Genomic DNA, 72,089 nt, shown 5'->3' with positions numbered 1-72,089 from the left:
GCAAGTAGTAGTTAGAATCAGAGAGGAAATAATTTCAATCATTATGGGATCACAATAATAAGAACCAATGAAGAAAAGGAAGAGGTCAAGGACTGTGAAAATGAGGTTTTTGGGACATATCCATTTTGGAGGACATAGATCATATGAGTGTCCTCAACATCAAGGTAGTCTTAGAAATAAAGAATACTAAGAGGGGGGTAGGGGGTTGAATCAATATTCCACAATTTTTTTTTTCCCAATGATGGATATCAATTATAAAACTTAAACTTACATAAATGGATAAAATAAAAATTAATAATAAGAACACCATAAGGAAACTCATAACACCATATTTTATTAACTAGGGAAACCCTGGCCATGAGAAAATCTTGATGGGGATGGTACCCACAAAATTATCCACTAGAATTAAAAGTGTCTTGTGAGAGGTATTGACTATGTTAAGAGTCTATTGCATACATAGAGTGTATCTATACTTGTTAGAGGAGAAGGCCTTGTTAGAAGTCTCAACCATATTAGGAGTTGTACTTACAATAAGAAGGGGAGCTTAGTACTCTTACAATCATATACAACTTTACAAGTAGTATAAAATAATACCAAAATATTGATTGTGTTGATATCTTCAATATATGATTAGTCATTTGTAATTCGTTGCATCAAATCATACATAGAACTTCCCATCCTACTCTGACCCTCAAACTCACATCTATACAATACTAATAAAGTACACATACAAAAACCATATCATTACAACACAATTGGAAACTTTGCCAATAAAAAAGGTCCCTTCCTTTATATAGAATTATTTAATCTATCAGCCTTGTACTTGATTAAAAATTACCAAAACCCAATATTATATTATGCTAGCTAAGAGTTAACATATAGGACATTATCTCTACCTTGTAAAGTTCTTTATTTGTCAAGTCAAATCAATTCCTTGATAAATTTGCCAATACTCTATCAACTACTTCATTCCCATGATGTTAAACCTATCTGATGCAACACATGACAAGGGAATCCCCAAAGGAGATGTCTTAGCCCCCAACAATTTAACCATGCAATGGAAACAAAACAACATGAAACAAAAATGCAAGATCTGATACCAAATTACAATAATATATTCATAAAATATAACTGATTACATGCAATGTGTCGAGCTGTAAGGCCTTCCTAGTTACGGCCAGATACTAAGAAAGTAATAGTTCTGCAAGATCCCTCAAGATCCAATCCAAACCCTAGCTAGTCTATCTCTACACTCTGGTAGAAACCTCCAAGGAAGATCTCAACTTGTGCTTGAAAGTCCACCAAGCAATCCCCTTATTTTCCAAGCCACAACTACTACCTCTTCTCCAAATTCGCTCTTCAAGCTACTCCACTTCTCCACGATGGATGAATTTTGACTAAAGACTTCCTTGCAACCCTTTCTTATACCAATCTAAGCCATAAGTCATCCTAGAACACAAATTAAATACAAATACATAAATTAAATGCCAAAGTCGGTCTCCAACAATAATTAAATGCACAAAATTGATGTCTAAGTAATTGTGACATCTCCTAGCTCCAAATGAATTAGAACTTGTGCTTCAAATTGTAGTTAGTAATCTAGGCTCTCTTCAATCCCTAAAATTTTCATCCTCTAATTCATTATGGAAAATTAGTTACACGGCCTACAATAGGCAAAACATTCCTAATCAATGCTGAGCTCCACAGATCATGCCGAGCAACCAAAGACCATGCCAAGCAACCAAGACCATGCCAAGCTCCAAGACCATGCCAACCTCAAAAGAGCATGCCAAGCTCCAAGACCATGACAAGCTCCAAGACTATGCTAAGCTCCATAGACCATGTTGAGTTCCAAGACCATGCTGAGCTCCCAGTGTATTCCGAGCACCAGTACCTATCAAGCTCCATAACAATTAACCAAAATCCCTCCACACATGCAGGATTACAAGTGAACCCAAGATGCTCTTGCATCACTATCCTCATAATATCTAACCAAAACATATGGAAATAATAATATTACATATAGTGGCCTTATACATATCTTCTACAATGTCTAAAATATCACCCCTTCAATTTACAACTCTATATTTGTTCCCTGTGAAGCTTGTGAATCAAGTGGTCTGATTGTGCATTGTTAGCCTACTTAATACTTAGACAATTTTCTCAATTAACAAATATCAAACTTGAATTCTACTATAGAAAACCTGACCATGACATAATATTTCCATTAATGACAAATCCTATTAACTTAATTTACCCAAATTTCCAATATCCCCCTTCAACATTGATGATAGCATGGTGAAAATTTGGCTAAGTATGAGTGATGTACTCCAAAAAATCCAGAAACTTAAAAAATCTCAAAAAATGGCCAATACAAAAGATTGTGGATTATAACATAATATATGTACATATCATCACCATAACTAGTATTGTGCTCCCCCTTAGATTATACTCTATATATGTAACCCCCCTTTATATATAACAAATGATTTAAATACATACCTTGCATTCTTATCTATCCTTCACTTTCAAGACAATATTTTTCACTTACTTCTCTCCCCCTTTGACATCAATGAAAAAGGTGAGGCAAAATCATTATGTGCATGTCAAAATTTGGTTCTCAAACTGTGCTTCTTACTAAGAGTTTCATACAATTTGCAAAGTTTCTCTTCAAAGTTGCAAATTCCACATCCATTATAGACTTGACTAATTCCCCAACATGTATAATTGTACATACTCTATATGAAGCTACCTCTGCTCCATTCAAGTCCATATGTACAAAAATTTCATCAGACTTCTTTGCATCCAAAAGAGTATTCAATTATTTCTGACGTAAGTCTATCTTTGGACTTAGATTATTCCTAAACAAATTGAATCTTTTGAATATTATATTATTTCCCCTTTTTATCAGAGTATCAAAGATACTTATCACTCTCTTGTCTACCTCAATAATGCTCAAATCATATTGCTTCACTTCTCCAACTATCTGAATTAACTTCTCTTTATTCTTTCTTATATATTTGCTGACATCTTCACTAAACGAGTTCCCCCTTTTACATGTTGTATAGATTTTCTTTCCTTCATCTATGCATTTCTTAATATCCTTAATTCATATATCAATAACTAAAATGTCATTTATGATATTGCTGCATACCTCATGAAATAGATTTTCCTCATGATCTGTTTGAACTTTTAGTTTCATTGATTGCTCAAGTGTTGTAAAATGACTATCAAATTCTTCAATAACTCTTTCTAAACTATCTACCATATCAATACCTTGGAGTTGACTAGGTTTGGGTAATGCCTTTTACAGACTATCCAATAATCCTTGAAGTAACATTTTATTTTTCTTAGTCTTCTTCCTTAACTACTCAATAGCCTTAGAAAAATCAAATGCTTATAGTTGCATAAAACTATTGGCATCTAAATCTTCCTTCATCAATTTAGTAATGTCTCCAAATATACAGGACTTTCTAATAATTCTTGCAATGTTGGAGTGGGTGTAGTAGCAAGTCCTTTCCCTTGTCACTTGATCTTGGAGTTATTTATATTTGAGTGTCTTGTACTACTAAATTTTGCCTATGTTATATCTCTATTATTTGATCTACCTCTATCCTTTGGTAAGATATATCTTTCTCAATAGTGTCAATTATTGTGGGAAATGAAGATCCATCTTCATTTTCCACAAATGGAATTGTGTCCATATCCTTGTCCTCATCTAACTGAATGACTTATCATGTTTTTCATCATTTCTTTACTCCTTTATAGTCTCTCTATGACTTTTATCCTTTACCTATTGTTTCTCTGCTTTCACAATCATAACCTTATCTTTAGTAGTTTTTTCTTGGTATTGCTTTGATACTAATTTTTAGATATAGGGAATACTAAGGAGGGGGTTGAATCAATATTCCACAATTTGTTTCCCAACTATTGATATCAATTATAAAACTTAAACTTGCATAAATGAATAAACTAAAACATAATAATGAGCACATTGTAAGGAAACTCATACACCATATTTTGTTAACAAAGGAAACCCTGGCCTAGAGAAAATCCTAGTGTGGATAGTACCCACAAGATGATCCACTAATCAAAGATATCTTGTGAAAGGTTTTGACCCTATTAAGAGTCTATTACATACATATAGTGTATCTATCCCTTCTAGAGGACTAGACCTTGTTAGAAGCCTCAACCCTATTAGGAGTTATAATTGCAATAAGAAGGTGAGCTCACCAAACTTACAATCATTTACAATTTTACAAGTAGTATAGAATAATTCCAAAACCTTGACTATGCTAATATCTTCAATGTCTAATCAATCCATTTTAATTCCTTCCATCAAATCATATATATAATTTTTGATCCTTCTTTGACCATCAAATTTTTATCTATACAATACCAATAAAGTGCACATATAGAAATACAATAACTATAATACTATTGGAGACTTTCCTAAACAAAAAGTTCCTTTATACACAATTATTTAGTCTGTTGGCCTTGTACTTGATCATACATTATTGAAACCCAATATTATAATATACTACCCAAGGATTAACATATAGTATACCATCTCCACCTTTTCAAGTTCTTGATTTGACAAGTCAAGTCAATTCCTTGACCAATTTTCCAATACTCTATCAACTACTCTTATCCTACAGTGTAAAACTTGTCCTTAGAATATCCAACCTAAACATATGAAAATTATAACATTAAGTCTATTGGCCTTCGAAATATCTTCTACACTATCTAAACTATCATCCTTCCAATTTATATATCTATATCTTTTCCCTGTGAAGCTCACCAAATCAAACTGTCAGATTGTGCACTATTAGTCTACTTCACACTTAGACAATTTTCTTCACTAACAAATATCAAACTTGAATTCTTCTTTAGGAAACCCTACCCTAACATAATTTTTCCATTAATAAGAAATCTTATCAACTTACCTCATCCAAATTTCCAACAGGGTGAACCAATAAAATATTTGAGGGAAATCTACACGTTTCACATGTAGATGAAGATGCCAAACCATTGCATTTTGTAGATGATGAAAGAAGAGAAATCTTAGTTACCAGAAGAGCCTTTCAAAGTAATGAGAATGAACTTGAACAAAGGAAGATTTTTTTTTGCACTAGGTGTAAATGTAATGGTAAAGCATTAAATGTCATTGTTGATAGTGCTAGCATATATAATCATATTTTTGAGGTAATAGTTAATAAGTTGAAGTTAGAAAGAAAGAAGCATCCAAACCCCTATTGGATTTCTTGGTTGAAAAAATGATCATAAGGCCTTGTTTAATGAATAATGTTTGGTAAAGTTCAAGATTGGTATCTATCATGATGAAGTTCTATGTGATATTATTCCTAAGGATTTCCATCATTTATTATTGGGAATGCCCTGATAGTTTGATAATCACACATCACATGATGGGTATGAAAATACCTATTCTTTAACAAAGGATGAAGTGAAAAATAAGATGAATTCATTGAAGGAAACAAAATAAGATTTATATAGTAATGCCAAGATATGTTTAGTTGATGGAAGAAAGTTTCTTTAAGGTTCAAGGGATACGCATAATTTTTTAAATTTAATTCTAAAAATTGATAGAGCGAGTAGAAGATATACCTATAAAATTTGTAGATTTATTGGACAATTTTTAGGATATTGTATCTGATAATGCACCTAATGGATCTCCACTAGTGAGAAAGATGAATCATAAGATTGATCTAATTCCAAGAGCTAGTTTTCCAATAAAGAAGTTCATAAACTGAGCCCAACAAAAAGTAAAGAATTGAATAAAAAAGTAAATGAGTTGTTGTAGAAGTGGTTGATTCATGAGAGTTTGAGTCCATTTGTTGTACCAATAGTGTTAATACAAAAGAAAAATGATGAAAGGAGGATGTGTATAGATTCTTGAGAAGAATGACATTTTTCCTCGGCCTAGGTACAAGGCATATCTTGGGATAAATATGAAGGGTGATCCCTCTAGTACCCATTGATCCCATCTAGAGTCATAATAATTCATGACATTAGGTCATGTTACATGCACAAAGTAGGAGAAGTAGGATATTATAATTTAAGACTTGCATATGAAAATTTGTGTGAAGAGGGAGTATTGAAGGAACAACATAGGCACCTTACCAAAAAAGGGTTGACTCATGCCCTAAATTTCCTGAGAAACTTTAAAGTGGAATGTATTAAAATTGTGTTGAGAAGGATCCATGATATGCAACTATGGTCATAAAATGGACCAATGAAAATCACAAAAAAAATCATCCACCATGTGACTGATTACCCTATTATAGACATGAAGAAAATAATGTGATGTCAAAGCAAAGATGTAATTGAATAAAATATCCTAGTAGTATGGAATAAGAGAGGATTAATGATGTCTACCATCATTGATGTTGAGATTGAGTTTGGAGTAAGGGTTATAGAACACAAGTTCTATTAGTCAACCCAACCTAATAGTGTTCCATGTATAGTAGTGGACCAAGCATGGAAGATTGTGAAGAAAGATCATGCTTATCATGTTGTTGAGCTAAAATTGACTCAATTATTTGAGAATCTATCAACCATCTAGAAATCCAAGAACACTATGTGTAAGTTTGGGTCATTGATTTCTTGCATATTTTTCTATGCTCAAAATTATTTACCAACATTTGGGAAAAAAATGGGAACAAGGTAGATTGGTCACACTATAGACACCTAAAACTGTCCAAATCCCATTTTCTAGACAATTAAATAAATATTTATTATTTATTTAATTACCATATCTCTAATTAAATAAATTTGCATTTGTTTAATTATATTTTCCTTTCCTTGATTTAAATAAACTAAGGTTTATTTAAATCCTAACCCATTCACTTTAATTAAGTACTTCGTTTACTTAATTAATCCTTCCTAATCCCACTTATAATTAAATATTGAATTTAATCCTATTTGAGCAGATGGATTCTAACTTTAACCCTCACCTAAGCTCACTTTGCTAACCTAACCCATGCTTCTAATCCTACCCACCACTTAATCACACTTACTTTTCCTAATCACCTTGCTAATCCACTTTTAGTCCTAAGTGTGTGCTCACACATGTGTGAGGAATCCTCACACATGCGTGAGAGATGATCACACTTCCCACACCCCTCATGCCTTCCATGCCTCTTGCACACTTTTCCTCTTGCATGAGAATCAAGGTGTCTCACACCTCTTAAACTTGTCATGGACATGTCACCATCAAAGCTTTCTCACACATGTGTGAGCATCTTCCCCCCTTTGAATGGTCAAAAACCCTAATCCACATGAAATTCACTTGGCCTCCACCTCATGGACACCTCATTGATCTTGAGAGATCTTAGCCCTTCATCTTGCATTTAATCTTAACCGTCCATTGCATCTCATTTCCTATAAAAGGAGAGCTCACTCCTCATTCCCACATCTGCCATCTACCTCATTGTTATGCTGTAGGAATTGTGAGAAACCACATCCCATAAGCAAGGAAATCATCAACCACTTGGTGATTTCATGAGGTTTGCATTAGTAGATTAAGCTATTTTTATTTCATGTCATGTTTAGTTACATGTTATCTTACATATTTTGAGGTTTGCATAATCATGTAGGAATTGACCTTAGTGGCTTAAGTGTTTATTATGTTTATTACATTTTTATGCAATATATTTTGGCACGCTCAATGGGACCCACTTCATGGGTTCGAACTAACCATCTAATGTGTTTTTGAGTTTATTTATGAGTGTTCAAGCTTGTAGGTTGAAGAAGCACTTGGAGATCAAATCCTATGAAGAGCCTCTAATCGAGCCATAAAGACCATCATCATGTTTGGAGCGCATAAGGAAAGTTTTTTGACATATAACACTCTATATTTTATTTCTCATTGCTCTATTTTCAAGTTCTACGAGTGTATATATGTTGAATATATTTCTTTGCTAATAGGAAAACTAGTAAAAAAAAGGGGGGGGTGAGGGTTTGCTTTATTTTATTTATGTTTTAAAAAAAAAATTGCTTTATCTACGCTTTGCCCTTTATATATATAAATTTGTTTTTTTTTTTTTAAAGATGGGGTTGGTTTAAATTTTTTTTTTTAAAAAAAACATTAAAAACTTTTTTTTAACTTTATTTTTTAAAAACTCGTAGTAGGTGGGGCACCCGCAAGTGCCACCACCGATGGTGCCCGCAAGCATTACCCCCACACCCTGTTCCTCCTCCCTGGTGGTGTTGCCGCCACTTCCATGAACCACCTACACTTCAACCCCTTTGCACTGGCCACATGAAACCCTGTCGCTCCTCTCTACTTGACGTTCCTCCTACTGCTGTCTCTCCCGTGACCAACACTCCTTGTACCCTGCTAACCACCACCACTCGTGAGTGATGCCTGCTCAAAACCTTCATCCCTAGTGGTGTAACCTCGTCACTTTCCTGCCACTGCCCATGCATAACCTCTCCTTTGCCAAACACTTAACTCTCCATCGTGCCATCACTCCCACCCACGCTCAGCCACTGCAACCTCACTTTACTACTACTACCCATGCGCAACCACTCCTTCACCAGCCAAATGCACAACCACCACTTGCTCTGCCCTTCCTTGCTCTGGTCGAATGCACAACTCACAGTCTCCTCTCTGCCTATGCAAACCCACCACTACCTACTACTTCACCTCCTCCTCTTTGCTCTGCCTACCCTTGGCTCCATTCACCAAACCCTTCCACCAATCCTCTGCTCCACTCTATTAACCTCCCCCACTCAGCTAAGCACCTCCTCCGAACCACCACTACTAAATAGATTCCTTTTTTTTTTTTTAAACAATAAAAATAATAACTATTTTTTATTTTTTTTAAAGATTAAAGATATAGCTATTACTTGGATTTTTCATTTTTATTTTTAAAATAAAATTCATATTTTTTATTAAACCATATAGATTTCTTTTTTTAAAAAATGCCAAAGAAAACAATTTTTTCTTCCTGACATGCACCTAACCGTCAAATTTAACTTTGCAGGTCACTGACATCATCACTACATCAGTAGTCCACATGCCCTTTTAGACCATAAGGAGAAAACTTCCATTTTTCACTCATAACTTGAGCATACAAACTCTATTTTCAAAAAATGAAATATCGTCGAAAAGCTGATTTCGAGCCTATTGTCATGGTGCTAGTTTCATGAGATTTTGATGCATTTTAGATCTTTGATTTTTCTGTCAAAGACTGAACTTTGAGTTAATATTTTCATTGCAGGGTTGTTTCACATTTCTCATACATTATTGAGGCCCTAACTTATAGTTTTGTAGGGATGTTTTCTCACTAACCATATTTTTTTACAGATTTTTGCTTTAATTTTGTTTTGGGCATAAACTTGTATGCCTAAACACTTGTCTTTGAATGAATGGTTAAAGCTAAAACAATCAAATGAAATCTTGAATACTATAAGGAAATTGAGCACTTTTTCTTTGGAATGAATGATAACAGAATCTTGCATGTCTAAGGATCAATAAAAATTGCAATACACATTTCATTTTGGTGCTTAAAATGAACAATCAATCAATCTTGAATGCATAAATGGAATTGATTCTTTCCTTATCAAATTTTCTTATGTTGATAATGCTCGATTTACTTATGTTGGTGAACTCTCAATTTGTATGATGTTGTCAAGTTGGAAAGAACATTGTATGTTATAATTGTGCGTGTCTACAAAGTAGATTAGAAAACCTAAAGTTTCATTGGGAAAGAACATGTGTCTTTTCAACCCCAAGGCCACTTATGTATTCTCTCCCCTTGTGCCTTCGGGTGATCTTGGGTGCACAAGAAATAAGTGGTCTTGTTTTTTTTTTTTTTTAAGAGGCTTGCTTGGGGATTTCATCACCCCTTGGGACGATCTCAACTCCAGTGTTCTGGCGGAGTATAAATATTGGGAGGTGAATCGAAAGACACCTCTCTTGGAAGCAAAATCTTGTCACTCTTGGCTAAGCCCCAAAGAACTTTATACCTTTGGGAAGTGAAGGAGGAGATTTGGGTTATCGTCTCCCCCCAGCTGTGTGGCATTATTTTCTTTCATCTACAGATTTGGGCCTCATGTACCTTGCATATATCGAGGATGCCCTTTAGTTGATCCTTGTACATCCTAGTTGAAACCTCATAGGATTGTTGGTGTGTTTGATGTTCTTGAGTGTTTGAAACACACTTGCCTTGTATATATTTCTTTGTTTAATTTTTCCTCTCAAAATTGAAAAAAATTCGAAAACATCATAAAACATAAAAACCCAAAAAAATTGTAAAACTTCAAAAATCCAACAAAAAAAAAAAAAAAAAACAACAACAAAAATAAGTCTTGGTTTAGGTTCCCTTAGTCAACTTGTCCACATTACTTTCACATCACTTCTTCTTCCATCAAAGTCATCACCCTCACACATCTCTTGTCTTCATCATTCAAACCATTCCTTGACATCTTAATCATCTCCATTCATCCAAATCATTTTCTCATCTTCCTAATCATTCAATCTAATCCATCATCTACATTCTAGTCAGGCTTCCTAATCCAAATCACGATCCAATTTCCTTGGCCAATCTCATAATTCATTCTTAATTCAATCCTTCAAATCATCATCCTTCTAATCCAATTCCTTGTCAAATTTAGTCATTTCTAAGCAATTCTTAATTCAATCCATTTACATCTTCATCCATAATCAATCTTTCTAATTTCATTCACGTCTTCTTCTAATTCAATTTTGCATCATATCTTCTACTTTGGACATAGGAGCATTGTTACGAACATTGGACTTTCATTCAAATCTCACATTCACTTATTTACAATATCATAGGGTTTTTATCAAATCAAACCCTTTTCCCATCAATATCATATCAAATCAAATTCCAATCAAATAAAATAAAGTCCAATCAATATTAAGTCATATCCAATTCAAATCAAATCAATACAAAGTCCAACATTTCTCCTAGTCCCAAGTTCATATTCCATCCATCATCGAATCTGTCGTCACTTTTTGTCTAACATCCATGGATCCAACTTGGCTTAATCAAATGGTTGACGATCTTAAAAGACAATATGGAGTTCTACCTCTCATTCAACCTACATATCAAATCCATCCTCAACACTTCATATCCAACTCTAATCCATCTCATGTTCATTATTCTTCTACCTTTGACAAGGGAAATCCACCTCATTATCCTTCCACTACATACGATTCCATTCATAGCCCACACAATTCTACAAACACAAATAACTTTGCCAAGGAAATTGAGGAACTAAAGAATTATCTCTTAGCAAATCAATAGAAATAGTCTACCTTCCATGACATGTGTCCTCTCCCTCCATGTTTCAAAGACCATAGTCCTCATGTCCCATCCAACCCCAACCCTCCATGCAACTCCCCATACTATGAGCCTAGTGTACAAAATAGTCATTCCAATCCCCTACCGATAGTTCAACCTTCCCACAATCCTCATCCTCCAAAAACATCATCCCCACCTTGTAAGGGGTATTTCTCATCACTCTTGGCTAAGTTTAAGAACAAGATGAAGTGTGCTAATCACCCAAAGTCATACCCCTAATTACATCTCAGGACCTTCCTCCAAATCATGACAATTTAGATTCCTCTTCTCCTCTAGATCTAAGCATTTCTCCATCCCCTCATTCCCTTATCCCTCAAGATCCGTTTATCCCTCTTAATCCATCTCATGGTCCCATTCCTAATCAAGATCAAGACATTCCATGTACCACACACCTTACCGATTCCACCCCCTCTCACGAGTTAGCATCTGTAGATCCTCCACTTCATGAAGAAATTCCTTCCACTTCTTCCACTAATATTTTCCATGTCAAGACCAAATCACTCCATCTCATGATTCTAGTCCATTTCATGATCCACTCATTCCACCACATGATCCTCTTATAAGTCGAGATCAAACCACCCCTTCATTTTCCTTTCATGATCCCACTCAATCTCAAGATCCTATTATCCCTCATAATTCATCTCAAGATCCTATTATCCCTCATAATTCACCTCAAGATCCTAATGCTCCACATGATCCTATCACACCTATCCAATTTACTCATGAGCCCCATACACATGGACTCACATCTTGTATTTAAAATGATAAGTATCCCCTTGAAGAAATCATGACTCAAGATGTTGGTATGCCTTCCACTCCTTCCAAACCTAAAATTCCTCCATCCAAACCTAACTATTCCCATCCTCCATATTCCACAACCATTTTGGGACCTTATTGAAATGTACCTTTCCTTATTTTAAATGATATTTCAAGCCTCAAATCAGATTTTTAAAACCAAACAACCAATATTACAAAGATCCACCAATTTCTCAAATAAACCCAAATCGGGTATGTCCGAAATAGTGCCAAAAAACTTCACAACTTCACAAATTATTAATAAATCAGAAAATGGAAATTTTTACAGAAATTTCAGCAGCATAATGGCCTGCAAAATGAAATTTCTAGATCTGTATAGCCTTTTCACAACAGCTCACAAATGTAGGACAAAAACTATGCTCATCGGGCTCCCGAAATTAACACAAAAATGCCCAGAAACACCACAAAAATAGTAATAATATATCTCAGAAGTTTAATCAAGTCCCAATACATATATTCAGCTTTATTTTAACATCTTAAAGTCTGAAATTCAGCAGCAACCCAAACTGATATGAAATACTCAACTGAAAACACCAAACTCATACAAAAAACACACCTGAAAACCCACAAATCTGCACTGTTCAGCACAAAGGCAAACTCTGTATGAGCATGCACATGGAATGGCTTTAAAATACCATCCTTTTCCTTCTTGGAAACCTACAAACTCCCATTCTTGGGTCTCCCTTGAAACCCGCAAACTCCTATTCTTGGGTCTCCTTCTCCACAGGTTTGGCAGCCTCTGAAGAATAACAAAGAATGAGCAAAAACCAAGTTCTAGAATCAGCCCAAAATGCCTCCAAACCAATTAAAAGAGGGCATAACCCTAACTCACTTCCAAGAGGGGTTAATGAAACATATTTTAATAATAATTTTCATTTATTAGTCCATTCGCTTCCAAAGATTATCCCCCTTTGCTGAAACTTCACCTTTTTGGGCCTGCCTGCCTTAGCAAAGATTATTATTTTTAATTATTTGAAAAGGGGACATGACACTTATATCAATATTCCCATTCCTTCCTCACTTCCATCCATTTTAGGTCCTTATGTTCCAAAGCCAAAACCTTCATCCCTTCCATCCATTTTGGGTCCTTACGTACATCCATCCTCCATATCCATGTTTTCCACTTCATCCCCTCATGGTCGTACTCAAGATCAACAAGGAAAACATCCTTGAATTCCTTACAATGTTCACCATCCATATGCTCTCCATTCCATTTATCTTCATGCACCCATTCCATGGCCAATGGAAGCAAATTAGATGCCAAAGAAAAGGAGAATAAAGCCAAAAATCCACAAAAATCCAAGGATCAACATGTCCCCTCTAAAAGAAATGTCCAAGAAAAGAAAAATATGATCAAAAATAACACTCAAAGGACACAAAGGCTAAAAATAAAAAATGCAAAAAATTTGTGAATCCCAAAGCTACTTAATGTAGCAATGAATCTTAAAGAAAACTTCAGAATGACATCTAGTTTTGCTAATCCAAAGGCTTCCCTCATTCAAAAATCATACATGCTTCCATTTTCCAAATCCATTTTGGCTCCTCATATACCCAAAGCTGCCATCCTAAATCCATCATCTCCTTCATCCATTTTGGGTCCCTATATCCCACAATCCAAATTTTCTCTTACATATCCTCCTTTCCATCACCCTTCAAGGTATGTGCCAATGGCGATCTTTCCACCTCCTTCATCTAGTCATTCACAAGTCTTCCAACCTAGCTTCCATAACCATGTCTTCCTCCCACCCACTCCACCCCCTTAATCTAAATTTTTTCATAAGTCATTGTCCTCCATTCACTATCCTACCAACATCTATGGGAAAAATTTCCTTGAAAATAACAAAAAAAAAGGAATAAATATCAAGGGATACCATACATGTATCTAGATGCTTGAGTCCTTCCTTTCCATCCAATGTCTTCCACTTCCACTTATGCCTCCACTCTCTTTTCCTCTTCCACTTTCACTCTACAATAGGGGCAGCTCCATCCATACCACTCTTCCTTACATATCTTCCATACTTCCATTTACCATTCATTATCCTTTTCCATCTTTGATCTTGACTTTCACTTTCCTTTCATCATCCATATCCCTTACACATTGTCCATCCATTTTCCTACATACTTCGATAATCCTTTTAATATCTTTGATCTTGACATGATATCCATATCTTGCAGCCCATAGTCCTTGTCATATCCATTCGTCCCTTTTCCATCCATACACATATATACTTCCATCCCCCTTTCATATGCCCTTGATCTTGGTTATCCCTTCCATTTCATCCACTTCATATCACACATTTCATCCATACCCTTCATATCATTATCCCTCTTTCATACCCTCCCTCCCATATCACATACTCATTCCACTTTCATATCCATGCTCGTGATCACTATTAGAGGCACAATAACAAAATGTCCATACATGCTTTGGAAGAGCACATGCCTTCTCTTCCCCCATGCAATAGCCTTAACACTATATTTTCATTTTCACACATCCTTTTCCACCATATTTTCTTCCATTTTTCCTATCCTTGGTATGGGGCATTTGGACTCCTTCGAAACATGGTCCTTGGCTTTGGATTTGTCGATACCATATCATTTGGCCACTCATATCCTTTCACCATGCCTTTTTCATCCCCCAACTCACATTGCTTTTCCTCCATTTACCATGCCTTGGCACTCCCTTTTCATTGGTCTCAATCCATTCAATTCATTTCTTTTCATTCTATCCATTCTATTGCACATTCATTCAAGCCATTCATTTCTATCCATTCTATCTATTCTATCTCACATTCACCCACTCTAATTCTTCTCATTCGCTTCTATCAAATTCATTTATCCTCTCTTTCAATCAATTTTCCCTTCTTCTAATTCTATTACATCAAATCAATTCTAATCCATTCACATCAAATCAATTCTACTCGCATCATTCCTCATCCTATCAACATCATTCTTCCAATCTTATCCACGTTCATTCTTCTACTTGCATTTCAATTTCATCTATTCATCCAAATTCCCATAAAATAAAATAAAAACAAAAAAAATATCACTATGCAATCAATACTAATACAATCAATCTAATCTTGCCATCTTGTACATCGATCCTTAATCAATTCATCACTTTGACCCAATCAGTTGATAATCCATTGACCATATTCAAACATTATCATGGGACGAATCCTTCCCAATCCTTAAATGTGCATTACACTTATCACTAGCTTTGCCATCCTTAATCAATCATCATCAATCAATCCATTAATGGGTTCTCAGATTGAATAGGGGAAAATTTTTACTTTTCCTTTGGTTTTTTGTGTATGCTTTCTTGTTACTTGTATGCATTAGTATTTTCTGCATTTATCATGTTCTTTGCATCCTATTGACCTTAGGAATCATGGTCTTCCATATCATTGTCTCATAAGGCATATGGTTGTATTAGACCCCTTTTTATCATGTACTTGACACATTTTCATCTTGGTTCCTCATACCTTGGTGCATAGTGTTGAATACAATATCAAACTTAGGTTGTTCACACCATTGCAGTGTAACTTTTCCACTCCCTTCCATTATCCAATCCATTTCGAGAGAACATCCATGTTCTCCTAACTTGAATTTCCTCTCAAGGGGGCATACCCTTCCATCCTCGTCATCCTTCCTCATCCTTCCATGACTAGGGCATCATGCTACTAGTCTTATTCTCTCAGCCACTATATTTTATTCTTCTTTGATATAACATTACTAATGCTATATCAAAGAGGGGAAAAATGTAGACACCTAAAATTGTCCAAATCCTATTTCCTAGCCAATTAAATAAATATTTATTATTTATTTAATTACCCTACCTTTAATTGAATAAATTTGCATTTGTTTAATTATATTTGCCTTTCCTTGATTTAAATAAATAATGTTTATTATCCTAGCCTTTCCTTGATTTAAATAAACTAAGGGTTTATTTATATCCTAACCCATTCACTTTAATTAAGTACTTCATTTAATTAATTAATCCTTCCCAATCCCACTTAGAATTAAATATTGAATTTAATCCTATTTGAGTACATGGCTCCTAACTTTAACCCTCACCTAACCTCACTTTGCTAACCTAACCCATGCTTCTAATCCTACCCACCACTTAATCACACTTACTTTTCCTAATCACCTTGCTAATCCACTTTTAGTCTTAAGTGTGTGCTCACACATGTGTGAGGAATCCTCACACACGTGTGAGAGATGATCACACTTCCCACACCCCTCATGCCTTCCATGCCTTCTACACACTTGTCCTCTTGCATGAGAATCAAGGTGTCTCACACATGTGTGAGAAGCCATGCTTCTCACATCTCTTACACTTGTCATGGACATGTCACCATCAAAGCTTGCTCACACATGTGTGAGAATCTTCCCCCCTTTGAATGGTCAAAAAACCTAATCCACATGGAATCCACTTGGCCTCCACCTCATGGACACCTCATTGATCTTGAGAGATCCTAGACCTTCATCTTGCATTTAATCTTAATTGTCCATTGCATCTCATTTCTTATAAAAGGAGACCTCAATCCTCATTCCCACATCTACTATCTATCCCATCATTATGCTACAAGAATTGTGAGCAACCGCATTCCATAAGCAAGGAAATCATCAACCACTTGGTGATTTCACGAGGTTTGCATTAGTAGCTTAAGATATTTTGATTTCATGTTATGCTTATTTACATGTTTATCTTCCATATTTTGAGGTTTGCATGATCATGTAGGAATAGACATTAGTTGCTTAGTGTTTATTCTGTTTATTACATTTTTATGCAGTACACACACAACAAATTAATGAGTTCATTTATCAGTTGTGTGATAATTTTGACAATGTTATGGATGGATATTTTGAGTAATTCAAACTAAAAATGAAAAATAGAAAAAAGATATCTAAATCCTTAGTATAAAAGTACTACAATGAAATTTGTTTTCTTGTTGACACAGACAATACCTATGTACATGAAGTGATTCCTAGGTTTTCCTGGTTAAAATCCTTGCCCTATGAAATCAATATTGATGAGGTGACAACCAAAATTACTACATTTCTGGTAGAGGAGGTTTAAAAAAATGCAAAACCTTTTGGTAGATATGAGGATGCTAAGTTCAAGATAACAATTGATTTGAAGCTTGCCAAAATAAACACGAAAAGAAAAAGTATGATTAAGGATTTGGAGAAGACTTTGGGTGAAGGTGCAAAGAAGTAGATGCCTCTACAAATCATAGAAGGAAAAAGGTGAAGACATGACCAATAGTGATAGTGATTATGGTGATAAAAAAAAAAATGAAGAATAGGAAGAATAAAATAGTGAAGGAAAGGGAAAAGAAATAGTGGTTGTTAAGCCACAGGGTAAAAGAAAGAAGCAAATTATAATTGTTGAGCCCTCTATCAAAGAAATTTTGGAAAAGGTAGTGACTAAGTTTGCACCTACACCATTAAGGGTGACTAAGAAAAGAATTAGCAAGGCTACCATTCTAGCTGAAATTGAGCACAAGAAAGGAGTGGCTAAGATCATCAAGCCTACTCAAGGAAAAATGATCACAAAGAGAAAGATTACTACTGAAGAAGAGGCCGAGCCAAGTAAGACCACAAACAATCCCAAAAGAAAAGTATCAATGGACAAAGATGATGAAGAAGATGATGGAGATAGAAAAGAGTCTAGTAACATTAGTTAGTTCAAAGTTGTTTTACAAAAGCCCCCAAAGAACATTAATGAAGTATGTGGAAATATCAGAGGTAGTGTTGGCTTATCAGGTTTTGTATTCTTTAAGTATGAAAAGCTAAGGCAGATAAGGTCAAGATCAAACAAGCATTAGTTGACATGATGGAAAATATTAAGAACACACCATTAGAGATTGGGAACAATGTTCCAAATGAATTGTATAATAAGATTGATGAGAAGTGGAAATATGTGTTTATGACTAAGAGATAGATTAGAGAGGCCACATTAGTTCAATTAATGCCTATGTTGATAAAGAAGAAAATCATTAAGGCAATGGAGAAGTATAGGGCTAGATTTGTGCCTAAGGTAAGAGCATTCTTGGTACTAGAGAGAAAGATAGAAGATATTGTGCAACAAAGTAAAATGATCTGGAAGAAGATCTATGGCTTAATGCTTAAAGATGATAAAAAGGATGATGTTGAAAAGAATGAGATAGAAAAACTTGAGTTAGATAACAAAGAAGATTGTTATGATGACATTGGAAATCTAAAGGAAGGAATATAGAGAAATATTTAGGAAAGTGAGAAACATGAAACAATCACTATTAAAGATGAGCCCGCAGATAACCCAAAGAGTGTGAGTGACTTGGCTGAGCAAAAAATGAAGTAGGAAACTCATATTTAGAAATTTTTTCATGTTGATCTACAAGGCCCCAATCCAATAATTGTTCAAGTCAAAGAATATCCAAAGAGTAGAGGGGAAAATACTATACAACAAGTAAAAAATACTATATTAGATACATCTACCATTCCTATTTTTATACATGTGCAAGTACAAGAAGAAATGGATAAGGATGTTAGGGTTGCCAAGCAATAGGATGTGTTGACCACTGAAGATGAAACTACACAAGAACTAGAATGCAAAACCATTGACAGTTAGGGCAATAAAAATGTTACAATTGAAGAAGTTAAGACATAAGAGAGATCAAATGTATAGGTAGAGAAACCTAGCACTTGTGAAGAAGGTTTTGCATGAAATTAGAGATATGTTTCTTGAGATTGTTGATGTCGAGAACTTGAGTGATCAACTATAATGGAATAATTAGTTTAGATAGTTGAGATGCTTAATGAACTAGATTATTTATGCTAATGGAAAGTTAGTGTAATGGTTAGAAAGAAGATTTTAAAATAAAGGAATGGAGACAATGGCTACAGAGACTGTTATGAGGCAGGTAGAACTTTCCCATCTTATAAATAATTTAGAAACTATAGTAAAAATGTACATACATTGTTCAAGAAATCAAGTGACATTTCATATTTCACAAAGGAAGTTCAAGAAAGTATAGATAAACTTGAGGAAGATATGAAGTATAATGCACATACATTGAGCATGGATGCAAGTTCAAGTTCTACTCATTTTTCTAAATTGGGATTCATGCAAGGAAGGGAAGAAGAATTTGTAGAATTTGGTGTGCAAAATAGATGCAAAACCCAACTTCATAGAAGCCATAATGATCACCTACAAGAAAATAACCTGTTACATGGAAGGATGAAGGAAAGAAGAGAAGAGTGGCTCTCAAGATGAAAATTGTATTCAAGAGAGGAACAAAATGAACCAAAAAGTGTTGTAAAATACAAGGGGATCAATCCTTATAAGAGGAGATCAACCATTCTCAAAAGGGAAACCTAAAGAAACCCTAAAGAAATAATGTGACATTTAATAAAAGAAAACAAATATTAAATGTCATATTCATGAAGAGACAAAAGTAAAGAATCCAATAGCAAAATCTTAAGAGTAAGTAAAAGATAATAAACCTTTTACTCTAACACCCCACTTAAGATGAGAGACAATACAACTACAAACAATGCAAACAAAAGAAAGGAAACTACAATTAGAAGGAAACTTGGGTCCTGGAAACAAGGCTTGATTAGGTACCCAATCACAACCAAATCTCTATAAAGAGGAAAAATAGAGAAAACCACATGGGAAAAACTCTAACTCACAAAGGGATGACAAAAACATGCTAAAAAATATGAAATGAAGGAAGGCCTCATGAAGACCCCCCAAGGACAAATTCCTTCACACCAATCAAGGTATGCAACTAAAGATAGCATAGTGATGCAATATATTTAGTGAAGATGTCATCAACTTGTGCTTCTACAAGAATGTATTCTAAGAGAAGAATACCATCCTGAATCAACTATTAGATGAAGTTTATGTGGATCTCAATATGCTCAGTACACTGATGCTCCATTGGATTACAATAAATATATATGGCACTTTTATTGTCACACCAAAGCATAGTGGGACTATTAGGAGGAAACCTAAACTCAGTCATTACTGTTCAAACCATAAAATCTCCTATCTAGCTAATACAACAGCTTAGTACTCAGCCTCTATAGAAGATAATGCAATAGAAGAATGCTTCTTGCAAGACCACATGATAGGACCAAAGCCAAGATAGAAAAAAAACTCCATGAGTAGACTTCTTATCATCGGCATCACTGGCCCAATCTGAGTCACTAAAGCCAACAATTTATGGGGATCCTATAGTGTAGTGAATGTCAAAATGTGTAGTGCCCTAAATGTACCTCAAGATATGTTTGGAAGATTGCCAATGGCTTTCATGAGGATCATGGGAAAAAAAAGAAATAAGACCAACCAAAAAGGAGAGATCAAGATGAGTATAGGTATAATAAACTACCAACCAACTATCAATATAAAGTGGGATCCACTAAAGCCATAGAACAAGTGGTAGACAAGACAACACATGACTAAAATGGTGTAGGGATAGTCTTACAATCAAGCATGCTGAAGTGTTAGAGCATATCAAGAACATAATTATGATGATATATGGAAGTACCATAAGAAGTATAAGTAACTTGTAGGCCCAAAAAATAGTGTAGAAGACCAAGATCTATCATCTCAAACTGCTCCATCAATGCTATCTAAATAGTTTGAATTATGGAAGATGAGCTATTGGTAATAATGAGATCATCAACATAGAGAACAAGTATCATGATATCTATTGGAAACATAAGAGGAGTAACTAAGAGGGGAGGGGTGAATCAATTACTCAAAAAAAAATCCCAGATCCCTTAGATGTTAGTAAAAAATGCAAATAGATAACTGAATACTACTAAAGCTCAATAAATACATAGAATGTTGTAACTCAGTAATAATTGGATTACCTCAATAAATGATTAACATTAAAATCTTTAGATTTTATTAGTGATTACCATTACATTATCTTGGTTACAAACACATAAAATAAAATAGCATGAACACATTAGACACTAGGATTTAACATGGAAACCCAATTTGGGAAAACCCACCAATTACAACTAGTTACTAATTTTCACTCTTTTGAAATGAACCCTGTTAGGAGCCAACCCTATTAAAGGTTAAAAAACACACTATTAGGTGTGATCCTATTAGAGGATTTAATTACCTTGTTAGGAGTGGCCTTGTTAGAGGTCTTGAGAACAATTCAATAGAATTTTCACCTTGTTAGAGAATTTACACATAGCTATTAAGCCAACTCTATTAGAAGATTTATATCACTGCTAAAATGGTTAGAGAGTAACAATGAGATGACCTAATTTGAATGCAACTAAATTGCTGATATGAGATCTCTACTTTGGCTTATACTTGATCCTTCCTAATTGAATATGGCTTTGCTACTCCACAAGGATATTCTACTTATCCTTCAAATTCACTTTCTCTTCTCATCATCAAATCTTCAATAACATCTTTATGACTTACACTTTCACACCTTGAAAATCACAACTTGACCTTATACTTATATCTTCTAATTTATCAAGTTGGCTCAAATACAACTTAGAATAATCAATATTCATCACCTTAGTTGGCTGGAATCAATAGATAAATCAATTAAGCTTATTATAAAAAAATAAGAAAATCCTTCATAAGCTGACCCAGCTCGGTAGAAACTAACTTAGAAATGATTTTCTTTCTTAACCAACATAAGCTCAATTAACACTGCAAACTTGCCAAAATCCTTTAGCAATCAAGTGAGCTTGGTTAGCACTGGTTCCATCCAAATTTTCTTTGTTACTCGAGTGAACTTCATAGACATTGCTTTCTGAACTAGGAAAACACAGGAACGCTTAGTAGACACTGAGAATTGTCTTCATTACCCAAGTGAAATTGACATATACTGATTGATAATGATATAAATTTTGTGTAACATCAAAGACAACACATAGTTAAACAATTATATCCAAGAATCTCTCTCTTTGGCATTGATGGCAACACAACATGTCATAGCATAATGAAATTTTGAATTTTAGACTTGAGAACTCCCTTTATCAGTATGAGTTCTTCCTTTTACTAGATTCTGTCTGCAACAACTACTACTAAGTTCATTTAGAACTTTCTCCCTCTTTCAAAAAACTTCTCCTTCTTTGGTTCCTAACTTTATTCTAGTTCCAAAAATTTCTCAGAGATATGACAATAAACTTCTCCCTCTTTGACAACACATGCCAAAGATAGTAATTTTGTAAATACCAATATACCTTAAGTACTGATTCATCTGCAACATGCCCTTGCCAATTCTGCACCAACTTATTGATCTTCAATAGGTTCTAATTGATGCATTCACTAAACTTCATTTAGTGAATTTCAAATAGGGGAATGACCCCTAGCTTACCTCTTAGATACAGAAATGCATCCTTAGGTAATGGCTTGGTGAATATGTTTGCAATCTATTCCTTTGTATTCACATATTCTAATCTAACTTCTTTATCTTGCACCAACTCTCTTAAGAAGTGATATTTTATAGCAATATGCTTTTTTTTGGAGTGCATTACTCGATTCTTTGATATATTGATTACACTGGTGTTATCAAAATATGTGACAATTGGATCTTTGATCTCTACCTTCATTCCTTCCAGTAGTTGTTTGAACCAAATAATGTTAGGACAATTGACTACTACTACTACATATTTTGCCTCTAGTATAGATTGAGATGTATAATTTTACTTCTTGCTTGTCCAAGATACTAGTCTTTTTCCAAGAACAAATGCTCCACCACTACTACTTTTTCTATTATCAAGACTTCTTGCCCAATCAACATCAATAAATACTTTCAAGTCCAAATTGCCTCCAAGTTTGTACCATAAACCACAGTCTTTAGTACCTTTCAGATATCTCATGATTCTCTTGATTGTAATCATGCAATTTTCTTTAGGATTTGCTGAGAATCTTGCCACTATTCAAACCACTAGAGCAATATCAAGCATTGTATATACTACATACTATAATTTTCCAATCATTGATCTATAAGTGCTTTTATCTACTTCTTTGGAATCATCATTTTTGGAAAGCTTATGTCTAATAGACATAGGTGCTCCAACTAGTCTTGCGTCTTCCATTCCAAATTTCTTTAGTATCTTCTTGATATACTTAGATTGAGTGATGTAGATACCATTCTTGTTTTGCTATATTTGCAATCCAACAATGAATTTTATTTCACCAAACATGGACATCTCAAATTCTTTACTCATTTCTTCTGAGAATGCTTTGCATGAGTCATCATTTCCTATAAATAGAGTATCATCAATAAATATTTTTGCCAACACAATCTTCTTATCTGGTAATTCTTTAATATATAGACTACTGCTATCATTAGTCCTTTGAAAACCAATATGTACCAACTAATTATGAAGTATTTCATACCAAGCTCCAGGGGCTTGTTTGAGACCATATAATGCTTTGTGTAGTTTGCAAACCATGTCTCTTTTGCTAGGATTTGCAAAATCTTTTGGTTGCTCAAGGTACTTCCTCATCAAGAATTCCATTCAAGAATGTAGATTTGACATCCATTTGATATACTTTAAATCCTCTATGTGCTGCATATGCTAGTAAAGCTCTAACACCTTCTAGTCTTGTTACAGGAGCAAAAATATCACCATAGTCAATACCTTCTTAAGAATAACCTTTGTACACTAATCTTGCATTTTTTCTTGATACTTTTCCATCTTCATTTAGATTATTTGTAAATACTCACTTTGTACCAATTATATTTTTATCCTTGGGTCTAGGAACAAGAGTCTAAGTTTTTTCTTTTCTATTTGCTCTATTTCTTCAATTCAAATTTCATTTTTCAGAGCATCCTTAACACTTCTAGGTTCAAATTCAACAAGTAAACATGTACCTTTTAATTTAATTCTTGTCATTGTTTCATCAAATTTGTCTCCAATGATTTGATCAAGTGCATTATGCCTTTTGACATATCTTGCTAACATAGGCTCCTTAGTCTTTGAATGAGTTCCACCATCTTCTTCTTGAATTTTAGTTTCAAGCTTGGGTCCATTTGTTTGTGACTCGGGTCCATCAAGCTTGGTTTGAACTAGCTTGGTAGCTTCTGATTGTGACTCAAGTCCTTGTAGCTTAGATTGCATTGTTTGCAACTTGGTAACTATTGGAGTTTATAGGGACTCAAGAGATGAAGCTTCTTTTCTCTCAGATAGATTTGGTAGAGTATTAAGTTCATAGTAAACAAATCTTCTATAGTCTTCAAGTTCCTTGTTGCTTTCTTCTTCACTCTTTTATGCAAATTCATCAATTTTGACATGTGCAATTTCTATAATTCTATGAGTAGAAAAATTCAAACATCTGTATGCTTTACTTCTATAGGAGTATCTTAGAAATATGCCTTCATCACCTTTTACATCAAATTTTCCTTTTCTAGATTCTTTTAATATATAACATTTGCTGCCAAATACTTTCAAGTAATTGACATTAGGTTTGTAGCCATACCATAGCTGATAAGGTGTTTTGTTTGAATATTGCTTCAACTAAACTCTATTCAAGGTATGAACTATAGTGCTGATAGCTTCCTTCCAATATTTGAGAGCAACATTCTTTTCAATCATCAGGGTTCTTGCACAATCCATGATAGATCTATTTCTTGTTTTAGCTATAGCATTCTGCTGTGGTGTACTAGGGGTTGATACTTATCTTTTGATTCCTCTTTCAATGTAGTAATTATTTAATTCATGGGAGATGAATTTACCACCTCTGTCTAATCTTAGGCATTTCAACTTCTTTCTAGTTTCTTTTTCTATTATTGCCAGATACCACTTGAATTTTTCAAAGGCTTCTAATTTTTCTTTTAGTTACATTATTGTCATCATTCTAGAATAGTCATCAACAAAAAGAATGAAATTTTTTTCTCCACTATAGCTTTCTATTCCAATAGGTCCACATAAATATGTATGAACAATTTCCAAGACTTCTTCTAATTGATAGACTTTGCTTTTGAAGCTAGTCTTTCCCATCTTACCGATTTGACAATTCTTGCATAGACCCATGTAAGGCTTCTTCAAACTAGGAATACCTCTTACTCTTCTATGTTGCTTATTTTGACCAAATTATCAAAATTCACATGACATAGCCTTTCATGCCATAACCAGCTTTCCTCTACTTGAGCAATGAAACATGGACAATCATTGAGATCAAGATAAAATAGATTACCTTTTGTTTTCTTGCTAGATCCAACCAAATTTCTATTCCCATCCAATAGTTTGGCCTGTCCATTCATGAACTCTACCTTGAATCCAATGTTATTCAGCTATGGCACATTTAATAGATTATGCTTTAGTCCTTCAATCCAATAAACATTGTCACATACAAGTTCTTTAGTCAACAAGATACATCCTTTTCTTTTTATGTTACAAGGTTCATTTTTTCCAAATCTTACACTACCTCCATCATAATATTCCATATGCTCAAATTTTGTTTTGTCACTAGTCATATGATTTGAGTAGCCACTATCAATAATCCATATATCATTTTTTCTAACATGAGAGATAAGTCACACCTTATCCCCTTCATCATCAAATTTATCTTTTACAACAATATATACCATTTCATCTTCACTGTTATCAGAATCTTTAGCTATAAAACAAGATTTCTTACCTTTGTCCTTGAAGCTCTTGTAGTTCTTGGAGTCCTTCTTGCCTTTATGCTTGTTACTTTTCTCCTCATCCTTGATTTCCTTATTTGGACACCTAGCAGCAATGTGACCAATTTCTTCATAAGAAAAGTAGATAAGAGGAACTTTACCTTTATACTTTCTTCTTCCTTTGGAATAATTCCTTGCAAGCAAGGCTTCAAAAACTTCAAGATCACTATCTGAACTTTCTTATGATGATCCATCTTCTTCACTTTCTGATTGACTAGATTTTGACTTTTTGCCCTTCTCTTTGAGTGAGAGTTTAACTTTAAATGTAGATTCAATATTCTTTGAAGTAGGAACATAGTTATCATAATTGTCTAATTCAAAAGCTATTAATCTTCCAACTAGAGCATCCAAGCATATTTTATTATTTGGATCACATCTCATTTATTGAATAGTAGATACTCTAATTGCATAAATAGGATGAAGAGTTCTGAGAACTTTACTTACAACAATTTCTTCCTTAATGTCTCCTCTAGATGCTTTGATTGCGCTTACATTGGCCTTGATCATTTCCACATATTTTTTAATGTTTTTCATCTTCTCTCATTCTCATTTGATCAACTTGTCCTCTTAAGGCTTTCTACTTTGGATCTTCTTATATTGTCATCTCCTCCATAGATATCTTTCAGTTTGTTCCACATTTCAAAAGCATTTTTACAATCTTTTACCTCATCAAATTCAACATAACTAAGAGTAGATGCAATATCTATCATCATGATATTATGATTCTTCTTTTCAAAAATATCTCTAACTGATAATGTTCCAGTGGGAGTCTTATATTTAGCATCAAGATACTTTCAACTAGAATCACTAATGGTAGCCAGTTATAGCCTCGTAAGTCATTGCCATGTTGCAAAATTGTCTCTATTTAGTTTGGGAATCTCTCTTTTATAAGACATCCTGATCTTTAGCTTAGGTTATTGAAACCTTCTCTGTAAGAAACAAAAGATTTGATACCAATTGTTGGAAATATAAGAGGAGTAATTGAGAAGGGAGGGGTGAATTAGTTACTCAAAAATAAATCCTAGATCCCTTATATATAAGTACAAAATGAAAATAAATAACTAAAGATTGCTGAAGCTTGGTAAATACTGAATACTACACAAAATATGGTAACTCAATAATAACTAGATTAGCTTGGTAAATGATTAACCTATAAACCTTTAGATGTTATCAGTGATTACAATTACTTTATCTTAGTTACATAACCATAAAATAAAATATCATGAACACATTAGACACCAGGATTTAATGTGGGAACCCAATTTGGGAAAAACCACCAATTGCAACTAGTTGCTGATTTTCACTCTATTGAAGTGAGCCTTGTTAGGAGCCAACCCTGTTAAAGGTTAAAAAACACACTGTTAGGTGTGACCCTATTAGACGATTTAATCACCCTATTAGGAGTGGACTTGTTAGAGGGCTTGAGAACAATTCAATGGAATTGTCAACTTGTTAGAGGATTTACAAATAGTTGTTAAGCTAACTTTGTTTGGAGATTTAGATTATTGCTACAATGGTTATAAAGTAATAATGAGATGACCTAGTTTGAATGTAATTGAATTACTAATTTGAGATCTCTATTCTAGCTTATACTTGATCCTTCCTGATCGAATATGGCTTTGCTGCTTCACAAGGATATTCTACTTATCCTTCAAATTAGCTTCCTCTTCTCATCATCAAATCTTCAATAACCATCTTCATGACTTACACTTTCACACTTTGAAAATCACAACTTGACCTTATATCTTCCACTTTATCAATTAGGCTCAAATACAACTTAGAATTATCAATATTCATCACCTTAGTCAGTTGGAATCAATAGATAAATCAATTAAGCTTAGTATTAAAAAATAAGAAAATCCTTCGTTAGCCAACCTAGCTCAGTAGAAACTAACTCAGAAATGATTTCCTTTGTTAACCAACAGAAGCTCAATTAACACTCACTTTCTGCAACTTTTCCTTTGATGCCCAAGTGAACTTGGTAAACACTTCCTTGTAAACTAGGCAAACACATGAATGTTTGGTAGACACTAAGAACTGTCTTCACTAATTGAGTGAGCTTAGCATATACTGACAGATAATGATATGAAATTTGTGTAACATCAAAGACAACACATAATTAACCAATTGTATCCAACAGATATCAACCCCTTAACATTTAATGTACATTGTATGACCAGAATGACAACATGTGAAGTTTGTAGAAAGTAGGAACAAGTCCATCTTTACATACCAAGCCCAAGGAGCTTGTTTGAGACCATACAATGAATGTCAAATCCTAAAAACTAATGAAGAGTCTTGCAAAAAGCCCTGAGGTTACTCCATATAGACCTCCTCATGAAGATCACCATGCAAGAGCACACTCTTCTCATCCATTTGAAAGACTAGTCATCCCTGTGAAGCTATTAGTGAGAGGAAAAAGAAAATAGAATTCATCTTGGCAATGAGGGAAAAGTATTAGAGTAATCAATAACCTCAACCTATGAGAATCTCTTTGCAACAAGATGTGCCTTATACTTAAATAAACCCATCTGCAACATACTTGGTATGATACAACCACTTGCTATGAACCAAATTTCTTGCTTTTGGAAGAGTATAAAGATCCCAAGTGTGATTCTTCATCAAAGAATAATACTCCTCATCCATAGCCAAATACCACTCTAGATGTCTGGTCGCATCTAAAAATATATTTGGATCTATGGAAATAGAATATCTCATAAGACTAGAACTAGATGTTTGAGGTTGAGTACGACAAGTATCTGTTGGATCTCTTGCCAAAGGACCAACTGAATCAACTATAACATGGGCCCACTTGGGAAAAGGTGGAGTGACTCATGGTGGTAGAGGGGGTGGATGTGGTGGAGCATCATCTACACCATTTTTAGAAGATGAAACATCCTTAAGAGATGAATAGGAAGGAGTAGGCAATGATGAGGAATCCAAGGAAGGAGAATTAGGAAGACAAAAATGCTCATCAAACTGGTTATCTCATTAAAATAAGACCTCTCTAGACTTAGGATCAAACATATTGTATGCCTTCACATCCTCACAGTAGCCAACAAAGATGAGTGGTTGAATCTTCTTCTTCATTAATTTTCTCTTAGCATCAGAAATAAAATCCTAAGCGTTACTACCAAAAACTTGAAATATGGATACATCAATCTTGGCATGAGACCAAGCCTCTTTAGGAGCCATCTATCACAATGCCTTGTAGGGAAACTAATTTTAATGTAGTCAGCACAATTGACTACTTTAGCCCAAAATGAAGACTGCATATTCTATGACTAAATCATGCAATTAGCCATCTTCCGTAAGGTTTTGTTCTTTCTCTCGGCAACACCATTCTTCTGAGGGCTGTGTGGAACTGAAAGTAGATGTAGTAAACCATGCTTAGTGTAAAAATATTTGAATACCTAATTCACATACTTCCCCTTATTATCTATGCATATCCATTTGAGAGAAAAACTAGGTTGCTTCTCCATAAAAGACTTAAATATTTAGAAGGAATCAAAGACATTAGATTTGTACTTAAGAAAGTACACCCATGTCTGTCAAAGTACACCTATGTGAGTCTAGAGAAGTCATCAATGAATGTGAGCACATAGAGAGCCCCTAAAAAAGGATTAGGAAAGGACATAAGATAACTATGAACCAACTTCAAGGATGCCTTAGCATGAGTGTCTATTCCCAAAGGAAAGGGCTATCGATGATGCTTTCCGAGAACACATCCATGACAAAAACCATCAGTGTAAGTGATCTGTAATAGCTTAGAAAAGAAGTTCCCATGCACTCATCTATTGTAAATATATATAGTTTACATGTCCAAAATGCTCAAGCCAAAGCTTTCTCATAGAGTCTACATGTGCAATGAGAGAAGAACGCACACTTTCTAGACTCTTAAAGCCATCAAATTGGTATAAGTGAGACTAGGGATTCACACTGCCAATAGCAATAACTGAATTGTGATCAAGGAGATCTCAAATAACCACATCATGTGGTAAGAAATCAACTATCTTACCAGAGATAAAGGAAAATCTAATAAACTGAAAGAAGGTTCATAGAAATGTTAGGAACTAGAAGAACTTCTTAAAGAGAACCACCATCTAGTGAAACTAAACCTAAACTAAGAATTGGGAGCTGTGTGGTGTCACCAACTTCAATATGCGATGTGGTACCATGAACAAGTGTGGTGACCAAATCCTCTAAATGATTCATATGGTGCAACCAATGTTATGGTCTTTGATCTTGATAGAGAATCCAACTAAGAAATATTGGCTTGTTCTCTAGTCAAACAATCACTAAAACCTTCAAATGTTGGCATAGTGAAATTAGTACCCAAGCATCCATAGTGGAGTGAAAAGTAGAGGAGAAAATTTGAAAGTTTCCTTGAATCTTAGACAGGATTAAGAAAATGTATTATTTATCTATTTTCATCTTGCCACAACCCTATAACAATGATCTTTGCTGCTTGAATTTCATCATAAAGTCCTTAATGGTGGGGAAAGAATCATGTACAAGTGATGTAAGCTCCACCTCAAGCTGAAGTTCTTTGAACTCAGTAACTATACCAAACAAGGCCTTGAACTTGAGCCACATTTCTCGAGGAGTAGTACACTCATCAAGTTGAAACTCTAAGCTATTTGCAATACTAAGAGAGATAAGACCCATGGCCTCATCCATCTTATTTTTGTGCTGATATGTATGAAATGGACTCTAAAATAGAGGTTAGTCCTCATCCAAACAAGACAACAAACCCTTGGAATGAAGTAATCGTATCATGAAAACTACCCATGTGTGATAGTTATATGGGTTTAGAGGAGTTAGATAAGAAGAGGTCTCAACCATTGTTTTAGAGAAGATTCATTTGATGTTGATAGATATGTGTTGTACTAAAGTAAATGATAGAAACAGTGTATAGAAAAATACCCCCACTATATAAGAAACTGAACCCCAAAAAAAAAGGAATGTGTATACAATGAGGAGAGAAAAAAATATTTAGTTGAGTGACTTATGTGCCTTTGAAATATTTTGATTAAGATAATAGTAGATGTGGATAGAGCACTTCAAGAACTTTCCAATTCCTTTTTGTTCACTAAAAATGAAGCTCAAATGCAAAAGATATGGCCCCTAGAGTGCAAAAAAGAAGTTTGGGCTTTGACAATGAAAACATGTATCCAAACAACATTAACATATGAGGAAACTTGCACCATTGTGATAGACTCAAAACCAAGTTTCTAATGATATCTCATTTTCTAAAAATGGAGTTCGTATGCTCAAGTTATGAGCAAAAAATTGAACATTGCTCCTTATGGCCTAGAAGGGCATCCAAAATGCTAATGTAGTGTTGATTTCAACACTTTATTGCATTAAATTTGATGGCAGTCTGGCCATCGTAGGAAAGAAAGGGTTTGCTGACATAGTAGGTGATTAGGCATTAATTAGGTGCTAGCTAGGTATTGACATGGTGACCACATGTCAAGATGACATGAAGACCATATGTCAAGATGGCATGGCAAGTGGGATCGAATAGCTAACATGGCACTTTTTACATGGCCTGATGTGCCACATGTCTTTTGCAAAAACTTTTGCATGGCAATTGGATGGACACAGAGCCACATGGTTGGAACCCACGAGTGCCATGTGGCATTATGTAGCTCGATCGCCTAGTGGCTATAGTAGGTGGCTACACTATGGTTGAGTGGTAATTGATAGAGGTGGTGGGTGGTCAGCCGATGACAATGGTCGATAGTAGTTGGCGGGCACTGATGAGTGGTAGGTGACGATTGTTGGCAGTGGTTGGGCTATTGGTGGTGGCTATTGGGCTACTTGGGTGGCTAGTCACAAGCTACCACGTGGGGGCTTGCAGGAAACCCTTTTTAATTTTAATTTTTTTTGAAAATGCCTTGTAATGCATGTGAAGGCCTTCATAGCCTACTGCATCCAAAGAGGACAAATTTCATATGGAAATGAGGGATTTTGGGTGCTCTGAGTCCAATGGTGAGGTCTATTTGGGCTCAAAGTGCTTCAAAAATTTGATGCCCCCCAGATCCAAAAAAATGTATTAGGAAGCAAGAAAAAAAGGCCTTCAAAAGAAACTTTGTCCAAATATAGACAAACTTTATATGAAAACGGGGGTTTTTAGGCCTTCTAAATCCAACGGTGAGGTCCATTTGGATGCTAAGGGCACAAAAAAAACCCTTTCAGAATCTAGAAAAAGGGTATCTAAAACCCTTCAAAAGGAAGCTTCAAAATAAACCTTCGAACACAAATAGGAATTTGTAGGAAGAGCTTTGATACCATGCAAAAGTTGGTATGAAAAATAGATGCAAAACCTAACTTCAAAGAAGCCACAATGATCACCTGCAAGGAAATAACCAGTTACATGAAAGAATGAAGCAAAGAAGAGAAGAGTGGCTCTCAAGATGAAACTATATTCAAGAGAGGAAAAAAATCAACCAAAAAGTGTTGCAAAATACAAGGGGATCAATCCTTATAAAAGGAGATCAAACATTCTCAAAAGGGAAACCCTAAAGAGATAATGTGACATTTAATAAAAGAAAACAAATATTAAATGTCACATTCATGAAGAGACAAAAGTCAAAACTCCAATAGTGAAATCTTAAGAGTAAGTAAAAGATAATAGTCCTTTTACTCTAAAAAATTGATGGTTGAAGATAGAAGAATAAGAGAAAAGCTCATTTCTATTTAGATAATGTTGACACCTCATTTAGAGGTTATGCAAATAAATTTAAAGAATGCTAAGGACCCAGTGTAAAGAGATCCAAATCTTTCTATTGTAGATAATTTGGTGGATCTTGTCACTAAGTTAGAAATTGAAATTGAAACACTTGAATCCTTAAGGACAAGCTGGAATAATGTATTTGTAGTGCCTACCCTCGTTCACATCTTTTCTAGACATATTGTTGCTATTATTATCAGACTATGTTAGACTAGTTTTATGTTGATGGATTAGTGATATTGTTTTGAGACTATCAGACATTATGTTATGGATTCAGTGGTTATATGATGAGATCATTTAGACTTTACATTTCATGTATGCATGATGATCATTACATTGCTTTCAGTTATTGTTGATGATTAGTTAGATGGTTTACTATCTCATGTGTTTTATTATGGATACTTACCCCATACTTACATGTGTATGGTGTGCATATTTTTCTTATTGTATGGCATTTTTGATGTGGTTAAGGAAGGGAGTCGTAGTCACCTGCTTAGTCGGGATCTACATGATGCACCACTTCCTACCATTGTCTATTTAGCTTAGTATTATATATATTGTATGTACATACATAGTTTTTCTGCAGGTTGCAGGTACCGGGTATCGACTTCCCTGAATTGCCAGGATGAGCGCACCCTATTATACTATCTCAATGATAAGAGAAGGGAGATAAATTCTCAAGTCCAAATCCCAAACCCTTAAGCCAATTGTCCTAGTGAGGTAGGACAAGTATCTGGATATTTTACCTACCGAATGTGTCGGATGACATAATTTGTGATTTTTAACCCTTTAGACTGATTTTGTGTGAATTGCTCTATGATGGATTTTCATATTTTATCTTGGAGGTCTATGGTGAATTTTCTATTAATTAAGTCTTAATAAATAGATTTAATAAATTAATTATTTGAGAAGATTAATATAAAATATCATGGTCTTTGATATTTTGATTATAATTAATTAAATGTGAATTAATTGAGGAAAAAGGAATTAAATAAAAGAAAATTAGAAATTAAAATTAATAATAATTATAAAATAATAATAAAGTAATAAATAAATAATAATAATAAAAGTTATAAAAAATTAAAATGAAAGTTATAAATATTTAAATAGAAATTATATAAAAAGTAAATTGGAGTTATAAGCTTGCATGGGAATTAATGCACCTTTCTATTTCTCATATGTCAACAACACGGGGGTTAGTGCATCAATTAAGCACATGGTGTCTACAACCCTATGACTCATCTAAAAGGTTGGAAAAGACCCATGCTTAGTTGGTTGCACCTTCTAGCTATTTTTAGAGGCATTCTAGATGTTTACTGAAAGCTCTTTATATTTAGGCATTCCTAGAAGCTTAGACATAGCGTGGAGAGCATTTGAAGCATTGGAGGACTCAAGAACTCTAAAGAAGGGAGGAGCTTGCTCTGCGAGTTTTTTGAGGAAGAGAGAATTAGCATCAGAATTCGGGTAGATTCTTGTGATTTTACTTATGCTCTTTCCGCATCTTGCTTTCCCATGTCTTCTTCATGTCTTCCATACGTCTTCTGAGGATTTTCCTATTTTTATTGTATGGATTCTCAATATGGGTAGTTAAATTTATTTGAGACTCTTATATGCATAGATCTGGAAAAAAAACTCGGGGCTAGGGATTAAATTGTAGCCAAGCCATTAGATAAACTATTGAGTAAATTTTGAGATCAAAATTTTATAGGAAAATTATGAGAATTGGAATTTATATATTGTGTATATATATGTTTATATTTTTAAATCTGAATACATATATGCATATATATATATATGTGTGTGTGTGTGTGTGTGTGTGTGTGCTGTGATATTTGATTAAACTCTGTATGTGTGTATATATATACACACACACACACACACATATATATACATATATACTTATATATATATATATATATACATACATTTATATATATACATATATATTTAATTAAAAGTTGAATGATATATATTTCGCAGTAAGCGAATTTAAAAAAAATGCATTGCGATTTATATATATATATATATATTGATAATTATATATGTATATGTATTTATATATATGTATATATATGTGTGTATATACATTATTAATAATAAATAATTAATAAATTGATAGATGATTGGAATTTAAATAGTAATTCTTTAATAACAAATTATTTTATAATGTTGAGCAATATAGGATCAATTTAATCTTTTAATTTGGAAAGATGAATATGAAAAGAATTTCAATTATTATTTTGAAAATGATGGGGGTCATTATCATCAAAATGTGTATACAAAAGACATTTAGAAAATTCAGAAAATTGAGTCTAATGGTTTTTGGGGAGAAACTTTTATCTGTCAATACAATACATGGGTTAGGTAAAACGTGAAATTTCTCCACTTGATATTTAAATTGGAAAACGTGAATTGAGACCTTTACATTTAAATTCAAGTTTGTAAATTTAGCAAAACCAAAACATGTGTTTGCATTGTGTATTCTTTATGCTATTGTTTTGGGTTTTGGGTTGACTAGTGTTGACCAGTTATAGGACATCTACTAGAGGCTTGGGGGTTATGTGATTGTGATGTCATGATGATGTTTAATCTCGATCTTTATAAACCCAACCATGGTTATGTGATAGAATTCTCTATGTATTGGTTGTAATTACTGATTGCTATAGTTGATATTCTTATGTATGAGACACTTAACCATTTTTGGTCATCGATCAGTTATCCTTGGTTATTTTCTAGTCGCCATGATGGGACTGTAATGTGGATTTATTCTTGATGATGTCATGTTTGACTCAACCATTTTGGAGTCTTTGATCAGTGTGATTGAGACATATTTTGGTTATTGAGAACCATTGGATACTTTTGATTATCAGTGAAACTTCAATTGCCAATAGAGAACTGTTGTGATCATGATTTTCTATGGATGCTTGCTCATGGAGATTTGATGCTTTTATGCATATTTGATGATTTTATTATGGAATATCTTTTGTGATTTTGAGATTTATGATTCCATGAGCTTAGGTTAGGATATCTGCATGTAGTGTCGGGAAGTGGCTTGCAATGGGGCCCGAGGCCCTAAGAGGCTGCCAAGGTAACTCATTGTAAGTTGGATTAATAAATGATAACATTCACACCTAATACTAACTGAATGAACCTAAAAAGATAAGATTTTTGGTTCTCACCCATGCTTTGAGTGCTTGTACAGGCTAGGATGGGAGTAGTGAGAATGTATGGTTGCGACCTTGCATTCCATAGTATGCCTCGTCAGTATGAGAGGATACTAGTGACCACATGAGATCAGTATGGACCCATGGAGTTTAGCTAACTGCTAGGGTAACTTGTATGTGATAAATGCAATGACACTTTCCTGCGTGCATAGTAGGTTCCTACATGTCATTGTGTGCCTCTGGGATTAGATGTCGGATTTTGTGTCTGGAACCTTTGAGTTAGTATACTTTTAGGATTCCTGGACTTATAGAGATTTGTGTTATGTGATTTTGATAGCCTATTTGGGACTTGAGATTATCTCCTCAGCATGGTGGGAGTGGACCACTTAGGTACCACGCAGTCGGGTGGTAGTGTTTTTCCACTCTTATCATTTGAAATTCATTGAGACATCGTGGCTGATGCATCCTTCATGATGGTGGTATGTATCCTTTCATTGATGATTAGCATATGTTAGATGATGTTATCTTATGCTTTTATTTGCATGTTAGATTACTTTTTGCATATGATATAGTATATGTTAGGAGTGACATTCCTACTATGTTATTACCGATGATCTCTTCGGTGATTTGGAATGTTATGCACGGAGGGATGGCTAGGATCCACAATGGTCTAATGATGCTATTAACGGTTGGGAGGAACCATGCACTTAGTTTATTATGTTTGATTTCTATGATGGATGTATATCTTCTATGATCATGTATCATGTGTATCATGTGATTATCTTTACTTTGATGTATCATGGATTAGATTAGGATGATGTACCTTATTCTACATATGTATATTCTTTTGAACTTTTCATACCCTGTGACATGTACAGTGGATGATTGAGCATTTGAAATGTAATGTATAAACATTGGACTTATCATTATTATTTCGTGTGGATGTTGTACTAGGATGGATTCATTAATGTTAGTTGACTTGGATGTAATTCAATGTTAAGGGATCTTAAAGAATGTAATCTGTTATGTATGTTATGTTTACTTTCAAATGGACATTGCTATTGCTTCTGTTATTGTGCATAAGTTATATGTGGTATTACTTTCATGTTTAAAAAAAAAATGCTACCAATCTTAGTGAAATTCTAGGTTAATTCTTTGGATCCCATTGGCGGGGCATTACAGTATTAGCAATAATTTTGCATATTCACAAACCATTTTTGAACAAGTATGGTTTCAGCCCTACTCCCTGGAAACAAGTATGACAAAATAAGGGGGAATGAATGAAGATGTGCATGATCAAAGGTATGTCAAGTAGAACAAAGAAATATGTTTTGACATTTTTAAAATTTGTTGTATTTTGGAGTAATGAGGAGTTAGTAAGTCTGATATTTAGAGACATGTATATAAAAATATTTTGTAAAAGATATTTAAAAATGCAAGTATAGATGTCTATGTATAGACCAAATTACATTCATGAATTATATCCTAAGGGGAGTACTTATGTTTAAGTTTTTCCACTAATGCCAAAAGGGGAGATTCTTGTTCCCTAAGGAAAATTTGTGTATTAGTGTCAAACATTGAGTCATTCACAAGGTAGGATTGGTTGATCATCATTGCAATCGAGTCATCCTATATAGGATGAGTAATCTAATGAAGACTTGTACATATTTTAGTCAATGCTGAGTAGTAGTTATTGCCAAGCAAGTCAGAGGTCATTGAGCACTCCAGTATAAGGTGAGTTGGTTAGGAGTTAGTATATGTGTTGAGTGTAATAGAGACTAAGTATTACAATGTATTCCAAGTAGAGTTGAAGTTGAGTACTAGCATGAAGAATAAACATGGTCAAGTATCAACAAGCTACTAATGTTGACTAAGATAGTTTGATATATTTGTTTGGAATGACACATAATCTATGTAAATCATTTTTCCTAAACTGGAGGTGTATTTATATGATCGAGGAATTTTTTATGGAGGTAATTATGCCTTTAATTATGTGTCATTAATCCCTATGTAGAGAGATTAGCCAATCAAAAAATTACAAGGATTAAGTGACAAAAGGGATCAATCTAGATTGTTGGTTGAGATCTAGAAGCTTCATGAAATAACTATTTAAGAAGGGCTTTAGACCTAATTATTCTGTGTGTTATTGAAAGTATGATTCATGCAAAGTTGATGGTGAATCATGAAGAGTGACCAAGCAGTGTAGTGAATAGCTTAGAGAAAAGTTATTGAAGATCAATCATAGAGAGATGATATTACATTGGATAGAGGAGATTTTTCATTAGCATTGAAGTGAAAACCAAAAGATCAGCAACCAATACATTTTAACAAGTGTTTTAGGGTAAAATCTTTTAACAGAGTGGTCCTAATAGGCCTTTATAAATATCCTAACATAGTACTCACTTAGTTGCGATGTAAATCCTTTAATCAAGGCAGACCTAATAGTCTTGTAAGCTTTTAACAGGGCATACATCTCATAGGGTAGATCATTAGAAATGATTAAACATTGTAGCCTTAACATACACAATTTATTGTTGTAGAAGTGAATATCTTTGTGGGTGTCATCCTCACTGTAGCTTTACCTTCACATTGGAGGGATTCTACATTACCAATTTTTTGTGTCAAGTTCTTTATGTGTTTTTCAATTTTGTTCATGCAATTATATATTAGATGTGATATTACATTACATTGAATGCTTGATCTGGTATAAGGTTAAATAGAGATGAGGGTTAATGGTGAAGTTATCAAATATGGTTCATGTTTGAAGTGTTAAAGTTTTATAGATCCTAATTCACCCCCCTCTCAGTATCTTACTTTTTCTATTAAATTTCCAAAAATATTGAGTCACAAGGGATTGTAGATTGTAATTAGGCTATAATCTCCAGATAATAAAAATATTGGGCTCATTGTTTGGTGGACGTAGCCCAAGGATTGTGTGGACCATGTTAAATATTTGTGTCTCATTGTCTCTTCTATCTTGTTTATTACTTTATGATATTTTTTATATTTTCATAAAAAATATATTTATATATGTTTAATCTGAGGGTTGGATAGATAGTTTGGTCAAGATAAAACCATTTCTCTGGTTAGTGAGAATTATTTTTTGTCATGGCTGCAAAAAGATGTCAAAAAGTTTGTATAAAGTTACATATTATGTTAGAAGACAAAAGGATCCAAGAAGAATACAAGGTTATATCTTTACATTTACTAGAGAAGTCATAGGAGGATATAAGTATGGATTTCATTCTTAGCTTACCAAAGACTAAGAGAGGACATGACTGAATTCTTGTACCATAGTTGACAAATTTTTATAGATGACACATTTCATTACCTACAAGAAGAATAGTGATGTTTTTCATGTGGAAGAATTGTTTTTTAGAGAAGTCATGAGACTACATGGTCTACCAAAGAGCACAATTTCAGATCAAGACACCAAGTTTATTAGGTACTTTTAGCGAACATTATGGAAAATGTTAAAGAAATATTTGAATTTTAGCTCAACACATCATCCAAAGAATGATGGAGATACAAAAGTGATGAATTAAATGTTTGGAAAAACTAAATTTGATGCTTGGTTGGAGATAAACCAAAGAGATGGAATTTAATTTTACCACATGATTAATTTGCATACAATAATTTTGTCAATAGGAGAACTTTATAAATCACCATTTCATATAGTGTATGGGAGTAGTCCTAGAAATGCTTCCAAATTAAGGAAGTTGGAAAAAGGTGAGACAAGTAGTGCTGAAGTTGAAGATTTTGCAAAACACTTGAAGAACTTGCATGAGGAAGTGCATTACTAAAATGAATATAAAATACAAGGCTAAGGTAGATGAGAAATGGAGGCATACAGAATTTTAGATTGGTGATGAATTCATGGTTCATTTGAGGAAGGATATTTCTTGTGGGAACATATAACAAGTTGAAGATGAAGAATTTATACCATGTAAGATAGTGAAGCAACAAGATTTATGGAATGCCTATGGAGTATAATTTCCTAGTGAACTACATATTAGACTAGTATTTAAAATTTTAGATATGATAAAGTATCATAAAGGAGGTGTTAAAATTGATTTCATAGAATAATAGTGGAATAATCCTTCAACAAATTTAGCTATAGGAGAGATTGAAGAAATTTTGGATAGTCATATTAGCAGAAGCACAAGAAACATGACATATGAAGAATATTTGGTCAAATAGAAAGTAAGACCTATTGAAGGTTCATCATGGATATCAAGGGAGGAGGTTAACTATCTTGGTTGTCCTTTGAACACTTGAGATGTGACAGGGTTGCTTCTCAAATTACCATAAGTTTATGATGTAGGAGAATCGTCTAGGTGTAAGGGTAATCTTGCATCATCTAAAAATATTTTTTATTTGTCTTTTAATAATGGCTATCTCAGTGGAAAGTTGTCATTTTGAAAAGCTTACTATTTTTAGTAAGTTGGTCATTCAAGCTCAAAACATTCTAATTTCTTCCTTGGAGTTTGATTTTAGATATATTATTTTGTTAATCAAGTTCCATTGCAATATAAAATTTTGTTTGTGACTAAAATTTTTCACTATTGGTAGTAGGGTATAAAAACTTTGAACTTAGTTTGAAGGATTTAGAGGCTTCATGAAGGGGTTAAACCTCAACCAAATGGGGATTTCATGAGGTAAAAACTATAGAAAGGTTTGTGGCATTTCCAAAATGGGGTCATAATAGTCAATGAAAGAACATGGCAATGAGTTATGGTCCTCTGAAGTCACACCACCTGAAATGGATGAAAATGAATTTCCTTCAAAATTTCTTTTGAGTTCCAAATTTTTTTGAGGCCTACTCTCATTAAATATGAATAATAATATTTTAGGGTTGGTCAGCCTCAGTGATGTAGTACCAAGTATCCGCTCACAACATTACATTAAGTAGAAAGAAACCATAATAGAGAGAAATATATATGCAACACATAATTTTTGAAACTCCATATTTTTCCATTCACCATCCTCCTTTCTACATCATTCTAGAACTTCTTAAATAACCGGAAGCACTCTCAATTTGAAAAAAATAGAAAATTACCTTTTTTGGAAGATTTTTACAAATCTTGAAATTTTACATTTTTTGGTAACCTTCAAAATTAACTCCTAGAAAGCTAAATATAAAATAGGACTTTCCTTAAACTACAACAACTAGACCTACCAACTAATATTCAAATTTGGAAATACCCATTCAAAGTTATTACAAAACACAAATTCTAAAAAGGCACAAAGATTATAGAAATAGAGTTTGGGGGTCAAAACAAATTTTCTAGGACTTGAAAAAATAAACTTTTTTGGATACAATAGAGTAGAGCTGAATTTTTAGACCACTAAACTCCTCCTAGTGCAACCACTTCAAAATTTGAGAGAGAACCCAAGTTTGAGTCAATAGTTATGACTCCTGGAAGATGATGCATCACTTAGGGTCTTGGGTTAAATTTTCTATAAAGTTCTTGGGTGATGGAAAATTTCCTATATAAAGGTTGCCCCTAGGGTTACAATCTAGGACAATTTGGGGTGATGTTTATGGTAGCTCTGGCTAACATAATATTGTAAGGAAAATACCCATGTGGCTATGCATGTTATATTTATAAATTTTATAATTACATACTTTTGGAGATGATAGGAAGCCAACTTTTTGTTCTTGCAACTTTTTTCTATATTAATGATGTATGTTTGTGTTATTAAAGGGGGTATCCTTGATCAATTACCCATTTATGTAATAGCCTTTGATAGTCTTTTTTCTTCTATAATAATCTCTACTTCTATTTTCTCTAGATATTTAACATCCTCTTCATATTCATGTTTAGTTAAAAAATTTCCTAGCCCCAATTAGAGCATTTCAGATTGCATCTCTCATTGCATTTTTGAATTCCTCCACAATTTTCTCTAATCTTCTAGGGTTCATCCTTCTAGGTGGTATGTTTACAAAGATGACAATCTTTCATTTCCTCAATTTTGACAATCTGATCATAAATATTGATCTCCCTAATCTAATCTAGCAATCTACTAACACAAACACTTTGCCTCGAGCAACTAGGTCCATTTGATACCCAAAAGGTCAAATCCAATCTTCTAGCATCCTAGGTTTATAGATGTGAGATCTTCATTTATTCCTAGAAACTAATCCTTCTCTTATCACCTTCCACTAAACCCTAGTTGATGGAGATTTTATTCTCGTCTATCGTCACCCCACAACAACAAGAGTTACAAGTCAGAGACTAGACTCCACATGTTTTTTCTTCTCTAATGTTGAATGTAACCTTTCTATGATACTACTTGATGTAATCAAGGACATATAACCTCTAAAGGAGATGTCCAATCCTTGCAACTCTAGAGATGCTACAATGAAAATGACTAAAAAATAAGTAAGAAATGAACACTAAGGGAAGAAATATCACTATATTATCACCAAGTTGGCCTACAAGTGAAAATATTATTGAATCACCAAGTTGGCCTATAAATAACCTTATTATTGAATCACCATTATCAACATACAACTGCTAACAAGTTAGATACATTCAGTGTCCTTATCAAAATGCTTGCAACTGATCATTCCTCAAAATTAATACAACTTTTACAGACCTTAGTTACCCTGGTTTCTTCTACCGATCATTTTCTACATAATAAGAGCCACTACCTACTTATATATAAGATCTCTAACCATAGGCTGACTTATCCAATCATTAAATCCCAAGATAAAAGAAACATATTACAAATAAATAGTCAAGACCTAATTCCATAAGAACACTTCCAAATAGATACAATATGTCATGTGAACACAAAAAGATTGGTAATATATATAACAATATAGAACAATGTGACTTTAAGCATCACATAGCACAAATATTCATCACAAGGCATAATTTGTCACCCTGACCATTAGAATAGGCAAGCCAAAAATAGTATTAGACCAAACTTAAGATAACTTTATCCATAAAAATATGAACAAGCTGCAAAGCTAGATATGTAAGATCGTCACGATGCCTATGTCACATCATAAGGATTACATAAGATAACGATTCAACTCAATCAATCACCTATCAAAATAACAAGAAAATGTTCAAGTGAATAGGAAACAACAAGTAGAAAGGGAAGTATTTTTGGGTGATGCAATATTGTCAATGATCTAAGGATGCTCTTGCACTAAAGTTGTCATAAAAGCATAAGTCACAATCAACCTAGAAACCAAAACTAAACATGTAATCATCGCATTACACATATATGCAAAAATAGTAAAATTATGGTTCATTAAAACAAAATGGGTTTAGGTAGAGGGAAACCATAAAATAAGATTTATAACAATGGCCAAGGGGTCTAACTTCCAAGCCTTTCAACATTATGCAATAAGCAAACTTATACTATATTACACCCAACTTTAATAAGCCACCTAGATATGCTAGTCCAAGTCTGCTTTAACCCCCAAATCAATGACTTTGTCAACTATCACAAGACTACTGACATGCAATAGATAGTTAAAACTGAAACTACAATGTTTACATGAATCCACCGAGTAGGATGGCCTCTTTTATGTGGGCTAAAAAATATATAAAATAATTATGACTAGGCCTAGAAACTGCAAGGTGTACAACACACATAATCCTTTAGTCGTAACATGGTTGTACAATAGACCTATCTATTTCTTTGTATAGAAATGCTGAAGCAAAAAAAAATACTAAAATGGGCTTATTGGACAATGTAGTGAGTAATATGTGAGAGCTCATGTGTTTCCAAATAATTCATATATGGTAATAAAGAATTGAGGCTTATCCTTCTATAGATAGTATAGAAAATAAATTAGAATATCTTGTGTTTAGGTAGAAAACAAACATAAAATCACAACATTTTAAAAATCATATATATATATATATATTTGATCGGTAAGGCCGAAGTCAAGGTTCGTTATTATTATGTGATGTGATAAATTTTTATTTTTATTAAGCTTGTGTAGAGTCGAAGAACCCAAGACCTTTCAGATAAAAAGCTTACAATTTACCATTGTGTTGTAGATTCTTGCCTAATTTGATACATTAATTATAAAAAATATATAAAACATATAAAAATAACTTTAAACAATTAAAATATCAATTTGAAGGACATGTATAGTTAGATTCCATCACATCTTAACAAAACTTTTGTATGGTCTAGAGAAGCTTACTTATCTTATAATTTAAGAACCCTCTCTGATTTCATTGCTGGCTGTTTTGTTTGGTCTAATTTATTCATTACATTGTAGAGTCGTTGGTTTCTTATCACTTTGAGGCAGGTGCATTTGGAATCTTAATCCTTTATGTCAAACTAAGCACTCTATGAATAATTAAGATAAGAATATATGCATTTGGAATCTTCTATTTTACAACTGTATGAATGATTAAGATATTAGCGTCTTCAGCATCTCAAATATTCTTTTCCTCCATTTTATTGTTGCTTTCATGGTTGATAATAATGTCATGGACGTAACTTCATTTGATTCGTGGATATCTGCATATTTCTCTTTCGTATAAAAAGAGGCTTTATTCCATCTTTCTGATATTCGTTAACTATAGAGCAAAGAAGACTATAAAAAAGCTGTTATGAGTTTCAACTCATTATTGCAGGGAGAGCGCATACAACTGCTGATCGACCTTATTATTATACTGCTCAAGATTTTGCTCCGCCTTTGAAAAAGGTTGGTTACTTTCAGATTTCATGGTTTTCTGTTTAGGAGATTATACTGAAAGTTCTAAAGCTCAAGAGTCTTTTTGTTGTTTTCATTGCTATTGATTATCTTTGCATATTGAGAGAGAGAGTGTATGAACTTTCTAATTGATCAAGAATTTATGAAGGTTTCCAACCTTCACATTTTACAAGGAGTCTCTTCCATTCTTTTCTATTTTTGAATAATTTCACATGATCTGATCTATCTAAGAAGACTTCTTTATTGTTCATTTCATTGAGACCAAGTGTATAAAGATGTCTCAACCTTCACTTCTTACATGGAATTTCCTCTCATTTTCTTTATTTTTGAACATTTTGATAAGTCTAATCTATTGAAGACCTCTTTCTTATTGCTCATTCGTTTGAGACCAAACGTAGAGGGATGTCTTTAACCTTCAACTTTTAAAAGGACCCTCCTCTACTCTTCCTTCCTTTTAAATAATTATCAATCGAACTTGATTTGTCTAAGAACGTTTTTTTATTCCTCATTCAATTAAGACCAAGTGTAGAGACATCTCAACCTTCAATTTTTGCAAGGAGCCTCCTCTCATCCTCCCCACTTTTGCATAATTTGATTTGATATGGTCTATCTATGAACACTTATTTATTGATCATTCCATTAGGGTCAGGTATAGAGAAATGTACCAATTACCTTCACCTTTTGCAAGAAGTCTCGTCTTTTGAATGATATGGTTTGATTTGATCTATCTATGAACACTTTGTCATTCCATTAAGACCTAGTGTAGAGAGATGTCTCTACCTTCACTTTTTACAAGGATCCCCTCTCATTGTCCATGCATTTAACAATATGATTTTATTTGATCTATCCAAGAGCATTTATTTATTGTTCATTTTATTAAGATCAAGTGCATAGAGATGTCTCAACCTTCACTTTTTACAAGGAGCCCCTCTCATCCTTCTCACTTTTGAGCAATATGATCTAATCTAATCTATCTAAGAACACTTCCCTATTGCTCATTTTACTAATACCTAGTATAGAAAGATGTCTCACCTTTACTTTTTTATAAGGATCCCCCTCTTACCCTCCTCACTTTTGAACAATTTGATTTGATCTAAGAACAATTCTTTATAGTTTGTTTCGTTGACCAAGATGTAGTTCAAAGTCATTATCTAATTATTATTATAATATGTTTATTCTAATGTTCTTTTTAATACTATAACAATAATCTTTTTTAGGACCAATAAATAGTAAGGATAAAAATATTGAAATTTTATAAAAAAAATATTGTAATTTAACATTATTTTATAGAATTATTGAACTTCAATAAAATAATATTATAATTTAACATTATTAAATAGATTATCTTATTTCTTTAATATTATTTTTTAGTTAAAACTTATGCAAATTAAACAATTTAATTTTGAAAATATAATAGTAATAGAATTATGTAAATAAAAAAGATAGTTTTAATATTTGTGTTCAATATAAATTCTACATACATATTTTTTATATTTATAAATAAATAAAAAATTTGTTTGCATTGGTTAATAATTTGTTTGAGGTCTTATATACTATGAATTGATATAAATAATTTATTATTTTTATTTTTATAATACTATTTTCTATTTTAGTTTATTTTTTATTATTACTTTATATTATTCATAATTATTTGAGTACTTTAGTAAAAACTTAAGTTAATTTCTATCTCTCCATATAAATTAGGCATTCTAGGATATTTTAATGGTGTCTCACCATTCGAGTTTAGAGTTTTTCAAATCTAATTTTAAAATTGTTATTTACTTTTTATATCGACTAATTTAAACTATAAAATTATATTATTATAAGTTCATTATATAATTTATTATAATAAGTATAATATTTTTAGAATCATAATAATTAATTATCTTGATTATATATCATACTTAGTTATTTAAAAAAATATTATTAAAAATTTAATAAAAACTATAATAATTGATTAAAATATTTAAAACTATATTATAATAATTTTAGATTTCAAAATTTTAATTAATGACTTATCAATATATTTTACATAAAAATATTTTTTCGAGAAGGTATTAAAATAACTTTCCAATTTAAAATTATTAAAATTAATTATATTATTACTATTTGATTAATTTGATTAATTATTTTTCAAATATAAATTTTTAAAGTAATAATTATTTTAAAGATTACTTTAATTAAAGATAATTAATCAAATCTTTATTTTATATAATAGTTTAATTATAATATTATAGTTTTGATGAAAGATTATATAACATTTAAATAATAATTATACTATAATTTATCATAATATTAAAGACAATTAAATATATTATTTTAAATTATTAAATTTGAATTTATATTATCTTATAAATATTAGTTAATTAAAAAAAAGTCAATGGGCCTTTGGTCTACCGGTGAAGTTGAAAGGTTAAAGAGCCCATCGGGGTCAAGTCTCGCTGAGTGCATGTTTCCAACATTAAAAAGGAATGAGGTTGGGATCATGCGTCAGACGAACTTCGAACTTGGAGACTAATTTTTTGGCGACTTTTAAAATAAAATTATTAATACATTTTTCCAAAATATTTTCCACCAATTAAAGAAAAAATTCCATTCTTTTTTACTTCTTAATATATGAGAAAATATAGTGTTATTTTAACAATACATGATATTATAAAAAATAATTATTTTAAATTTAAATTTCTTAAAAAATAATTTATTCAAAAATTATATTTAATAATTTTTTTCTTAAATAATCAAATAATCATTAAAGTAAAAAAATTAGTAATAATAAAAATATATAAATGATCACATTTAAATACTAATATTTATTATTAAATATTTAAAATTAAAATTGATGTATAGATTAAAAATATTCACAATTTTTAATAGAAATTTTGTTGTTTTGGATTATGAAAAGTTTGATTTTGTTTAGAATCTTGGGATAACTCATTGACATCCTTATTCCTCTTGAATCCAATAGTGATTTCCTTAAGATGTTGAATTTTTTTGTTTGTTTTATGAAACTTTCTTGGTCTTCCCTACTCTCTTTCTAAAATCTTAGGAGCTCAAAAAATTTAAAGCACTAAAATATTTAGCATGATAGATGATGAAAAAATCCAAATCTTTAGACAACTTTCTCTATCATAAATTCAACTAACAAAACGTGGAATCATATTGAGTCCTTAGTGACATTTTCTTTTAATGAATATGTTTGTGCATACTTAACCATGTATAACCAATGATTCAATGCTAATGTTAAATACAAGACTAAAAAATTTACTTATAACTTTATTTTTTCAACTTGAATAAAGAATGCGGCAGGTTCGGTGTTTGTTATTACTATCATTTCCATTTGTTAAACCATTTTAGGAATAGGGATTTCATTTCTATCCCCCTTTTATCTTCTGCATTCCCTTGAGGATATGGTTGTTGACGTTAGAGAAAAAAGGAGTAAAGGTTTAAATTTTACCATAATTCATCAAGGTTTAATCCTCCGCCTCTATCAATTTCATCTAGCCCTATGCCCCCCTAGGGTGGTGGTGGTGGTGGATAACCAGTGCCATCGCCAAAATTCATCCCCAAGCTCTAGTACAAGCACTAAAATTCACACCCCTCGACCCTCCCTTAGTAGGGAAAACAAGAAAAAGAAAAAAACCTAATACAATAGTAGAACAAAGGGGAAACAAGAAGACCAAAATTGAAAAACCGGTTGAGGTTGATGGGGAGGATTTGGAGGAGGAGACCGGGGGTAAGGCTAGGAGGAGATCTAGTAGGCTTGCACAATCTTAGGGTAGGTGCAAACAAAAATGCTTTAGATATCTGGTTGAGGAGGTTGAGGAAGATAGTTCAGAAAATAATAATGAAGGGAGGAGGAAGATAATTCTAATTCCAAGAAGGATGATGGAAAGGAGGAGGTAGAGAAAAGTTTTAACTTGGGGGATAACTCGGTGGATAATGCCCAGACCCAGGCATCTGCTGGTAATGTTGTGAATACGAAGATCACCCATGTGTCTGCTAGCTTTTCCCTCAAACCCATTAGCTTTTGTGAAGAGAGCAGCAAGATGGACACTTCCCCCATAACTATCTCATCCCTGGTTAAGGATAATTCTAAGGTTTCCTCTAACCCAAGGGTTTTGTAGGATGAAATCTAGGTGTTGAAAGCTAAGGAGGAAGCTTTAAAGGTAGAAGTGGTGACTAAGGAAGGGACCGAGGTGCTAGAGGAATGATATACTAAATTGAAAAGAATGGTTAAAACTTTGGAGGAGGGGTTTTTTACCTTCTCGAAATTTGGCCTCAAAGTCACACATGCTGTGGCCACCACCCTTCAATTGCTAGCACAAGAAAAGGAGGACATAGGAATGGATATGTAGGACCACAAGTTTCTCTTCAAGTTCCTTGCTGATGACTAGGCCCAGATCGCGCTAGATGTGAAGGGGAAGGGGAAAAAAGAAAATTAAGTTTCTTAGTTTACTAGGATCCTTGGATCCAAGACTTTCTTATGTTTTATTGTTGGTTAAGGTTTTGCTGGTTTACAACTGTAATTAAGACTCGGGTTGGCCTATTATGCCAATTTTGGTTAGGTTGAATTGTGTAGTTAGCTAGTTTTCTTGACTTGGTTTTAGCTTAGTTGCTCTTAAACTCTATTGGTTTTTGTAGACATTTGGAACTATGTTGATGTTTAGTTGGTCTTTTGTCTGTTGGTGGTTTCTGTTGGTAGTGTGCTGGTTACCATCTTTTTGCTTGTATGGGCCAACCCCCTTGTTTTGGTCACTTTTAATTTCAAAAACATTTAATTGCAAAGATAGATTGGGCAAGTCAATTCAAAACTATTAAGATGACTAAATTAGCAAATGAATTAGGGGCAGTAAGCGAGGTGGTATCAACAAGAAAATAAATATTAGGTTATAACACATAAAATAAAGAAAATACTAAAATGATGTCTTTCTACTAAAAAAAAAATCAACCTTTTTAAAAATTAGAAATATATCTTATACTACAAATTTTATTGATCTATTGATGCTAGATGCGAGAGGAAAGCAATGCTTGTAGTCATCCTATGTAAGACATATAGTTATATCATCCACAGTTTTGTAAATTGAAATCATGACCAATTTCTTCTTCAAAAAGTTAGAAGTTGTTACTCACTAGGCTATAGCCTTGGTTCCATATTCTTTTCCTTGGATAGAAAGATTCAAAGTATAGGTAGCTTCAAATAGACCTAGAGAATCTCCATCTTAGATCCTATAGTAAAACCAAGTCAAGGAAACATTTAGCTTCATAATCTATTCTTTTGTGATTAGGGAGGTCTTGTTTAAAAAATAAAAATGTTTAGAAAATAACTTCAATTTATATGGAGAAAACTATACATACAATATTTTTAAATTTTAATGTTTGCTCTAAACTATTAGAAATGTTTAGAATAATTGAGAAGGTGTGTGGGGGGGTGGTGGGGTGAATCAGTTACTCAAGGTTTATATGTACCAGTTAAACAATCAAACATTAAACACATCATTGTTATGCTTATCTTGCATATCCCTTTGTTTATTAGTCACTACTATAAAACTATCATAAACTTTAACTTGCATTTCATAATGAAAACATCATCACATGTAAAACATTCATAAGAAATTCATCATAGTTTGACACTAGGGTTTTACATGGAAACCCAATTTGGGAAAAACTGCTGCAACATGTCACTCTTTTTCACTCTTTTGAAGTGAGCTCTATTAAGAGCCAACCATGTTAAAGGTTACAATACACACTATTAAATGTGACCTGGTTAGAGGATTCGATCACCCTATTAGGACTGGCCTTTAGGAGGATTTTGATCATTTTGTTTAGAATATCACCTAGTTAAAGGATTTACATAGACTGTTAAGTCTTCAAATTAGTGTTAGGTCAACCTTTATTAAAATTATTTCAATAAAAACTATTTATAATTGTTAGGATTACACCACAGACAAAATTAAAAATTACATGCAAATATAAACAATATCAAAAAATAATAGATCACCCTAAAAACAACACAAGACACCAAGATTTAACATGGTTCACCCAATCCCTAGGCTACATCCATCGAATAGCAAGTCTGACATTATTACGATCTAGTGATTACAACCTAATTACAATTTGTAATCCCTTACATCTCAATACCACTGCAAGAACCGATTTTTACATCACAACACTGAAACAATCCCTATCCCTAAGCCCTTTTATAAAAGTATTTTTTACTGCTTTAGGGTTGTAATTAATAATTACATGTCAGCCCAAAATCTTGATAAAATAGGGCCCAATTTTATTTATTTTTTCAACGTGATGCCCCGAGCCCCAAAGAATTTATGAAGTATGTATAGTACTTTTTTGATTAGTCACCACAAACTAAAAATCTCCCACTTGGGAACTAATCAAACTCCACACTAGACAACAATCTCCCACTTGGAGAGTGATCCTGTAGCAATACCACTACCACATGGGGCTCCCACTAGATCAAACCACCCTGGAATTTGCTATTCTTTTATTTATATTCAGTCTAGAAGACCAACCAAAGCTAAAGAGTTCAACTTCTCCCTTGTTACAACCTTTGTAAACATATCTACTAGATTGTCAACTATATGTATCTTGTCCAGCTTTAACTGTCCATCATCCAAAACTAATCAAATAAAATGGTACTGCAACTATATGTGTTTGGTCTTTGAATGTAGAGCATAATTTTTCATAAGATAAATGAACTCTGGTTATCTGTAATCAAATAATTATGCTTTTGAGGCCCAATTCTTTCAAGAAGAATTGAATCCATATCATCTCCTTGGCTGCCTCTATAGTAGCAACATACTCTGCCTCTGTAGTGGATAAAGCATTAACCTTCTATAACCAAGAAACCTTGCTCATGGCTGCCCCACCAATAGTAAATACATAACCTGTAGTACTTCACCTAGTATCAATATCCCCTACCAAATCTGAGTCAACATAGCCCTGTAAGTCGGTAGTAGAGCCCCCAAAGTGTAAACACTTATTAGATGTTCCTCTCAAATATGTGACAATCCATTTGACTACATTCCAATGTGCAATTCCTAGATGACTCATATACTTACTAATGACTCCCACTGCATGGGCAATATCTAGCCTTGTACATACCATAGTGTACAATAATCTTCCTATAGTTGAAGCATAGGGTACCCTGGACATCTTATCCTCCTCTTCTTGTGTCTTGGGACACATCTCCTTAGTCAACTTCAAATGACCATGTAAAGGTGTGTTGACAACTTTAGCATTATCTATAGAGAAATGTTGCAACACCTTCTCAACATAATCAGCTTGAGATAGCGTCAAGTTCCTATTCTTCCTATCTCTGCAAATCTTCACACCAAGAATTTTTTTATTGCCCCCAAATCCTTCATAGCAAATGCATGTGCTAACTGGCATTTTAGCCCCTTATTATGATCCATGTTAGACCCAGCTACAAGCATATCATCAAAATATAAACATAAAACAATGTAGCTATCATCATCCAACCTCTTAAAATAAACACAATGATCTAAATGAAACCTACTATATCCATGCTTATGCATAAAACTGTCAAATTTCAGATACCATTGCTGAGGTGCTTGCTTCAAGCCATATGAACTTTTCTTCAATTTGTATGCTAAGTTCTCCTTACCTTTGACCTCAAATCCCTATGGCTGAGCCATATATATCTCTTCATCCAAATCATCATGAAGGAAGGTTGTTTTAACATCAAGCTACTCTAAATGCAAATCTTTAGTAGCCACAATACTTAAAATAGTACGAATAAAAGTCATCTTAACAATAGGAGAAATTATCTCATCAAAATCAATTCTTTTTTTCTATGCAAATCCTTTTACAACTAACTTGGCTTTAAATCTTTTCTTACCTCCATCCTTTTCTTTTAACTTGTAAACCCACTTATTCTATAAAGCGCTTTTACTTGTAGGCAATTTGTATAAATCTCATATCTTATTTTTCAGCAAAGATTCTATTTTTTCTTTCATTGTAGACTCCCACTAAATCTTAGTATCCACATGCATAGCTTCATCATAACATTTAGGTTCACCAACATCAGCAAGTAAAATAGAATACAAAGAGGGAGAAAATCTTTCTAGAGGTCTACTCATCTTTACTGACTATTTAACATTCATTGGTGTTTGTGGTATTTTTTGTTGCAGTTGTTACACATCATTAGGAATGACTAGAAAATCATCTTTTGGAGCATCATCTAACACTACATAATCATTTTCTTTCTTCTCATGTTACTACAATAGATCTTTGTACAACACTTTCTCATTGAATATGACATCCTTGCTTCTTACAATTTTATGATTTTCAAAATCCCAAAGCCTATAACCAAATTCAGTAATACAATATCTAATAAATACACATTTCTTTGATTTAGCTTCTAGCTTGGTTCTATTTTTAGAATCTATGTGAGAAAATGCTTCACAACTGATGGTTTTGAGAAAAGAATAACTCTCCTTCTTACTAGTCCATGCTTCCTCTAGAATACCACAACCCAAAGGAGTAGAGGGACCTCTATTAATCAAATATACAACAATATTGATAGCTTCCACCCACATGTGTAAGGGAAACCTAGCATGCAACCTCATGCTCCTTGCATGCTTCATTATAATCCTATTCATGGGTTTAGCCACTCCATTTTCCTGTGGATTCTTTGGAATATTTTTCTATCTAAAAATTTCATTAGTGGAGCAATAATCTTCAAATTCATGACTGCAATACTCACCACCATTATTAGATCTAAGACATTTTAATTTCTTACTAGTCTCATTTTCAACCAAGCATTTCCATTTTTTCAAAGTTTGAAATACATCATATTTCTATCTAAGGAAATAAATACACACTTTTCTAGTTGCATCATCAATAAATATGACATAATAATGAGAGCCACCAAGGGAAGATACTTGAGCCGATCCCCATACATCAGTATGCACAAACTCTAATTTCTCCTTTTTATTTTCCTCTTGATTTCCCACGATTTTTGGAATTACTTCCTCTCTTAGTTGTTTTACCTCTGCTTTGTGCATTCAAAGTACTTCCTGATGTAGATCCACCTAAGGATTTCCTATGAGTTTCCTCACTCAAAATAACACTGATCACATCAGCATATTTTAGGGTACTAGATTTAGGAACATAATTACTCATAGCCATTACCAAGCCATTCCAACTTTCAGGCAAAAAACACAAAATCAAGAGAGCCCTAATTTCTTCATCAAAATTGATACCCATAGAAGATAACTAACTAGTAATAGTATTAAACTCATTTAAATGATCATCAATAGATCCACCTTCTATCATTTTCATATTAAATAAATGCTTCATGAGAAATACCTTGTTTGAAGTGGAGGGCTTTTCATACAATTTTGCTAGGGCTTCCATCAACTCTTCTGTTGTCTTCACTTTTGTAATATTAAATTCCACTGATGGTGCTAGACATAATCAAATGCTTCCAAGTTCCTTTCTCTCCAAAAGATCCCAGTCGTCATTTGACATAGATCCCTAATTATTGGTTTTGCCTTCCAATGACTTCCTTAAATCCTTCTGATAAGAATAGTCTTCCATTTGCATCTTCCATAACTAAAAGTTCTACCCATTAAACCTATCAATCCTTAGCTTACCCTCATCTACCATCACTCCCACTCAATCATGAGACTTTCCTACAGAGGATAACTAAAAGAAAAACCTCACTTTGATACAACTTGTTAAGATTAAACCATGGAAATAAATACCAATTACATGCAAATATACACAATATCAGAAAATAATAGATCACATAGAAAAGAACAAAGACATCAAGATTTAATGTGGTTCACCTAATCCCTGGGCTATGTCCACCAAAAAACAAGTCTGATATTATTATGATCCAATGATTACAACCTGATTACAATCCATAATCTTAAAACTCAATACCACTGTAAGAACCAATTTTTGCATCACAACACTAAAACAATCCCTAACCCTAGGCCCTTTTATACAAGTATTTTTACCACTTTAGGGTTATAATTAATAATTAAATGTTAGCCCAAAATCTTGATAAGAATTTATGATGTATGTATAGTACTTTCCTGACTAGTCACCACAAACTAACAACAATGATAATAAAGAAAATAATAAGTTTTGATTTGTATGATTACAACTCACTTTTGTTGGTTTAGATTTCTGTTCAGTCCTTATGCTAGTTCATTGCTAAACCTTTCACCGTCAAATCTAATCTTGGTCTTATTGGACACCCTTCAAACAATCAGTCCACTCTTCTCATCAACACTTAAGCCTTCTTCTCAAATTCACTTATCAACAACAACATCACATGCAATGTTTTCTCTTTTAGCTTTACATCCACTCACTTGTGTGATCCTAATAAACCTTCTTTGTATGACTTCCTTCACATAAAAACTCACACACATAAAGGTTGGGGCTAGACCAAGCACTAAACATTCAATTCTCTATCACCTTAAATAGGAAATCTATGCTTTAGCATTTTCTACATCCACTGTAGATCTTAGGGTTTACGATCAGATTAAACTTGATTCAATGTATATGGACATCTTCTTGCTCATCGACTAGAAACACATCTAGAATCCTTCTATTAGGTCTTTACCTAATCACCTCCTTTAATTTAATGATCCAACTCATCAATCTTATATTTAACATGTTTTACATCTCCGAAGAAATCAACTAAGTCGACTTGATCTTACAATTTCTTTGAATTTGATCTTTTACTCCACTTGGCAATCATTGAATTCTGACACTTAGTCAATACTAAAATACTCAGTCATTGTTTAAGCTTTTTAACTCGATATAAACTAACTTGCTTAATCGATGCTAATGCTTGGTCAACACTAGATTTCATTGGCACTAATTATGGCTCGATTGCACTAGCATTACTCGAAACTCTTTAGTATTTTACTCATTTTCTCGGCTAGACTTAGCTTCCTTGACATAAATGATTACTTTTCTTTATCAAAGTCTATCTAATCAAATGCCAATTGTAATTCCTTTTCATAACTTCAACCTTTCCTCTAGGTGATATAGTTATGAGTAACTTTTAAATCTTCTTCATCAATCAAATAGATATGACATTTAGATTAAGTTGCAATATGTCTCATCCATAAATTTGACATCAATGAAAAAATGACAATTGTTCTAATTGTAAGTTTCCAACAATCTCCCTCTTTGGAATTGATGGCAACATATCAAATATCAAAAATACTAACAATAACTTAGTTACCATACAATCAAAAATATTTTATTTCCATGAGTGACCACTATCCTTAGTTTCATTTTGATTCTCATGCATTCAAACTTTCAAACTCCCTCTGTTAGTTTACTCTCTTTCATGATTCTCTCCCTCTGAGGTTTATCTTTCTTTTCTTAGTAATGTTGTGACTTCTTAGTAATCTCTCTCTCTCTCTCTCTCTCTCTCTCTCTCTCTCTCTCTCTCTCTCTCTCTCTCTCTCTCTCTCTCTCTCTCTCTCTCTCTTTCATCTTGAATTTTTAGTAATATCCCCCTCTTTGACAACAATGCCAAAGATGTTTAGCTATCTCAGCTTCAAATTCTTCATACATTTGAATTATGTATATTTTGCATGTCTAGTTGATACTTGTCATCTGTCTATGACTTATCTTTTATGTTGTACTAAAGTAATCTACCTTAGGCATGTCCCAAAGTAGAGTTGTATTGCACCATTCTGTAAAATGTTCATTTTAGTAGATGTGATGCAATGCACCTTGGCTTCTTAATTAGCCTTAGTTAGGGGAAATACCCCTAATTTACCTTTAAGATATTCATGAGCATATTTGGGCAATGGTTTTGTGAATATGTCAGCAATTTGTTCCTTTTTATTCACATATTATAGCTTCACTTCTTTGTCTTGAACTAATTCTCTCAAGTAGTGGTACTTGATAGCAATGTGCTTTTCATAATGTGCATCGTTGGATTCTTTGAAATGTTAATATCACTTGTGTTATCACAATAGATAACTACATGATCTATTATCTCTTCTTGCATGCCTTTCAATAATGGCTTAATCCACATTATATTTGAATAATTCAGCTACCACATACTTGACTTCAATTTTTTATTGGGAAATACAATTTTCTTTCTTTCTTGTCCATTACACTAATCTCTTTCCTAGAAAGAATGCACCTCCACTAGTGCTTGTCCTATCATCAATATTTTCAGCCCAATCCGAATTAGGGAAAACCTTTAGTTCAAATCTATCACTTCTCTCGTAGTATAATCCACCATCTTCTATACCTTTCAAATATCTCATTATCCTTTTTACAGCCATTATGTGATTCTATTTAGGATTCAATCAAAATCTAGCAACTATTCCAACTACTAGTACAATATCTGGTCTATTGTGAACAACATATTGCAATTTTCCTATCATGGATATGTATAGGGTTTGGTTCAAATTCTTAGATAGCTTATTTCCTATAGACATAGGTATGCTCACTGGCCTTGAATATTCCATACCAAAAGTCTTCAATATTTCCTTGATGTATTTGGTTTGTGAAATGAAAATACCAAACTTCATTTGACATACTTGTAATCGAACAAAGAACTTGATTTCACCTAACATAGACATTTCAAATTCCTTTTTCATTTCATCAACAAATGATTTACATAATGCTTCTCTTCCTCCAAATATGATATCATCAAAACAAATCTTAGATAACATTAGTTTATTGTTCTTACCATTTTTCAAATATAGATTGTTGTTATTATTTGTCTTCTCAAAACCAATTTTCACTAAATAGTTATGTAACCTTTCATACAATGCTCTTGGTGCTTGCTTCAATCCATAACTAGCTTTATTTAGTTTTACATACCATGTTCCTCTTGTTTGGATTTACAAATCCTTCAAGTTGCTCAATGTATACTTCTTCCTCCAATATACCATTAAAAAATGTAGATTTGACATACATTTGATATACCTTGAAATTATTGTAAGCTATGTATGCAAGCATATTTCTGACTCCCTCAAGTCTGGACGTAGGAGAAAAATTTTCTCCATAGTCAACTCCTTGTGCATAACCCTTGCATACCAACCTTTCTTTGTTTCTATTACTTCACCATTGTCATTGAGCTTGTTCATAAAAATCAACTTTGTCCCAATGAAATTTGTGTCTTTAGGTCTTGGCACTAAGGTCCAAGTATTGTTCTTCTCAATCTGGTTAGTTTCTTCATTCATAGCTTGTATCCAATCTTCATTTTCTAAAGTATTGTTTATTTTTTTAGGCTCAAACTCACATAATAAGCATGTGTCTCCTTTGAGTTTTCTCCTTGTCATTACACTTGATTCAATGTCTCAAATGATTTGATTAGGTTTATGATGTCTTCTTGCATATTTTTCTAATATAGGTAGTCTTCTTCTTGGCTCTTCTTTAGGTTCATTCGGAAAAATAATCTTAGACTCATTTCCTCTTTCTTTTTCTAGTTCAAGTTTAGGTTTTGAATGCTCGACATACACTGTTTGATGGTCAAAATTTCCTATTTGTGACTTGGCATCTTCAGTTTATTTGTTGGCACTCACTCTTTGCTACTTAGAAATTTGTGTTTGCATACCATTATTTCCTATCTGATGGGAAATTGTAGCATGATTTGTCTATTCATTTTGAGTGCTAGGAGCATCATCATCCATGTATATGAATATAGTATAGTGTCCAGGTTCTTCATTACATGAAGCATCGTCTTTTTCTGCAAACTCATCAACTCTCACATTTTCACTTCCACAACTTTGTTAGTCTTAGAATTTTAAACACTTATAAGATTTTCTTTTTGTAGAATAACCTAGGAATATTTCTTCATCACTCTTTGCATCAAGTTTCCATTCATATTATCTTTTATTTTATATCATCTACTTCCAGAGGTTTTGAAATATTTAACATTAGGAGCATAACCATACCATAGTTCAAAAGGTGTAGCATTTGTACCTTTCTTGACTTGAACTCTATCCAGGGTATAGAAAATGGTACTAACCACTTCTCCCCAATATTTCTTTGATACACCTTTCTCCATCATTAGTGTTCTTGCATAGTCCATTATTGATTAGTATCTTCTTCCAGCTATCCCATTCTAAGGAGGGGTTCTTGGTGCTAACATCTGTCTATTAATTCCATTGTAATTGTAAAATGTGTTGAACTCATGTGAAATGAATTCACCACCTTTGTTAGATCTCAAGCACTTCAGACTCTTCCTCATTTCTTTTCCAACTCTAGCTAAATACTAGTTGAATAATTGAAAAGCATTAGAATTAATTTTAAGAAACGTCATAGTCATCATTCTAGAGTAGTCATCCACAAATAGAATGAAATATTGACCTCCATAGTAACTTTAACACCAATGGGTCCACATAGATCAATACGAACCAATTCCAAAATATCATTAGCAGTATATGTCTTACTCTTAAAGCTAGACTTGGTCATCTTTCCTAATTGACACTGTTTACTCATAGCATTGTTAGGATTCTTCAGTTTAAGAAATCCTCTTACTTTCTTCATCTTACTAATATTCACCGAATTATCAAAATTCACATGACATAATATTTTGTGCCATAACCAAACATCTTCTTGATGTGTTAACATATATGTTTCTCCTAATATGACTAGAAAGAATAACTTACCTCTTATCTACTCATCAATTCCAATTATCTTACCATCAGCATCATGTATGCAGGCTTTTCTATTCTAAAATTCAACTTTGTAACTTTATTTTTTCAGCTGTGAAACACTCAACAAATTGTAGTTAAGTCCTTCAATCCTGTAAACATTTTCACATGTTATCTTGTCAGTCAGTTGAATAGCACCTTTACCTTTTATGACACATGATATATCATTACCAAATTTAACACATCCACCATTGTATGGACCAATAACTTTTAAATTTTTCTTTGTCACTAGTCATATGATTGGAACATCCACTATCTAATATCCATCCATCACTTTTGTTCACACAAGAAATTAATGTAGTCTTTTCATCTTCATCAAACTCTTCTTTCATAGCAATATAGACAAATTCATCATCATTACTCTTAGATTCATTATCATTCTTTTATTTAGCAATAAAAAAAAATTTATTACCTTTTTCATCCTTGCTTCTTCTGTAGTCTTTGTCATCTCTTCTTCCTTTGTACTTTCTTTCCTTCTTTTCATTCTTGTCTTCTCTACCGAGGCATCTAGCAAAAATATGACCAACTTTTTTGAATGAAAAATAAATGATAGGTAATTTACCTTGGTATTTACCTCTTCCTCTTCCAAACCTTTTTGAAATGAGGGCTTCAAGTTCATCAATCTCATCATTAGAACTATCACTTTCACTCTTCACATGTTTTCCTTTCTTCTTACTAAGAATTAATTGTGACTTGAAAGCAGATTAAGTAGTAGCAGGTATGTAGTTATCAAAATTAGACATCTCAAAAGTAGTAAGTATACCAACTACACCTTCTAAGGTTAAATTGTTACATGGTGTGCATCTCAGTTCCTAAATTGCAAAGACTCTAATGGCATAGATAGGGAGTAGAGTCCTTAATAACTTTCTTATCACTGTTTCATCTTCAATTGTTCCATTTTCTCCTTGAATATAATTAACAACCTCTTTAACTCTTGTGCAGTATTGTACTATGTTCTCACCTTCCATCATTCTCATATCATCAAATTTACCTCTCAGGCTTTCTTTTTTGGCTCTTAATACATTTTCATCACCTCCATATATGGTCTTCAATCTATCCCACATCTTCTTTATAGTATTTTAATCTTTTAGGTCATCAAACTTGACATAGCTTAGGGCTGAGGAAATTTCCAACATTGCTTGGTTGTTATGTAACTTCTGTCTCAATTATTTAGTAGTTAGAGGAGTAATTATTACCTCTATATATTCATTGCTCAAAAATTTTACAACAACATCATTGATTCTAGATATGTACAACTTCATCAGGGTCTGTCATGTAGGAAAGTTCTCGTTATTCATCTTGGGTACATCTCTCTTGTTTTTCATGATCTTTAGCTTTAAGTACCTTCAAACCTTTCTCTGTAAGCACTGAGATTTGATACCAATTGTTTGAAATTTTTAGAATAATGAAGGGGATTGAGGATGAATAAGTTACTCAAGGTCTATATGTACCACTTGAACAATCAAACATTAAACACATCACTGCTCTACTTATCCTACATATCTCTATTGTAAAATTTTCATAAACTTTAACTTGTACTACATAATGAAAACAACATCTCATGTAAAATAGTCATAAGACATTCATCACATTTTGACGCTAGGATTTTACGTGGAAACCTAATTTGGAAAAAACCACCAGTAACATTTCACTCTTTTTCACTCTTTCAAAGTGAGCTCTGTGAGGAGCCAACCCTATCAAACATTACAATACACACTATTAAATGTGAATTGGTTAGAGGATTTGATCACCTAGTTAGGAGTGGCCTTGTAAGAGGACTTTGATCATTCTATTTAGAATGTTACCTAGTTAAATTATTTCAATACAAACTATTTACAACGATAATAAAGAAAACAATAGGTTTTGATCTATATGATTGTAACTCACATTTGTTGGTTTAGATCTATGTTTGATCCTTATGTTGGTTCACTAATAAGCCTTTCATTGTCACCTCTAATCGTGATCTTCTTGAACACCCTTCAAGCAATCAGTCCACTCTTCTCATCAACACTTAAGCCTTCTACTCAAATTCACTTATCAACAACAACATCACATCTGCAAGCTTTGTATCCACTCGCTTGTGTGTTTCTAATCAACTTTGATTTGTATGACTTCCTTCACATATAAAATCACACACACACTAGCTAGGGCTAGACTAGGTACCAAATGTTTAGTTCTATATCACCTTAAATGAGAAATCTCTTCTTTACCATTTTCTACATCCACCATAGATCTTAGGGTTTTTGATTAGATTCAACTCGATTCAATGTATCTTTACATCTTCTTGATCATCCTCCAAAAACTTCTCTATAATCCTTTTGTTAGGTCTTTACCTAATCACCTCCTTGAATTTAATGATCCAACTTATAAATATTATCTTTAACACAATTTACATCTCCCAAGAAATCAACCAAGTCAGCTTGATCTTATGATTTCTTTGAATTTGATCTTTTACTGTCACTCGACAATCACAAAATTATGACACTATCAATACTAAAATAATTAGTTATTGTTTAAGAAATCTAGCTCAACATCAACTAAATTTCTTGGTCGATGCTAATGCTCGGTCAACACTAGATTTAACAGGCAATAGATATGGCTCGATTGACACTAACATTACTTGACACTCCTTAGTATTTTACTCTTTTTCTTGGCTAGGCTTATCTTCCTTGATATAAACAATTACTATTCTTTATCAAAGTCTATCTAATAAAATGTCCATTGTAACTCCTTTTCATAACTTCAGCCTTTCCTCTAGGAGATATATTTATGAGTAACTCTCAGATCAACTTCATCAATCAAATATATATGAAATTTAGATTAGGTGGCAATATGTCTCATCGATAGATTTGACATCAATGAAAAAAGAACAATTGTTCCAATCATAAGTTTCCAACATAAAACTCCCTTCTAAACATAAAGTTTGTACTCATGAATCTTTTGTTGTTAAGTTGTATCAGACAAGACTTAGAATGAGCTTGAAGGAACACAATGAACAAGATATTGTCAATAAGAGTTCAAAGATACACATAAATGAAAAAATGATCTATAACAAACACACACACACACACACACACACATGTACATGTATGTATATATATATGTGTGTGTGTATACATACATACATATATATGTATGTATATATATGTTTGTATATATATATATGTATGTATGTATGTGTATATATGTATGTATGTATATATAGATGTATGTATGTATGTGTGTGTGTATGCATATATATGTGTATGTATGTATGCATATATATATATATATATATATATACTTAAAATGAGCTAGAAGGAATACAATGAAAAAATATTGTCAATAAGAGTTCAAACATATAAATATATGAAAAAATATTTTTAATATATATATATATATATATATATATATATATATATATTTATTTATATACACACACACACACCCATATACATATATTAAAATATACATACACATATATGTATATATCTATATATGTATATATGTATGTATATATACATATACATTGTGTGTATATATATGTGTGTATGTAGATATACATATACATATATACATATATACACATAATACATACATACATACATACATACATACATATATATTCATACACACATATTTATACATGGATATTTATATATACATATATGTATACATATGTGTATGTATTATATGATAAAAAATTCAAATAAGATCAACTTTAATAACAAAAGAAATGAGTATTAGGCAAGAGCTTATATCACACTGGTAACTTGTTAGCCTTTCATTTGGGAGGTTTTTTGTTCAAGTCTACTCAAGCTTAACAATATATTAATCCTAATAAATAATAATAATTAATCTAGGTCCTAGCTCATTACCTATTAAAAAAATACCATAATTTTGAAATTCTATGTATTATATTATTTTTATAGTTATGGTTTCAATCATATTACATCTTGACAAAATTTTTTAATAATTTTTTATATTTATAAAAAATATTTCTCACTATATTTTATTGTATTTTAGTTCAAAATGATTTAATTTAGATATTTAATTTAATGAGAATTTTATGTCTTATTGACTATAACTTCATATTTTTTACAATTGGAGGGAAGGATTTCTTTATAAGAATTATCTTAAATAAATATTTAGAAAATTTATTCCTTATCATAATTTTGGTGTTCTATATTATTGAGTATTTTTAAAGTTATGGGTTTTTATCATATTACATCTTGACACATTTTATATAATTTTTTGTATTGATCAAACAAAATTCTCACTAGATTTTATTGTATTTTAGTTCAAAATATTTTTATTTAGATATTTTATTTAATGAGAATTCTATGTCTTATTTGAATATAACTCTATAATTTTTTCCTTGTTTAGGAATAATGGAAAGCCAATTAAGGATAGATGAAAACAAGGACATGAAGATTGAAGAAGGAGCAAAACAAGAAGACTCAAAGCTTGTTGAAGCTTCTTTAGAAAATGAGGTAAAAAATATGAATATTGGAGAAAGTGAAAAACAAAAAGAAATGAATAAAGATAAAGATAAAGGTGAAAATAAAGAGAAGGTTGAAAAGAAAGAAAAGGGTGAAAAGAAAGAAAAGGAACACAATAAGGAAAAAAAGAAAGAAAAATCAAAGGATAAGGACAAGGACAAGGATAAGGAAAAGAACAAGGAAAAGGACAAAGAAAAGAAGGATAAAAATAAGGATAAAGACAAGAAAAAGGATAAAGAAAAGGACAAGCATAAGGAGCATAAGGTAAAGTGAAGATCATATTAGATGATGAAATATTATACTATGTTATTTAAAGATCAATATAGTGTGGTGATCTTTACAATAAATGTTAAAAACATTTACTTTATTATTATATAATAAGTTTATGTAAACTTTCATAGTTTGTTTATATATTGTTTAAAAAAGAAGTATGGTTTTGAAGAAAATTATTAATTTGACTATAGATAGTTGTTTGATTGAAAATATCTTAGCTGTATGGTGATGAAATAACCATTAACAAAACAATCGTTACTATATAGAATGAATTCTAAAATGTATGGTAGCATCCAATATCTTGAGGATGCAATTGTATGAATTCTTTAAATTACCTTCAACAAGTCCTAAAGGATGCAATTGTGTCAATGGCCTATTGAATTCAATATTCTTATTTTATTAAATAATTAATTAAGATAAATTAAATTTATTATAATATGTGATATAAATATGAATATGATTTGATCATTTTTAAATCTCTATTTGTGTGTGTGTGTGTGTGTGTGTGTGTGAGAGAGAGAGAGAGAGAGAGAGAGAGAGAGAGAGAGAGAGAGAGAGAGAGAGAGAGAGAGAGAGAGAGAGAGAGAGAGAGAGAGAGAGAGTATTTAATTGACACATTCTATAGTGATTTTAATGTTTAAAATTGTTACATTACTTTTTGGTATGAATTATTATTTTATTGATTATATCTTGTCTATTAAATTGTCAATTTCTACAACTGATAGTTTTATTTAATTATCATTTGAAACTCTTTCACCTACTATTTTATAGGATAGATCAAACTACCATTGATAGTTAATGTTACGCCTCATTAAGGAACCCTTGGAAAGAGGATAAAACCTCATTAGAACATGTGGAATATTATTTATTGTAAATTATAATTAACTAGATTAATTAAGAAACAAGGTATCACTAGTACATTTGAGGTCATTTTTTGATCATTAGTAGTCAAAATTTTGACCCAATTTTTGACCAAATCTTGACCAAGTTCGACCCAAAAAAATTTTGGTTGAAATTTCAACCAACCTACTGGTTGGTCAAAATTTTGACCAATACATTGGTCGAAACCTTTGAAACATGTTGGCACAAGTTCTGCCAAGCATTGGTCAAAAACTACCAAGTATTGGTCAAAATTTTGACTAATGATTAGTCAAAAATAGCCAAGCATTGGTCAAAATTTCAACCAATGCTTGGTAGAAAACTACCAAGTATTGGTCAAAAACAACCAAGCATTGGTTGATTTTTTGACCAATGCTTGGTAGAAAATTACCAAGTATTGGTCAAAATTTTGACCAATGCTTGGTCAAAATTTTGACCATAGGCTCACACTTGTTGATGTCCACTTCAACAATGGCTCTTCTTGTGAAATTGTTGTCTAAAACCTTTCTAATGAGATAATGTGTTATGAGCTCTTCATTAGTGGGATGAAACATGAATCTAGGAGGCAGTTGTGCATCACCTATATCATGGCTGTAACTAAAGTTAAGAGCCTCTATTATTGAATTCTCTTCCCTATTTCCCATAGCAAAGGAAATGAATACGGGTAATAGGGAAGAGAATTCAATAATAGAGGCTCTTAACTTTAGTTACAATCATGATATGGGTGATGCACAACTACCTCCTAGATTCATGTTCCATTCCACTGATGAAGAGCTCATAACACATTATCTCATTAGAAAGGTTTTAGACAACAATTTCACAAGAAGGGCCCTTGCTAAAGTGGACCTCAACAAGTGTGAGCCTCAAGGAGGGTTCAATTCCCTCCTTTATTATTCACTATGCATATAATCCCACACACCCATTTGATCTTGAATGATGATATGTACTGAATGCTGAGTGTCTGTGTTGAATGCTCCAAAACCATCCATTTCATGTCTTCAAATGTACACAATGTCTTTCTAGTTTCTTTCTACTCACACGCCCATTTCATTTCATATGATCATCTAAAAATTGTGCCACTCTAAGCTCTCAACTGTTTCCTCTTGATTGATCATCTCATAATTGCTGAATGAGAGCTTTGGAATAAGCTATAGGCATCTATCAAAGCGTAAAGGATTTTGTTAGATAGTGTAGATGAATTAGTAGCATTTTCCTTGGGAGACATGCTTGCAAAATGGAAGCATAGATAAGTCATGTGAACTGTTTGATAGGATGCCTGAATGTAATGTGGTAATCAAAAGCCATGGTTGCTAGATATGCACAAAATAGATATATTGAGAGAATATATTTGTTTAAGTTGCAACTACCCTGGTAGACATGCATGCAAAATGTGGAATCATAGGTAAGGCGTTTGAACTATTTTATTGATTGCCTCCATGAAATTGCATCTAATGGCAAGCCAATATTGTAGGATATGGATATTGATTTGTTGAATATATCCAAATGATGTAGTGACATTCTTGTTACTACAACCAATGCCACATATGTATAAAACTGGGATTCCAACTCTTGTTGAGGTTGTAAATTATGTTGAACATAGTCTCAAGCCATAATAGTTTTCTATCTGCCAAAATTAGAAAGAGAATCATACAAACTTGTGTGAGCTCTTTGTATTTTCTTTGATATGATATTCAAGAAAAGGATGAGAAACAAAACTCTAAATAAGCAGGCAAGCTCTCCATGTGCTCTACACCCCACAGGTAAATCTACTCTGATAAAAGAAGCAATCAAAAACCAGTTCACTTTGCATTTGTAACCTTGGGCAAGCTCTTAGCAACATGCTCGCATTCCTTTAACATAAAGGAGAAATAGACAAGCTCATAACCCTCATGAAGGCTTTCTTAGATAAAAAGTTTCTGAGAAGACACAAATCCTCAATAATCATGCTGCTGTGATTTTCTTGTTTAAATCCAAACAAAGTTGTATTATCTTGGGTAGAGGAGACTATTGTTGTTTGTGGTTAAGGATCCATTAGGTTAGTAGAATCACATGCAAACTAGATGTGACATTGTAGTAAGAAAACTGTAATAAGAGCTAGGAGCTTGCCTAGTGATCAGGGCTTGAGACTAGATACTGCATGAAGCATTTGTAGGCATTTGAGTCTAAAGTGTCACTAGTGTAAGGAAACTTGGAAATAAAGAATATAACCATTTCCACATAACCCATAATAGATCTGAAATAAACACGGAATTAAAATCCACATGCAAGAGAATAGACAACATACCCACAAAATTGTGACACAAGATATACCCTGGGAAACCCTCATTGAGGGAAAAAACCCAGCCTCCAAAAGAATCCATCACCGTGTATTATTCAGCAAAAAATACCATTGCCATACAACCATGGAAGCCTTCATGGCCATAGCCACAACTGAGAAAACTATGTGAACAAGCATGAATCCACACATCCCATGCCATGCTTCCAACCTTCACAAATGCTCCCTTGGCTAACCTGTCAAGCCTTGTCCCGCTCGACTCTTGCCTTTTGTCTTCTTCTTGTCACTCTCTCTTTTTCTCTTCTATAACAACAACTACCCTTGTGGCTGCTTATATAGTAGCAAGTCCCACAAAACCACCAAGTGGTATTACATAAACCATGTGCTAAAACCATGTGCTACCTAACCCACTGACCCCACATTTAATATTGGGCATTTAATTCTTTTTCCCAATATTAAATAATTACATGAAATATTTTCACAATGTTACAATACAACTCATCAAGAATATTCCATGGGAATCTTTACATGTTGCACGTCCATCTAGGTACAACATTACATAATAAAATAAAATAATAAAATAACAATATTATGCAATGTGTGCAACACCTATTATCTCAACAACTAGCACAAAAACAAATTGAAAAGAAAACTTGGTGAATAAAACTAAATAAAAATAGTCCTCTTGAGTAAATATCAACATTGTATGAACAATACCAATACAGTGCACTATACTTGGTACAAATATATTGTTGGCTGAGTCCCATGACATAATGCTAGTTCCTAGGTACATCAATATGCCTACTTATCTCGGTATATCATTTTCTTATGGATAAAAGAAAATCTACTAAAAAAAAGAAAAGACCACTTTTTACAAATTCACACAGGTATAAACCCATTCATCTTAAAGGTAATGGTCTTACTACCATTTCACCCCTAGTAAATTTGTTGTAAGTTCCCAAGTGATGATAGCTATAACATTAGCAGGGAAAGCTCTCACCAATGTAGGCCCAAATCCAGCATATAATCCTCTAAAACTGAGTTCTCTATAAATCTGCCAAACATAGAATTGGGAAATGGTTTCATGTTCATTAATATGAGCACTTATTGCTTTTAAATTCATCTATTAGTTATCTAAGACTACTTAGTAGAATAGATCCTAGACAAAAGATAGAAGCTAAGTCCCATGGTATTTGAATATTTAAATTTTAATCTTTTAATTAGAACATTCTATATACCCACTATAAAATAAGCATGCAAACAATTGGTGTTAGTATCGTGAGTGATAATTTTTTTATCCAGAACACAAGAAAACATGCAAATAAATGAATTAACCCAATTCAATAATCCAACCATCAATCCTAATAGATACCCTAATTGCTGTCATAAGAATCCAATAGCTTTGTAAAAGCCTAGTCAAAATCTTTATTAAAAATTAATTTAAAAATATTTTTTCTAGAGTAGAGTCCATGTAAAAATGAAATTTTATGTCCTACCATCCTGATTGTGTGTATAGGATTTCTACTAGCATTAATATTTGGAGCTGTTTGAATATGGGTTTTTGCAACATCAAGAGGCAAAACAACTAACCAAAACCGCAAAGAAAATTACAAGTTTTGTTGCACACATTTGATCTGCAAAAATTGAGTTTAAATACTTAAATTGAAATTCCAACATTAAGGTTACATACCTCAATTCCTACAAGCCCACCAGAGACAACTCTAACTCTTGCTTCTATAAAAAACTTTAGAAGAATAGTTGACAAATTGAGAAGACTGGGAATTCATTTGGGGATTCACCTTATCATGTGTACTAATAAGTGAAAGCATATGATAACAATTCAATTCATAAGTACTGAAGAAAATTGCATTTCCAATAGACTCCCTAAAAAATGTAGTTAGGCCACCACGAAACAAACCTTGTACCTGGAACATTATGCACCAATGAAACAATCAAACAGTATCTTGTATAATGAAGGATACCACATGAAGCATTTATATTGCATGTCTACAACTACATACCAAATAGTAACAACAATTTAACACCTTACCCTTTCATTTCTAAAAGTTTGTAGTGCACAGTCCAGAGGCCCAGCATATATCTGCTGATGCTTTTTCAGTTGTCTGTTGTCATTCTCCTAAACTTGCAATCTACACTACAAAACAACAAATAGTCAATGGTATGGAGTCTAGAGTTCAATTTATATACATAGAATAGATACAAAGTCTAGTTCTTGTTACCTTTATTAACTCTTCTGGGCATAGTAAAAAACTTATTAATGCTCCACCAAAAGCCATAGAAGGAACAACAATATGAAGTTTGGGCTTGCCACTACCAAGATATCCTCCCTTTCCAAAGAATCACCATGCCAAATATGATCACATCAGGACCGCAGACATAAACTACACACTACAAAGAGGAAAAAGTACATCAAACAGTCACCAATATGCCTATGAAGATAAATCAATATGCCTACTTATCAAGGTATATCATTTTCTTACCGATAAAGGACAATCAATTGAAAAAAGAAAAGACCACTTTTTAAAAATTTACACAGGTATAAACCCATTCATTATGGGAAAGTAGAAAGCAAATCTAAAGTACTAGTGATGCGAACAAAACTATCTAGCATCCAATCAGGCAATTCACCTTGAACATCCATTCAAGTTTCTCAGTGCACTCCATAACAAGTTGTTGGTGTGCTAAAACTTTTCTACTCTTCATAATTCTTACAATTGATGCATCAATTTCATAACATCTATCTTTATCCACATCCTCAATCACCTTTTTTTCCTCATCTACTGGTGGGAGTGGAATCTGCAATCAGGTAGAAAGCAATTCCCATGTGATCTCCACATGCATTAGTTTTTGTTAAAAATAGACAGGCAAAATAGTATACAATTTGTTATATCAGAGTTCATACCTTAATTCTCCTCATATTATTAGTGAATTTTGAATTGACTTTGAAGACATCTGTTTGTGCCACAATTTTTGTATTTGGCTCTTTATTGAGAATTTTATGTTTCGCACATGAAAGAGGATGTAGAAATCTGACAATGTCTTCATCGATCAAATTCAATTGAGTCTTAACTTCTGAGTAACTTAGCCTTTCTGATGCATTGAATAGCAACAATGCTAATGTCTACGTATCATAACCATAAAGTAAGTTACACAAGGAAAAAGAAGTGAATTCCAGATATATCAAGGAAACTGACATTGACAAACATGATGTATTCACTTTGCATATTTATGGTTTCTATAACACATCAATTTTAGTTTTCCTTTAAATAGATAGCATAAGTAGCAAATGAATCAAATTATCAATGTATGATCATTAACAATTAATGACATTAACCATTTCTTTAACTTATCCTACCCAACTAATTCTTGACTAGAAATTGGAATAAAGGAGGCACCTTGCAGTCTAGCAACCCACGTGAAGTACCCAATTAAGAAGAGCCTACTAGAGAGTTGGTCAGCACATTCTTTTTCATTGTTGAGATATTTTAGAAACCCAGAATCCCAAATAGCAAAAGCAAACAAAAAAATTCAAGACCATTTAAGCTTTACCCAATAATAATATCCCAGGAGTCCAAGAACAACATTTGACCACAAGGGATGTGACGAGAAGTGTGGGGCAACATCCCTTCAGACCATATAAATTCTTCTATAGTTCATGTTTTGAATGCCATAAAAACCTATAATTAACATTAGAATCCATGGTTTGAATAATATAGAGTCTTAGAATCAATACAAAATCCATGGTTTGATTGCTATGAAAACTTAGGACCAATACTATATTTCATGCTTTGAATGCAATAAAGACTCAGAGTAGTCATATAATGTTTTGTAACTCAACAGATTAAATGCATTACAATAATTATCAGTTGTGATGTAGCAAGATGTGTATGAACCTACAATGTTCATCATACCAATGACAATCATCTCTTTATTGCAATCAATATTTTAGTTCTTGAACAGTGCAAAAGTTCTGCCAACTGCTATTCCTTCCTACACAAGACTCATTTAAATCAGCCAGAGGTAATAAATTACTAGCTAATGAACATAATTCAAGGGATTAGCTCTTATAGTGAGTGTGATGATGCCAATTACCGGTCTTGCCTTCATAAGGGTCTTTAAATATTTGGCCTCGAAAATAAAGAATTCAGCGGTCAATGGGTTCAAAACAATTTTAAAGTGACCAACCTGTTTCAAGCCACCCACAAAAACATTAGCAAAAGAAACATGCATTTTAGGACCAGAAAATCATGTTTAGAAAAACAATTAGACATCATATCAAACAAATTGTTCCATACCTATTGTCTTTCAAACTCACTAAATAACTAGTATCTTTTGGGTAGTGATATTGAACATGTACAGATGTTTAAGAGTTCCAAGTCCATGCTCTAATGACCCAAATAAGACTTGCATACCCACAATCTATTGAATCCACCAAAATTAATTCTCAACATTGATTAATACAACATTATTTATTATTATGGATATCAAATTTTCAAGCTCGCAGCTGTTATTTATGGGAGATTTGTTTTGATTTTTTTAACATCAGTACTTTAGATGTAAGAAAGCTCTGGGAAATGAAAAAATATGGAGTGTGATCTTAAAACTCATCTTGATATGACATTATGTTTTGATTATTTATGATTTTTCTTTGATAATACTTAAGTTTCTATCAATAATTTTAATTTTAAGATTTTTTAATCAAATTCATTTACCCATTTACTCATTTGACTTAACGTAAGAAAATATCTCCTATCTTAAAACTCATGAACGTGACATTATAATATAAATTATTTATTCTTTTTAATAATAATATTTTAAACTATACTTTATGATACATCATTATGATGTCATAACTATGAAGAAATAAGTTATTATAAAATGTTAATGATAAAAATCTTCCCAATTTGAATAAAAAATAGATTGCATAGAGACAGTTCAATCTTCGTAGTTCAATCTCATAGATCATAATAATAAGTGATTTTATAAGTGATTCATTCTACCATACTTAGACATGAGTGAATTGAACACA

The 72,089-nt window shown here is 32.8% G+C and overlaps 1 long non-coding RNA gene across 1 annotated transcript; it reads left to right on the top strand.

Moving 5' to 3' along the window:
* Nucleotides 1-44,299: 44,299 nt before the first annotated feature.
* LOC149532727 (uncharacterized) lies at nt 44,300-63,854 on the top strand. Its single transcript, XR_016357735.1, has 2 exons — nt 44,300-44,432; nt 63,497-63,854. It is a non-coding gene; the product is annotated as an uncharacterized LOC149532727 (long non-coding RNA).
* Nucleotides 63,855-72,089: the final 8,235 nt, after the last annotated feature.

This window comes from Cupressus sempervirens, chromosome 10, assembly GCF_028749045.1.
Source record: "Cupressus sempervirens isolate cs-2001-9-10 chromosome 10, ASM2874904v1, whole genome shotgun sequence".
Taxonomy (NCBI): Eukaryota; Viridiplantae; Streptophyta; class Pinopsida; order Cupressales; family Cupressaceae; genus Cupressus; species Cupressus sempervirens.
The sequence above is the reverse complement of the archived record's forward strand: the minus strand, read 5'-3'. Positions and strand labels throughout refer to the sequence as shown.